General features: G+C 46.2%; 2 protein-coding genes across 2 annotated transcripts in view; both read right to left on the bottom strand.

The window, feature by feature from the left end:
* Nucleotides 1-11025: 11025 nt before the first annotated feature.
* Nucleotides 11026-35105, bottom strand: FBXO32 (F-box protein 32). The gene is made up of 9 exons (XM_066566125.1): nucleotides 34835-35105; nucleotides 31707-31819; nucleotides 29945-29994; nucleotides 29182-29274; nucleotides 22239-22332; nucleotides 21234-21418; nucleotides 18100-18282; nucleotides 16759-16902; nucleotides 11026-16081 (listed from the first exon to the last, which is right to left on the bottom strand). The coding sequence occupies exons 1-9, from the start codon at nucleotides 34948-34950 to the stop codon at nucleotides 15992-15994; spliced, it is 1068 nt and encodes a 355-aa protein (XP_066422222.1). The 5' UTR covers nucleotides 34951-35105; the 3' UTR covers nucleotides 11026-15991.
* Nucleotides 35106-67815: 32710 nt separating this feature from the next.
* Nucleotides 67816-71410, bottom strand: part of KLHL38 (kelch like family member 38) — a 4619-nt gene continuing 1024 nt past the window's right edge. The window contains exons 1-3 of the mRNA XM_066548285.1: nucleotides 71076-71410; nucleotides 69613-69718; nucleotides 67816-68102 (exon numbers count right to left, since the gene is read on the bottom strand). The exon at nucleotides 71076-71410 is cut by the window's right edge and continues 1024 nt beyond it. Coding sequence (XP_066404382.1) covers nucleotides 67816-68102; nucleotides 69613-69718; nucleotides 71076-71410 — 728 coding nt within the window. The remainder of the gene's footprint in view (nucleotides 68103-69612; nucleotides 69719-71075) is intronic.

Consider the following 71410-nt stretch of genomic DNA (forward strand, 5'->3'; position numbering starts at 1 on the left):
CCTGGTTTAATCTAGTTTCAGCATCAAGGCTGTAAAGAAGAACAATCACAACCATTATTCAGACTATGCAAGTTTTAAAAAAAAGTGTGAAGAGATAGTCCTTTTTCTCTGTAATCATTCTGAACAGGTGCTTAATTTTACATGTAGCAGGCTGGGTGTGTGTGATTATAGCTTTTCTATAATTAACCATGGCTCTTGTAAAAAGTTGTCATTCCAGAGGGATCAGTAGAAGCCAGAGAATTATTTAATTCAGTGCTGAGGATGGTGATAGTGTGGTGCTGTCTCTCTAGCCCATCAAGTCTGAGGGCATTTCATCACCTTTCAGGTGGGCATAATATCAGAAGGAAAGAATTTGGGAATATATCAAGTGCTCATTTAGAGCCCAAAATACAAAGAAAAGCTTCTCACTTCACTGTAATTATCAGAAACCAGCTCTTTTCTGGTGTTGTTTAGTCCTAGTGTCCCATCAGAGGGACTAAGTGACTTTCCTCCCCTCTTTGGTCCTTTCTCCAGGTAACCCTGACTGGAGTTAGTCAAATAGTTCTGACTATTTTGTGGAATTTGCTGTGTTTAACCTCTCCTTTCAACACATATTTGATGAATGAGGTGGCCCCACCAGTGTGGCTTCCCCACTGAACACTACAGTAAGTTGCAGACAGAAAAGCAAAGTTTGCTGAGAGCCACTTTGCCATGTACCTGCAGAAGTACAAGCAAAGACCTTCCAGTGTAAATCTGATGGCAAGGAGGCAACTTCATTGCCAGACATCACTAATTGTCAGCTCTGTGACCGGTGATGTATCTAAACAGTTCATGCCGCAGTGATAGGTTCATGTGTGGGGTACACTGTATGGCAGAGCACAGCTGCTGCTCCTCAGGTGCAGCTCCAGGCTGGCCAGTGCAGCCACCCAGCTGAGGTGGTGCTGAGGGAGGGCCTCACTCCTTGATGCAGGGGAACTGGGCTCGTGCCACTGAGAGACAGGAAATAACAGGAAAGCATTGGTGGCTGATTGTCTGGGGTGCACTGGCACAACAGGATCAGCCTGTGCTCACTTACACTCCATGCTGTCCATAGCCCTTGAGACTTTGAATCTTTACTGTGTCCAGATGCTTTCCCACTATGTCCAGGACAAAGATGTGCTGCTTATGCACTTTCAGTACAGTGATTTCCTAGTGCATCTTACCTTCCCATTCCCTTTCAGCCTTCTTTACTTTGTCCTTTTCCATAGTGATGTCTTTCTTTTGTCCAGTTATTACAGTTTTTATGAGCTTAGAGCTGTAAGTGGTGGCTTTTTGAACTGGATGATCCTTGAGTAAGGCATTGAAGAAAGCAAGGGGAAAACCTCCTGCTCTCAGGTCAGTTACTCACAATCCCATGGTCTCCCAACTTCTGTATTCTGTTGATCACTGGAAATTCTCTAAGCCTTTTATTTCTAGACATCATAGGGTGAGACTCTGATAGCCTTATAATGGGGGCATATCCCATCTCCCAGGTTGTTCCTCCCATCTCCATCAGGCTATTGCAGCAGCACAAGATGGAACACCCACATCTTTCCTGCCTTTTTCTGTTCTTTGCTGCTGCTTTTTACCTAAGAATATAGTTTATTTGATAAATAACCTCTTTTATTCAGCTGTTTGTGGCTTTTAGAAAAATAGACACTTTTTTCTGGCACGCATTTGTTTGGTCATTGCATTTTTGCAAACTTGTATGTGACCAGGTCTGTCTTGAGAAAATCCCATTTCTTGGTTGGCCAGCAGAGAGAGCAGTCAGCCTTCAGTGGAAGTGCAGGTTGGGACACTGACAGAGGTGGTCCCCTGCACACTCAGCCCTGCCAGTAGCTGTTACAGTTAGAAATGAATCATTCTGACAGCATTGCAGAGGTGATCTGCACTTGCAAGGTTGTGGCTGAAGGCTGAGGTATTGCCCTCAACTGCCTGAGCCTGTCATGGCAGTGCAAGCCCATCCTGCACACCAGGGGCTATATGGCACCATTGTCACACCACGTGCCAGTTTGGGGGACCCAGTCAGCAGATCCCCAAATATATCTGGTCATACTTCTACCAAAACAGGCCTGTAACACCTTAGGATGTCAGATCAATTGATTAGCTGTCAGTTTATATTTAGATACCTGGGGATGCTGCAATCTGACCTGGGCTATTCAGGAAGCAAAGGGGCAATGGGGTGCATTTGTATGAATCAAATTCCAGGATGAGAGCCTTGGGCAGGGCATTTTGACATGTGTGGCCTCCTCTCCTCCTACCCTCATTGTCCAGCCAGAGCCTCATGCATGCTCTGAAGCACCATTGCTCTCCAAGCTTCTACTGTAAAATGTCCATCTCTGCTTTTGGACATTTTACAGGTCAGGTTTTCCTTGTTACAACAAGTTTGATGCAAATTTTCTCATTTTTCACATTTTTTCCCCTACCTTTTTAGGAAACAAGGATTGTAGACTAAATGACTTGAGAAAACTGTACCAGGGAGTAAGAATGAGGTGTGAAAATACCACCATGTCCCTTCAATAGTCCCAGTTACCTTGCACTGGGTGTCTTGCAGAACCATTACTGAGATACTGTCCCTGACCCAGGTGGTGGCTGTCCCCCACACCTGGCATGAGCCACAGTGCTGGAGGGGAGGACCTGCAGAGCTTCACTTCACATGTCACCCAGCAGAGCAGATGGATCCAGCTTTGGTGGGCTTGCCCTCCTATGACACTTTGGATTCTCAGGCTTGGAGAATCTCATCTCCTCTCGAGGTGAAACCTGCCCGGACATCTGTCTCTCTTCAGTAATTACCTTCTCAGAAATTTGAGGGAGAGAATGCTGGTGATTTTCTTCTGCCTTCTGGCTTCCTCCTTATGCAGGACTTAGCCCAGCTGAGGCCAAGGTTAATGGAGCACACCCGAGGAGGGAATGTCTGGAGACATCTGCCCAGGTTTGTGTGCACTTCCCTGTGAAGCTCACCTCTTTTTCTTTATGATCATGGAGTCAGAAGTGAAGCACTCTATACAAATGCAGCTTTTCAGCCAGTTAAATGCAGCTGCAGTAGTTCTGGAAAATCTCTTCAGTTTGACCTAAGATAAACAAATATGGTTGTTTAAGTATCCTCAATGTTTCCTTATACTTACAGTAGGAAATACCTTGGATACTGAGGGCAGTTAAAACAAATCTTACTTGGTTATCTAAGGCCTCTGGCAAGTCCCTGAGTTTCTGAGCGAGCTAAGCCACTTCCTAGGCATGAGGTGTACCAAGCTTCATTTTATAGTCATAAAAATAAGCATTAAGGACCTGGGCTGTGAACTGCCACTCACAATGTCCAACTGAAGTGACATTATTCACCTGATACTTGTGACGAATGTCTGCTTCCTGCTCTGGAAGATGAGCAGGATGTTTCCAGTGAGCTGGATTCCTGACATTATATTACTTAAAAGCAGGAAATGCTCATTTTGCTTGGTTCAGCATCATACCAGCCTTCCCATGCAAGGCTATGTCTGGAACCCAAACACTGCAATAAGGCAGGAATCATTATATGTTATTTTTTTTCAAACAGCCTACACAGTAAGAAGATGGTAGTTATCTCAGCCTTCCCTTCTTTTTAGTATGCAATTGTGGTGGCGTGCTTCCCCCTGTCTCAGCCTGGGTGCTGAAATGGCAGCACACCAGCTCCATGCTTGGAGCCGTCCCGAGAAAATGTTCTGCTGTGGCTTTTAACCATTAAGCTGTAAAGCTCCTGCTGCTTCCACTATTCTAACTGCTGGGGTGAAGCAAGGCTTGCCAGTCCTTGTTTACAGCAAGTGTAATCAGTTCCACTATTTATACTGTACTCATCACAGAGCACTTTGCTGTATGAAATGGTCACAGTTATATTTATACCAGTACAAAAACAAAGGCGTCACAAATCGAGGCGGCGACATTTAGAGTAATTTTTCCTTGCTGTGTGACAATGTTTCTTTGGCAATTCAAACTTCTTTCAGGCAAAAAATGGGAAGAAAATACAGCCCACTGTAAGTCAGGAGCCCACCAGCACACCATCTGCACTTGTGTTTTTGTCTTGAAGGAAATGCAGGAAATGCAACTATTTAGTCATGTAACCTCTACCAGTTGCTACCTCGGTATGAATATGCAGGGATGCCAGCAAACTCCGTGGAGTTGTGTTAGTACAGCTAAAAGCAGAGTTCAATCTGCTTTGCCAGAAGTACTAAAAATACCTTTTAATATGCTACAGTGTGAGTCTGGCCAGAGTTGTTTTCAAATGCATTGTCCATGGAGTTCCCATAAAGTAAACAGAGATCAATATGCTCGGTCTTGAGATGCAAAATAACCAATGCTGTGGGGCCCAGCTGTTCTCCTTGCTGGTGTCACCAGCAGGGTGCTCCCCCTGCCTTGCTCCCAGCAGGAGGCTGAGATTTCCAGTGCCCTGCCTGCCATATTTGTCAGAGATCCTTTGCAGGGTAGATTGTTTACTTGTCATTCTCACTTAACTTATTTGATAATTATTAAATAGAACACCCCAGGTTAGGTGCTTTTGAGATCTGAAAGACTAAGTTAGGGACTGTTGCCAGCAAGGAAGACTCACTCACATTCCCAGCCTCTCCTGCTTGCCAGCCTTTCCATGCTCTCATGGTGCATGGAGGTCAGATCCACGCACAGAGGCAAAGCTGCAGCCTCCTCTGAGCTGGTGCTGTGTGAGCAGGGGCACCCTTCCAAGACACAGAGCCTGATGGAACCTTTCTGCCAGTGTTCTCTGTGGCCCTATTGCCTTGAACTGCTGTGGACATCCAGGGCTGTGGAATGGCTCAGCCTGGTCCTGGCCACATGGGTGCAGGTCCCAGCCCTTGCCAGGGACCACGGGGTCCCCTCTGCTCACTGCCTGCAGGGGCAATGCAGACAGTGGAGGTTGCAAGACATTACTACCATACTAATGATCACAGAATCATAGAATGGTTTGGGTTGGAAGGGACCTTAAATCATCTAATTCCTACCCCCCTGCTGTGGGAGAGACACATTCCACTAGACCAGGTTGCTCAGACCCCCATCCAACCTGGCAAGGATGCTTGCTGGGCTTACAGACATCTTCAGAAATGGGGATTATTTGTGGTCATTCAAAAAGTAAATGCCCTGGCTTAGCACGTGGAGTCCAAAACATCACATGTGGAGACTGCCCAGTGCTGAGGAGCTCTGAAGTCTGACACGTGACAGAAGTACATGTGTGGGTCCAACAGAGGTGTCACCAACTTCACTTGGTTCTCCTCTGAGCTGGAATTGTTGTGTCTCACAGTAAGGTCATCTGCCTGGCCTGCACACTGGAGGAGAGCCTGCTCCCAAACACTGTTAGAGCTGCTCCTTGCTGCTGCTTAATGCCATTGGGAGCTCCAGGGCTATGGCCCTGGCACATGGCTGGATTAGCAAGTGGAAGCTTTGTTTTGAGTTTTCTGTAATATAATACCATGCTGCTGGGGCACACAGCCTAGCTAGGGTTTCACTGCCCACTTAAGAAAATGAGGGCAAAGGGTGATTAAATATTAAGTGGGATGCAGGATCTCAGTGCATGCAGTTCATGTGGTAACCTGAGGATGGGCTGAGGTAAATGTGGATTCCTAGATGCCTGAGAGGATACTACAGCAACGCATCCTGGCCAGCAAGAGGAGCTTTGGGGTTTGTCCATCAGTCTCTAGAGCCAGCAGACCTCAGGGGAGACCGGTGTGGCCATGGAGAGACACCAAAATGAGGATCCTTGGAATACCTGTATCCTCTTCTATTTAGCTTTCCACCTCTTCTGTAAATCAAACACCATTTCTGGCAGCAGTAGACTGTCAAGCAGGTTACACTGACATCAAGCAGAAGATACTAATGAAAAAAACCAGAAAAGACATGAGTGATTAATGCAGAAACTCCCTCCCAGCCCCCACTCCAGGATGAGCCATGTCCTAAAGCCTCTCCTTCAAGCAAAGCTACTGCTGACAAGAAGTTATTGACCTTCCTTACCCTGCAGAGCGAGACTTCTGAAAGGCAGCTTTTACTCTGTGTGTCCATCTGCATGCACGTGCCCCTGGGCCTCCCCAGGCACACAGAGGTACAGACAGCTCCTTCCACAGCAGCTCATTTGGCAGTGGGTGCTGGCTCCTGCTAATGCTTTGGCATTAGCAATGGGCAACATTGAATTATTTCCTCACCACTCCCCTTAGCAGCTGGCTCTTCCTGGGGAGGATCCACACCTTGGCTGCTGCTGCCCGGTCAGGTGCAAGTGCTGCAAGGCCTCCTGCTCCACTCCCTCCCTCTCTGGCACAAGCCTGGGCAAGTAAATCTGGATAAATGGAGGCTCTTTCCTTGCTGAGACCCTTAGGCCAACATTCTACAGCTCTTCTAGTGAGTTTAACTTCCATAATCCCCCTTACCCCACAGCCCCTTGGAAACACTTAAAGATTTTTTTTCTGATATAAGCTGTGCCAAAGCTTGGTTCCTCTATGAAGACAAACTGGCAGTGGAAACATTGACAGCTATACAGGGAAATATTGTATTGCTTAAAGAACTTTATTTAGACTACTCCATTGCGGGGACAGTTGTTTGCTGGTTGGGTTGGTATTTTTTTTTCCACTTTGGACGGTGCTAAAGACGCCATAAAATTAACTACACTATTATTCCAGTGATTTGTACACAGCACGTTCATGTGCCTTCAAAATTAAAAGGAATCATGATAAAACTAAGCAAATAAATAGTCTGGAGAGGACTAATCCCTTTCCTCCATGCTCTCAGCAGCCACCAAAGACAGCGGGATCCCAGGAGGGCAGGAATGGCAGAGCCCGGGCTGAGCGGCGCAGAGGATCCTTGGAAAGGCTTTGTTGCACTGCTCTAGGGATATTCATGTTCCTGGCCAGCTGACAGCATGTCAGCGAACGTAAACATCTGGCTCCAGCAGAGCCATGGACGAGGGAGGCAAAGCTGTGCTGTGCACACCATGAGAAGGGTCCCTGCGGCAGCTCCGGCTGCTCACAGCCCGCAGGGAGGAGCGGGCAGGGGCAGGGACACGGGGAGATGCCATCCAGGAGGGACAGCAGTTCTGCAGCAGAGCAGGCAGGGGCACAGGGAGATGCCATCCAGGAGGGACAGCAGTTCTGCAGCAGAGCGGGCACGGGCAGGGGCACAGGGAGATGCCATCCAAGAGGGACAGTGCTCCTGCAGCAGAGCAGGCAGGGGCACAGTGAGATGCCATTGGGGAGGGACAGTGCTCCTGCAGCAGAGCAGGCAGGGGCACAGTGAGATGCCATCCAGGAGGGACAGCGCTCCTGCAGCAGAGCGGGCACGGACAGGGGCACAGGGAGATGCCATTGGGGAGGGACAGCGCTCCTGCAGCAGAGCGGGCACGGACAGGGGCACAGGGAGATGCCATTGGGGAGGGACAGCGCTCCTGCAGCAGAGCAGGCACTTGCTCGATGCTTCTGCAGCCTCCCGGGTCCAGGGAGGGTTAAGAAACCACATGAGGGGGCCGGGGAAAGCGCTCAGAGCCTCTGGAAGACGCTGGCAGCACCGCTCTTGACCGCCGTGTGTTTTGCATCGGACAGCGGCAAATTTGCAGGGAATGGGGGCAATAAGGGGGTAAGGAGCACCCCGGCCAGCTGTCCACACTGGTTCAGCCATAATTCATGCTCTGGGTTCATTACAGCAAATTTTTAAAGCCTTACCCTTACATGCTCAGCCACTGCAATATCCCTGTGCTGCTGCTCGGGGCCAATGAGACTTTGGGCTCTTACTTTCCTCAAGGGCCAAGCAAGGGAATTTTGCATTTTTTCGGCGTCTAATCAAAAAAACCAAAAAATAACTTTGTAAATCTTCAAAAATACCATGAGGCCTTGGGCTGCCTGAGGAGAAGGGGTGCAAGGTGCTGTTATACCCAGGGGTGTTACAGAGCTCTCTGCCTGGCTCAGGGTGCTGCAGGATGTTGTGTAGTGGCTGCTCTCTTGCAGCTGCACATGTGCTGGTGCATGTGTGTGAAATGGGCTAACTTGGCTTTTCCTTCTTCTGAATGTTCAGCATAAGCAGGGAATAATAAAATGCAATTTTTCCACAGGGACCAGAGGAAACAAATTACTGCCCGGGTGTAGCTGAGGGCAGAGTCTGGTGCATTATTTTCTGTGTAACAATTCCCACAAGGCCCTGTGGAAACCCAGCTTTTTTTTTTTCTTCTCATTTTTCTACTTCCTTAAACTTTCCAAAATACTCTGCTGTAACATATTTTCCTCAGTCACATGTGTCAGTGAGGAGAGAAAAGGTTAAATTCTCCTTTCCTACTATAATGTAATTCATTTCCTGTTTTTCACAACTGTCTAGACACAGATCTAACGAGCATTAACCCTGAATCCCACCATTGGGTTAAAAATAGAGGCTTTAAATATAAAAAGTGTGTGGTAAAAGTAAGATTGTAGGTTTCTACCTACCACCAGGAGACAACGTTTTTGAATGAGAACCATTTAATTAGCTATAAGTAACAAAAAAAAATTACTTCAGTTTCAGAGGTTTAAAAAGGCTCCTGGTTGCTTTATATATACCAGCAGTAACACAGGCCCTGCTGAGCTGTGGCATGGACAGGTTGATTCCCCCTCAGGAGTTATATTTGTCTGGATTTACACCTCCAGCTATATTAAAAAAAGAAAGAATAAATTCCACTTCAGTTGGAGAGCTATAAAAAGATTGGGAGAAAGTAATTTAAGAGAGGACCAATATTGAAAACCTTGGTCAGCTTCTGGTGGGAGACCCATAGGCAAAATGTGTCCCAAACTCCAGGGGAAAAAATGATGGGTCTGGTACCAAGAGACAGCTCATACTGAGAAAGCAAGGCCACAGAGTGCTGGGTCCCAGGCTGGCACAGCACTGGAATTCCTGCAGCCACGACCAGGGCCAGAGGGGCTCCAGCAGCTTAGACTGGATCATGTTTGGGCTGGAGGCTGGCCCCAGGCTGAGCCAGGCAATTGCCCCCCTGTGGGTGTGCAGCCTCCTCTGACATTTCCCACCAGCTGGGCTGCCACACTGGAGTGGGAGGAAGGAGAGAAAGAGGTTTCTGGCTTGGAGCATGAGCTAAATCCCTCACAAAAGTGAGTTTTGCTTGTGGAGGGAAAGCAAGAAAAAGCAAAACTGTAGCCCACCCCAGCTTGGCACAGGGTGCAGACAGGGAGTGAGGCAGCTTCTTGGCTGACAGCTTATTACACACACCTTTCACATCAAAGATTACCCACAGACATCATATTTTATGAACTTTAAGAATAAAAATAAATGCTGGTAAGAATTAGCTTAACTCAATGCTTAAAAGCCCTGCTAAAATAAGTCAAAATTCCTGGTGTGTTGTGACAAGGAGAAACTCGCATTTCCTGCACTGACTGCGTTTCTCTGTCTACAAACACAAGTCCCATGGGGTGGTTTGTTTATTTGTCCTGTGAAGCTGGGAGTGGGTGTCTTTCCTGTCCCACCACCCACCTCCAGCCTCTGCATGAAAGCAGCAGCACCATCAGGAGCTCTGGACTGGACCTGGCACCTCACCTGCAACCTGTGTGTGCTGCTGTCTGTGTTCAAGGTCTATACTGACCAGAACTGAAATTATCCGAGGAAAACATATTAAAAAGACATTTGCTTGTTTTCAACTAAAAAGTGCAGTATGCTGTGCATCAAGAATGGTGAGGAGTGAACTAGTGTCCTTCCAGCCTAGGGAAGGCCTTTGAACCAACATGAGTTATTTATAGAGCCTTTTAGAAAACAGCTCTTTCAAAGTTCTGCAATTTTGATCATAAGAACAGCTCAGGTTTTGTCAAAGCAATCCCCTACATGGCTCACTGGGGTTCACCCCTGTAAAGCAAAGAAGTAGAAATGAGGATTAGGGAAAGCTGGGGCAAAGCAGAGTCACAATTTTAATATTCATTGTATAAGAGGTTTTCAAAATGTTTTTTGGCTGAACTTCTTTTATTAGGCTCTAAGACAGGCAGTGAGGGCACTCCAAGGAAGTGTACAGGGTGACTTGTTACCATTGATCAAGGTAACAAGTAACAAACCCTCATTCAGGTTTCAGGATGCCTCTCCCTCTATCCCTGACTGCACCTAAAAGAGTGGAGGTGGTAGCAGCAATAACATAAAAACAGGGCCCAACATACTCCTAAAAAGGTCTAGTATTCCCCTTAAAGGACTTAGTCTTTGCACATTTAGTCTATTAAAATAAGTAGAGCTGGCTATTAAAAAAAAATTGAATCAGAACTATGTCTTAACAAGAGCTTTCTCTTGTTTAAAAGGCTTTGTGATCTTGTCCCATACTGGGTTTCCAGGGACTTGTGTCTGGGGGGTGCAACCCTCTAACTGCAGATCTGAGCCACAGCCTCACTACAGAGACTTAGGAAACCACTCAAACATACCTTATATGACAGTGCAAATGACACTGAAAACAAAACATCTGCATTTTGTGCTTATTTCCATAGCTGGCCGAGCTTTCATGACACAAGTAATCCTGTTTTATCATAACTTCTGTTCCAACCAGAGGCACATTTCATTTGCCTTCTCAACTGCTTTTCCCCAATTCATTAGGAGTCACTTCAGTGGGCTCCTACTCACATTCCCTCTGAGCAAGAGCCTGGGCCAGGCTGTTTGCAGTCCTGACACTAACAAGATGCAATCATTCCCCACACCCCAAAAAAGATTTAAAAATAATCACTCAAGTGATATGACTGGAAAAACCCTAGTACTTTATAAGCCATAAGGTGGAGCTGAAGGTCTCAGATCAGTGTGAGCACTGCTGATCTCTTTTGGGGCAGGAATCTCTCCTGCGCTGTGGGCACAGAATCATGAGCACAAGGCTCCCTGGGAGCACGGGTTCTGTTGGATGCCAAGGCTCATTTCCCTTTGAGACAGGATGAAGCAATAGCTCTATCTGGGATCTTCTACTGTGACAACGAGCCAAGTTCTGGATGTTCCTGCAGAACAGTCTTTGCTTACAGTCATCAGGAGCTCAAGGCTGATAAGGTCACCACCTTGGAAGCAATGAGACAACCAACTCTGTGGTTCACATTGTTTGAACATTTATTGCAATTCAGTGTCAAAAATGTCTTACAAAAATACTGTCTGCACAGAACAGCTATAAAAATCAGTTGAACATGCAAGGAAAGAGGAAAAAAGTGTGCAAATTTATAATGGAAGGATTTTAACCACACAATAATATTAAACAGAAGTCTAATATAAGGGATGCCTTTCACTTCATATCATCTCTAGTTAAAACTTCAAGGAAAAATAAAACAGAACACACGCTCTCTTCCATATATAAGTATTTATAATTACTGTAGATTAGTTCCTAAAGATGAGCATATTTTCTATTTCAAATTAAAATGCTCTCTTGGTAGCTGACATGTTAGCATTCTGTGCAGCACAGGATGGCTAAAGAAAGGCAAATTCCACCCTCAGTTGCCCTCCCAGGAGGAGAACCACAACACTTGGTCAATAGAGAGGGAATTTCTCTGGTGTCAAGAGTATCTATATACTTCAGACTGCATGTATCAAGGACAAGATGGATTTGTTCTCCTGCAAAGCTGATTTGCTACTAACAAAATCACTGGAGGAAGACACTGGATAGAAATTAGGTGCTGGTAAAGACTCAGAGCCAGCAGCCACAGACTGACAGCTGTGTGGAAGGGCTGACCACAGCTTCAGAGCCTGGAACCAGCATCACCACAACCAAAGAGCTGAGAAAGCAGCACAAGCAGAACACCAGAGTCCCAACTCTTGAAGGAGGGAGTGAGTCTGTACCAGCCTGATCAGCCATCAGCTCCACAGGGCCTGTGCTTGTGCAAACAGGCCAGCTACAAGAGGGACATTTTAATTTAAAGCTATGTCTTTCTGGCAAGGTGCTGATCTACAGAGAAGATGTGCAACACATTTGTAAGGACAACCGCAGAGAACAACGCTGCTTTGCTGTACCAAGCAGGAGATCAGTGTGAAAAGCACATCTGGTTTGTTTGCTACACAATAGGATTTGAAATGCTCCTGCTCTAAATGAAATTCTAGCAACTAAGGGCCAAGGAATTTTCTGGGCAAGAAAAGCTGGTTTAGTACCTGTGTATGTTCTAAAAGGTGACAACTTCCCAAAAGTAATTGAAGTCAAACAGAAATGGGAATACAAACAGTTTAAACCTGGGGCAAAGAAAAACAATATAAAATATATTCCCATATACAGAAAGTGGCAGGGTGCAATTAAATGTTTACATACAAAGCAATGTCTTCAGAGCAATACGCATTTTCCTAATCACTTTACATAATTAAGGATCTAGCAACTCCCACAGTTAAAAAAAAAGAAACCCAAAAAACTTAAGAGGAGGTACACACGCTTTATGATCAAACTTCAGCATACCATAGTTAGTGTAAATGGCTTAAGGTATGTACAGCTGAAATCGTGCCTCTTGAAATGGCCACCACATCAAAAACTGGCCTCTTCTGGAAAGCTGAAACAGAGATCTCCAGGATCTCTCCCTTCCTAAGCCTCCTTCCCTTGCATGGATCTATTTTTCCTCTTCAGAGCACCATGTTCTATGCTTTTGCACTAGTTAATACATCCTCTAAAGACAATGAGATTTCCCTGGAGATGTTGGCAAGAGAAAACCCCAAAGAGAGGAAAAGCTCTCCTTTTCTAGTATAAGAACTGATGCATATCTAATGGAAATGCATCAACTAACTGGAAAGTGAAATGCCATTTGAAAAGAACATCCCATTTCCAAAATACAAGCAAAAGTCTGTTTTTCCCTTCACCACAGCTTTGCCACAATTGTCTTAAAATGAAGGAGTCCTTTTTGCCTGAGAGCAGCCTTAAACCATCCCACCTGGAAGCCCCTGACATCACTGTCAGTTCTGTAACCCTGCCACCCTCAGCCAGGCAGATGCCTTTGCACCCCTAAAATACTGATGGCTTTGTAAATGAGTAAGGTATTTGGATGCAACAGCATTTTGCTTTAAATACAAACCAAGAGTCTTGAATTCACTGCAACATCTCCTTGTACCAGCCACTCAAGAAACAATGGGTCCCCAAAGTGAGCAAGGCCATCTTTGACAATTGCTGCAGCAGGAGGGTAATGACTGAGGCAGTAACTGAATAAGGCTTATTCTGTTTCTTTTTGTTTAGTCTGTTTTGTTCTGTACAGTAGTTGCTTGGTTTGCTGCTAGTTTGGACACTGACAGCAATATCCCAAGACCTCACACAAGCAACAGACAAGTGTCCATGTATAACAAATCATCTTCAGCACTTTGACCCTTACAGTGCTAAGAAATAAGTGAAATAAGTTTTAAAAATAGGAGCCTCAGTTGCACATTAAATCTGTTGTCAGTATGACCCATGGTCTCTAGGTAGAGGAGGCCAGTGAAGGGTTGATAGAGGCAATGGCTGGAGCCAAGACCTTCCCAAATCACAGCTCAATGTTGAGAATTCCCATCTTCTTACACAAGGAATGCAGTAGGCCAGATTCAAATCTGAGCTTAAAATGCACTCAGTGTCACAATCTCCCAGAGGGTAAGTGCTAAGCACAGATGCAGAGTAGGCAGAATGCTGCAGCCTTTCATACCAAAATACTGTTGCCTTCCCATCACAACAGGCTGGCTCACCACGGGTGGCAGAGGCAAAACTACAAAACAAACCAACCCCAAGTCAGAGCTGGAAACAAAAGATGCCAAAGGGACAGGTCTTCTCACTGCTGGAAAAAGGAGCTATAGGACTCTCCAAATTCAGTGGCAATGCTTCACTCACTTCACTTGCAAGTTTCACTCCTTAATGTCCTCACTCACTGAAGCCAGATTTCAGCCTTGTCTACCCGCTGCCATCAACGCAGGAAGGAAAACAGAAACTGGCCTCCTTTACTCACAAACATCCCCCCCCAAACAAGCACAAGTGTTTTTCCAAGGTAGCAGTTTTTAAATCACTTTCAGTTGACATGGGTATGATCAGGAGGCTTATACTTTCCACCAGCAGTCAAACTGATGAATGGGGCATCAACACCAAGATAAAGCTTGTTATCCTGCATGTGTTTTCCCCTCCTCTCTGGAGAGTGACAAGCTCTGGGCTAAGGGTGGTGCAGGCTCACAGAACTCTCTGGAAGAGCAAAAACTCGGGATTTGCTGTTAGGTGGCTGGAGAAGGGCAGTTCTTGACAGCATTTTCCACGTTTTCTTCCCCTCTTCCCACTGCTCCATCTAGAGGCAGCTTTTTTCCCTTTTCACATCTCTTCCAAGAATATGCAAAGTGACTTAGTTTGCAAAAATGCAAATACTGTCATTTTAAAATACAAACAGCTGCAGAAAAGTGTTCAAAGTCAGTTATAAAAATGTAAAAAAAGGAACAGCATATTTAACAATAATTAACTCAAGTAGTTCTTCCTGAATTGTCCTGAGTACTCCTTCTCCTCAAAATTTTTGTACAAAGTCACACACAACCCACTAAATATTTACCCTTATGAGGTATCCTGCTTACATCATACACAGAGAAAGTGCTATACAGGAAATCTACTAGCAAACAGCAAAAACTTTCCACTGCAGGTTTTCAGACTGCTAGGAATGAGCTGGATTCTTCAAGCTCCACTGTGGAGAAAAGTGAAGCATTGCATGCAAAAGAGGAGACAGTGAACCAGATCACAACCATGGTGAAGTGGCCACTTACTCTGTAGGACTGAAAATTTAGCTCTGGGTTAGGGTCAGAAGATCCCACAAAGCAGCTCAGCACTGGAAGCAGAAGGGACCAGGGTCCTTGGGTCTTTACCCCTGGCATGGACAAAGAACCAAAGATATCAGTATTGTTGGAAATCCCTTGCTTACCCAAGCCCTGACTGCTAAATACCAATCACTCCCTAAACTCCAGGGCTCTGAAACAAAACATTTGCTGCCAGTCTTCCAGTGAATAAAAACCGCATCATTTAATGAGATTCAGTGGCCCAGTTCCCCCTATATTTTACCAGCTCCAAGATGACTGAATTCACTTGACAGCAGTGGGAATACAGAGCAGTGTATATCTTGGAAAACATGGGCTCGAAAAAACAGATTCTAACCTCACTTAGGATTTTAACTAGTGCAATTAACCTAATGAAGCAGATAAGAATTTACCTTGTGAGATTAAATCCAGTCCTTTGTTTCCCTATCATAGAACTTCCTCCCTTAGAGATAATGCTCATCCTTTTGTCTTCTCTTGTCACATTTGCATGGTCTTTCATGAAACCAACAAATCAAAAGAGGATGGAGTAAATTCTTAGGTATTCGTATGGTGCCTATTGTCTAGGCATTCAAGCACTGAGTAGAGCAAGAAAACTAATGTAAAGAGGTAAGCATTAATACAGGAAAAGATGCTTACTATCACAAACATTTCCCTTTAAATCATTGTACAAAATACAAAAGTTCACATTGTACACTGGAGTTTTGTTTGAAAGGTACTCAATCTGTTGGAGGTAGAAAGTGGTATGTTGCGATTCTGTCCTGCAAGTAGGCTAGATTTCTATCCTAAGTATTTTAGAATGTGTCCTTTTAAAAACACAAAAGTATTATTAAACTTGTCACAGGGATATTTTTCATAAATATTTCTAAAATGTCATACTTATAAATATGTATGCTAAATAAAACCAGATGGAGGAACAGTTCAACAGTCCTAGCCTCATATTGCTTTCTCTCTATTAGAAACAAACCAAAAGAGTTCTCAAATGGATGCGGGGCAAATTCATTTTTAACTTCTAAAAACAAAGAATGAAGGTCTTTTTGCCCTGTATCTTGTACTCTGATGATAAAAAAGGGACTCTGTACAACATGCTGTATTTATACACCATTCCTATGGAAGTCTGTATTCCTTAAGTGCTGCTTGTCAGTGAGCAACTTCACCTTTCTTCTCCGAGATCCTCTTGTTCCTTGACTCAGGAGCTTCAAGCAAACATGAATATTTACACTATTTACAAATGGAGTGTCCAAGCTCTGTGACAGTGTCCTGTAGGAATTGCATAGGCTGCGCTGACCCAAGTTCAGAACCTGAACAAGTTGATAAACTCTTGTGGTGAAAGAGAGGTGGAGCAAGTCTCTGGGTTGTTGGCTGTGCAGGGGTGATCAGTACCCTGGGAAAGAGAAAACAATTCTATTTAGAGAGGCTGCAGAAAGGCTGCCAAAGCATCAGCCAACTTAGCACTGCCCCTCTGCCAGACATCCCACGTGCAAATAGGTAGAGCAGAGCCCAGAATAGTAGACAGCTCAGAACTGGAATTAATATCTTAGGGGCAAGTCATCAAAAAAAGCAGCAGCAGGGATCCAATTAATTCTGTTCCCCTCTTCTGAGGGAAGAGAGGCTAGAGCCTACCATCAGCTACTGGAGTTTAACTCCAGAGACATGCCTTGCATATCACCACAGTGGTCAGCAGATTTTTGTCCCGAGCTGTTTTGCAGCCATCAGCTTTCATTCCAGCTAATCCTGTTGCCAAGACCTCCATTTGCATATAATGGGTAGAGGAAGCTGCTGGCAGTGCTAAAATGATTTCTTGCAGGCAGCCCTAAAACATTCCCCCGATTTTCCAACCCTCTGGCCCCAATGGACACTACTCATGTTCACGACAAAGCTGGGATCTCTGAAGCACAGAGAAGCAAGGGTCTCAATAGCTGAGGGAGAATTAAGATCAGGGATTCACTAGGCTATGCAGGCAAATGAACTGCAACACCCTAAGCCAGCTGCACTCAGAGGAAGCACTGGATGCCCCGTGGCTCCTGCCCCAATCAAGTCTGTCCCACCAGCACCTCATACCTTCCAGGAAAGGATGTGGCAGTGTCTGCACAGTTGCAGTGTGTCACCATACTGCTCCTTCCGTGGGTAACACCTTATGAGCTTGAAGTACATCTTTTTCCAATCCAGCTGTCCTTTGTCAGATAAGATCAGACGTTTGCGAATCTTAAAGAACAGATGCACCCAATTATAGCAGGTCAAAAAACTGATTTGTTCTGTTCAGCTCATGATGTTCTCTCCCTCACATGTCAACCCTGCCAGCCCCATAACAGTTGCCTTGCAACACTGAGAAAGCTCTTACATTGAAGACTCCCAGCTTCTTTGAGCTAAGAAGCTCTTACTTTCTACTTATAGCTGAAAAAGCTATAAGCATTTTCCTGATGGCAAAGCCTCACTCAGTACCATTGTGAGGGTCTGTTCTGCCTTCATCAACCTCACCATAGAAAGCCTGAAACCCTGGGAGCTCTTTCATGCTACTCTGACCACTGTTTCTGGCAAGCAGCACAGCAAATAGAGTTGCATTTAATAATTGTAAAAGTTGGGGTATTTTTGTCTAAGAGACAGTAATTTATCATATTAGCTTGGGAGATGATTTCTCTTTCTCACCCATTTCTCTTTTAGGGTTCATTAGTTGCGGAGACCGGATTTGAATTTACTTAATAGAAGAAATAACTCCTCCAGAGTCACTTCCCAAGTCAGATGCAGAGTAAATAAAGCCAGGTCAGCAGAGAAATCTGGCACATGGTTCCTGAAGTGCAGAGGTCTAGTATAAACATCCCAGACATTCACCCATAAACAGAGAGTGATTTTTGTTTGTTTGCTTTTAAGTTTAGATGATCCCAGATGATTCCCAGCCTGCCAGAGATGTTTACACAGGTACAGTGGGAAGCAGCAGGGCTGTTTTCTACATATCATCCCATCACTCACAGAACAGCTCAGAGGGGATTTCTTGCTCTAAAGGGCAAGGGAGTGTAGCTCATAGACCACATCCACAAAGACTCTCTGCAAGGGTGTCAGTCCCTGGGACATCAGGGTGATTGCTGGAGCTTGCCTGCACGTTTTCCCCGCACACGTGGGGCAAGGAGCAACTGCAAGTCATGCAGTTGTTCCCACCTGGATTAGGATTGAAATTCAGTGTATGATTAATTCCTCAAGATCCTATTTCAGGAATCATTGCTGAGGCATGTAAAACCCTCTATATAAATCATCTTCACAGCCATTTCCATGCCAGCTTATATTATCAGCTTGCTGCACAGTCCTCAGATCCAAGAGACAGCCAAGTAAGAGAACAGGCAGGGCAGACACTCTTTCTGGGGAGGGGGTACACCAAAAACTGAAGGTATTTTGCACCTCTCCTCATACCTGTCTGTCTGTGAAGTGGTATTGGCACAGTTTCTTCCACAGCAGCCTGTCCTCACTGAGCACTTGGAGGTCAGGAGCCACCTGGCCCAGGCTGACCAGGTCCCTCCCATCGCTCAGCCGCTGCATGATGTTCAGTTGTAAACACAACGGCAGGTCCGTGAGAGTGGTTCCTTTAAAGGCAGGCTGCAAGAGACACACAGAACTGAGCTCCCAGGAAGCTGGAAACCTAAGAAATCCTAGCTTGCAGCATAGCTACTGCTTTTTTAAAACTTCTTCACACAGAGAACAAAGCAGCAGTTCCCTCTTCTACATAAAGGAGACATTTTACATGGAAATATTGGACCTTCTGCCCCATAACTGTTTGAGATAACCTCAAGGAAGAGGACATGTATCTGTAGTACAATAATTAGGAGAGTTGCAATCCAAGCCTCCTTCTCTCCTTTTTGTCCACCCTACATCCATACTTGTGAGACTCTGCTCCCTGAAGTATCACCATCAGCTTTCAGTACAGCAGGACATTGGCTGTATTGTGGTATCAGCTATTGTCCACCCAGGTCTTTCCATCACCAGGCAGATGGGGATTACTTCTCAAGTTCAGCTCTGGTTACACTGCTGGGAATCCCATGCTCTTCTGACATGTTTTAGCTTATATCATCACAGAGTCTTGCTGCAACCACAGCAGTGGCTGGTGAGTACTCACAGCATCGGTTCCCAGGTCACTGCTGGCAGGGTTAGCTTTTCCTCTAGGAACATTTGAAGGACCTGCCCCTTTCCCACAGCTCTGGTTTTCCAGGCTGTTCAGCCTCACAAAAGCAGATCCTAGCCTAAAGAGACAAAAGGCACCCCCATCCACCTTTGCTTAGCCTCCACAGGGTCCAGGATTATTTTGCAAGTCCACCTGGGGTACAGCTCCAGGGCAAATTGACCACAGGAGATCTGCATGTTCTGCAGTCAGGGGAAATCCAAGCTATACACAGGAGCAAGGCATCAGCAAGGACCACAACCTGGGCACCAGCTGCAGCTTCAAAACCAGCCCCAGCCTTATTAAGGCAAACAGCAGCTTCTAGGATTGGGCTCCAACAAAGAAACAATGTTAGACAGATGTGCCAAGTTCATCCTGCACAGAGCTGTTGCTATTTTAAGTTGCAGAGTCACAGCACCCACCTCATCTTTGACAGAGCTATTAACTGTTTCAAACAAGCAGCACACAGCCCACCAGCAGCAGGGAAACACTGCATGAGGCTGCTTTTAATCATGTGGTCCCATCCCCAGCCATCCCACGGCATGGGAGACTCCAAGGAACAATAAGTATGTCTGCACAGCAGCAGCTCCTGCCTTCCCTCAGTGCCGGCCTGCCCAGAGCAGCGACACTGCCTGGACCTGCAAGGACCTGAGCTCCTCAACCAAAACATCCATTTCTGCATCATCACCTGCCAGGCAGACCTGACACAATCACTCCAGGAGGAGTCAAATGTCCCTACAGTGTCTGGAGGACATTCCTTTCCATGACAGCCTGGCACATTTTTTGAGGGAGGACGAACGCACTGGATCCCTGGATCATGTCCCACTGCCCTTCCTTGCCAGGCTGTATTTTGCATTCTTCTGAACTATGACTGCACATAAGCTTTGCTAGGGCACAACAGGCAAGAGTAAGCTCATAGACTCTTGGGTCAAGAAAAAAATCCCAAACAAAGCTCACACTTGTATATCTTCTTCTGGGAAAAAAAAACCAAAACAATTTGTGTGACTCAAGCAAATCCTTACAGGTTTTCTGGATCAGGCCAAAAGCTTATCTGCTACTAGATTTCCCTCAGTACTCTTTTCCAGAACTTTTCAAGCATTACTTTTTTTTTTTTTTTGCAAAAAGAACACAGACCAGAACAGATCAGTAAGTTGTCATTTTCTGGGCAGAAGTTTGTCTTTTTTTTTGAAGCAGCTATAGCACATACAACATTTTTCAAGGTCGGTTTTACATTTTCTGGGTTTTTTAAAAAATTAAGGTCTTGGGTGTTGCAAGACATTTCCCCTTTCAGAAACACCACAAGTTCACTGCACCATAAGTAACTGGCTACACAGAGCTCAGCTTCTTCCTTTCTCTGAATTCACCTGGTTTTGTTCCAGCTTGAACTGAAGTTATCCTCAGTGGTATGAATTTTTTTTTTGCATGCTCAACATGTATTTTCTTTACTTTAGAAAAAATGTCTGCAAACCTACACAAGTACATATAAAAGGCAGTTCCTTTCACAAGCAATATTCTGATCATTTTTGCCTGAATAGGCAGAGTTCTTCAAGATTACAAGGAGAACACCAACCCATATCAGCATGGGGGGAAAGCTTCAGCATTTCAGTGGAGTAAGTATCCATTTGAGTCAGAAAATGTATATATAGTCCTGGGCAACTTATTGTTTGTATCCCTGCCTGAGCAGAGGGGTTTGACCAGATGACTTCCAGAGGTCTAGTCCAACATCAAAGCTGCTGTGATTGTGTGACATGAAACAAGTTCAGATTTGATTCCCATGTAAAGCCAGTCTAGAAATTTATCATCTAACACATCGTTCCCATCCCCACAGATGCTGTTGGAAAAACAGATGTTGTAAAAGCAGGACTCATCCAGCTGGAACAGGTAACTCCAGACTACTGGAAGAATCATTGGTATTTTCAGCCAGGAAGCATGAAGTTATGCAGCTATTTGAAAATTTGCATTTAATTTATAGATTAAACAAATCTAAAAACCTCAGCTGTCTGGTAAACAAGTTTTGAAGGCAAATGCTCAATTTGAGAAAGCCTAAGTTGACTTTTCACACTGAGGCCTGGCCTCTGAGGACTGAAGAGGGGGAGATCATTTTTTGTCCAGCTCTGTTCACACAGCACTTCACAGCCATTATGGACTCAAGCCAAAGTCTGTGACCAGTAACCTCAAGCATGATCCTGGGTTATGTACATTGAGTTTGAATTAAGGGAGTCAAGTAATGCTAGGAAAGCATCCAGTTATTTTGGCAACTCCAGGTCCTTCCAAGTCTGTGCTTTTACTGGGAGTAGAGTGGGAAGCAGTCACCCAAATGAGAGCCGTTGACAATAAAAACAAAGGTTTCATGATGGAGAAAATATTTTTAGCTTTCAGGATTTGTGCTTACCCTGGTGATCTGAATGTTGTTCAGTTGCTGCTGCCAGTGAAGAATGCTCTCCATCCTGTGCACCCACATGTTGATGTTTCCAACCAGGACAGACTTGCCGACGCGTTGAACTAATGTGCACAGGGATGTGTAGAGGGTCTGCAGTAATTCCCTTATTAGCCTGATGTTCTGCTGATCTTCAAGGACTTTGGAAGAACAGGAAATGTTAAAAATAGGAATTGTCAAAATCCTTCTCTGAATCTACATGTTTCTCAGGCAAGTTATTTGCTGTAATTTCACAGGCCAAGAGAGCCAGCCTGTGCTTTTCTTTTTAGAGGAAAGCACTTAAACATTAGCCAGTCACAGCAGGTTAGACAGCAGATGGAAAGAGAGCCTCCCAGGATAAGCAGATGAGATCTGCTGCACTTCCCTTTCCAGCCTCTGGCAACCAGCCAGTTTTCCCCTCTGATACTGTGCAAGAAGTTATCTATGTGCACCTTTTCCCCATCTAATGCACATTTCTCATTATGTATAATAACAGGCTGCTGTCCTTTCCCAGGCTTTAGGGACAGCTAAACATCCACAAAGGAAGTACCACATCTCAACCACAATTCATTCCCCTGAACAGGTGAAGACACCCCTCCAGAGCAGTGGGAGCAGTAGGTACAGCACAATGCCAGCAAGGCAGCAGCAGGGACTGCAGATATGCCTGGCCAAGGGCATGAGCTGCCAGATCTTCTGCAGTCAGAAATAGGACTCAGTAGGATGCAGAAGGGGTGGCAGTGAGCAAAGCTGGGAAAGGAGGAGTCACCTCTCAGATACCTACCAGACTACAGAAATTCCTTCCCATTCCTTCCCCTCCCACCAAGTCCTTCACTGAGGGAAAAGAAAGCAGAACTGCACTACAGAAATAAACAGTGGAGCCCCTCTTCACCCATTTAGCATTGCCTGACTGTTGTTAAGGATGTGGTTCACTAAAGTACATCAGATTAAATCAGACTCCCCCTCACCATTTCCGTTTCTTACCTTTCTGAACCACTTTTTCCAAAATGTTCATGTAGTTTTTCTGGGCAATGCCACTCAGTGACGTCAGCTGAGACTTTGCTATCAGCTCCAACAGCTGTGGATAAAAATAGAAGTTGCAAGCCTTAGAGCACAGAGATACCTTTCTAATCTTGACTCCTAGTCACATGACACAGCAAAACAGTCCAGAGACTTGTTTGCTGCTTGAAAATAAAAAGGAGACAGAACAACAGAGCAAAGTAACACAAAAAGGGAAGGAGAGCAGAGGCCAAATAATTAAACTCACATCAAAAGAGGTAGGGGGAAAAAAAGGCATTTTAATTATCTTTACTGTGGGGGGAGAGGGAATTTGATTTCATGGTTCAGAGATGCAGAGAAACCACAGTGGTGCTTGGACTGGCAGCCACTATTCACACCAAGGGAACAGCCTCGGCCAGCGTCACCATCCCACACCAGGGCACAAACAAGCAGTGTCATAAGGGAGCACGAGCAAATGCCTGTGTGCATGGGGACATTATTGACAGACCATTAATGAGAATCAGACTCCACAATTTACGTCACCTCCTGGGTTGCATGGGTTTTGTCAGTGCTGTTGCCACAACAGAAAGGTTAAGTACTGTAGAAAGAACAAAAATCCTGCCCACAACAAACCCCTTCCCTCCCAAAGTTTCCTTCCCTGTTTAGCTCTAACAACTACAGTAACAAACCACCTTTCCCTGTCTGCCCTGTTTACTTGTTAATCTCCCCTAATGAAAATCTTGCTTTTACTTTCAATTAGAATTTACTTCCCATCATTGACCTCCTGACTCTTGAGCAAGCTGAGCATTGAATTTGGGCTGCAGTTGTTAACGGAAGCATTTCCCATAGGGAAGGACACACTCTCTCTTCCCCATCTCTGTGCCACAAGAACAGCTGGGGAAATTTCCTATGGAACACGCTCTGCAGAACATGCGGCCTGTGATCTTACAAGCCTTTCTCCCTTCCCCCAACATTATATAAATGCACAGCCTGCCCACGTGTCAGTCCATTTGTTTTGGATGTACATAGACTTCTGTTTTAATTTAGAAAGGAAAGGAAAAACCTTTTATGCTACAAATCAATCAACACATTGCCACATGACCAGCTTATTAATCCTTTATCATCTGCAGCTCCAGTATCCCGTTGCTGGCACCACAGAGAGTCCAGAGAAGGTGCAACTACTTGTGTCAAGTAACTAAGATGGCTTTTGACTAGACTTGATAAGTCATGAGCTGAACTGTTTGCCCTGCTAGAAGAATGACAGAAATGCATCCAAAAAGTCACCGGCAGTTTGCCATGAAGCAGGAGCTGAGGGAGAGGTATTACTGCAGCCTGCTCTGCTCATCTGGGGCACTGGCATGTGACTGCCACTTAGGAGCAGTGAAGTTGCCTCAGTGACCAATCTCTTCTTCTGTTTAATATCCAGGCCAACACCACCATCAGATGGCTTTGAGTTTACATTCTATTAATATCTTGCACCTCACATGACCAAAAAAAACCCCAAGATGAAAAAAGACCTGCACTAAGTCCTGTCAAGGGAAGGCTGCTTGTTTTCTTGGCTTGTTTGGAGGAAATGAGAGATGCAGGAGAGTTGGGTAATATTTGGTGCACAAGCATCAGTGGATTTTCTGGCTGTATCAGCTAAATGAGACCACAATAACTAAATACAAGGCAGCTTGCAAGATGTTTGAAAAGTTAATAAAAGGTCTTATTTTTTGAAATATGGATGAATAAGTGGGAAAAAACCCCAATCAATGTCCCACAGTAGTCTGTAATACTCTGTTATCCTAAACTGTTTAGCCTTCAGACCTTTGATTATAGTGATGAATTTGCCAGACTCCATCTGTACACTGGCCACACATGCACCCAGATCAGCTTGTCTGTGCACAAACAACTGCTGTCTCCAGATTGCACTGTTCTGGAGCTGGCAGAGAGACAGTTTCCTCCAGGCTGGGAGTTAGCAATATTGTGCCCCTTACCAAAAACACCAAAATGCATGCAGCAATAAGAATCATGTAATGTAATAGCAGAGGAGTTGGACACCAGGGCCATTCTTTTAGAACAATGAGGATAAAAATCTCAGTTCCTTGAGGAACACTAAATTGGTACAAAATTAATTTAGCTAAAGGAACAGATTCAAATTTGCCCTGTCTGTGTTTACCAAGGTTCAATTTATGTTCCATGAACTAGCTCAGATATCATGTGTCACCTTCCCTTCTCCTACAGCAATAAACACAGGATGAAATTCCATATGAAAACTATGTTGTGAATACTTCTAGGGCTACTCCACTCCCCAGGAAGCACTGACTGAAGCAACTAGCTAGTCCTCCAAATCAAAAGTTATTTTATTCTTCTGTGCTCATATAATACACAGAAACCAGGTAAGCAGTACAGTTCATCTGTGCCCCACATGCTCCAGTGCATTGGGGATCTTTTAGTGTTGGCACAGTCTCCAAGTATGACCTCAGTTAATGGATTGCCAAATTGGGGTCTACAGCAGTATAAAAAAATAAATTAAATTGCCACTTGCATAATAACAACTAAAGCAGACAGATGAATTCAGATTAATGCTGAGTAGGGTAAAAAGACCAGAGAGAGAACTGCAAGCCTGTGTTATGATGTGGCTGCATTAAGTCCAGCCCACGCTCAACTGAGAGGGACAGATGGTAGGAGAGAGTGCACAGGGAAAGGTTAAGAGCAATTTTAAAAGGTCTGCTTTTCAAATACACTAAGTAATTGCATTCCAGCCAGTTTTAACTGGAGCTGGGAAGTCTGCAACACCTCTGGCATTAGATCCAAATTCACTCTTCCAGCTCCTCAATTTGAGAAAGCTGACCTGGTAGCTCCACAAAAAAAATCCTTCCCTATTTTATTTGCTATTAGAAGTTTGCCAGAGCTGTAGGGAAAAGGCAAGAGATGCAGTAGGCTATCCCAGAGCCTACCCAGCATGGTAGTAACCTGCTCACTTCCCCTGAGTGCAGTAGAGCTCCTGCTCAAACCCACCAGCCATCCATCTGGAGCTGCAGCACAAAAAAAGTCTCTCAGCTTCAGCAGCAGAGCAGATCCTTCTCCTCCCATAAGCACAAGATAAAAAAAAGCAAACAGAACAGTGCCATGTGGCAGGGGACTAGGGCTCCTGCTTCAGGGCCATGAAAACGCCGCTGTGCACCCATGACTACTGTGTGCAGCATTGCTTAGACCTGCTACAGCCAGATGGCACTTTGGCCACAGTCTTGGTTCAACCCAGGGGTGTGCAGGCAATCCACACCCCAAATAACCACTGCTAGGGCTCACAGCACAAAGAGCCAAAAAATCCTGCTGTGCTGAGCAGGACAGTACAACCTTGACTCAAAAAAAGGCTTTGTAGTGATTAAAAGTCTCACAAGTCTCAAACTACTGAAGTGTAAATTCCCCACTGAATACCTCAAGCCAGCCATATGAAAGCTGGACTGCACCTTGTGGGGATCCATAAGTTCCTGATGGTTGGGGATGCAACTCCTCACATCTGGACTGCTTCAAAAAAATAAAAAATTCCTCCTCTAGCCCCATCTTGCTCTCACAGTCCTTCACTTTTGGTGGCTGAAATGTCACATTGGCTGTCAGCTGACAGGTGGAGCCAGGGCAAGGCGAGTTACAATGATTTACAGTACAGGTGCTGACAGATCTCCATGAGACAACATCCAGCTGCTATTCTTTCAGGACAGCATAAATCCAGGACTCCTGGAGCTAACTTCTATTAAAACTTAAGAAGCAAATTTAAGAGACTATTTTAGAAGGCTGCACACAACCTAGATAGTGTTATTTTACAAGAGTTGTCCCCAGGCTGCTTAACATGACCTAAGCTTTTATGACCAGAAACAGCACCTTCCCTTGGGACTACACAACCATCATATGAGAAATCCCTTTCTGAAGAAGCACGCTGCTAAACCTGTCTTTGAACATAGTGTTCCTGAAGGAAAACCAACTCCTGGGCTGCAGGCACCTTTGTCTCTGCTCCCACTAATTATGCCTACAGAATGCTTCCAGTCTTTTCATTAAATCTCTTAAGACCAGAGAAACCAGGGCTGCTTCAGACCAAAAACAGTTTGGGTCCTTTGGGTCAATCACATACTTCCTTATAAGCCCTGAAAAGGGAACACTGACTGTTCTCTAACATGTAAGCAGATGCACTAATTTGAAGGATTAGCAAGGACCAAGTCACAACACCAGTACCTATAACTTGGCACTTCCAGAGCTGCACCAGCAGATCATCAAGATAAGAATGATGTTAGAAAAAAATTTTTTCTGCTTCACTTACATAGACTTACTGGCTCCAGCTGATGGTATTTGCCCATGAAAAATACCTGCCAAGTTTCTTGCAGCTCATACCTCCACCCCACTTGAAGGAGGTGCCCATTTCACCTGTGCACCATTAGAAACTCCAAGAACTTAGTTTGGGTGTATCTAAAGTAGAAACTCCTGTGACAAGAAAGCAAGCACTGAAGACACTTAAGGACTGTTCAACTTAAGTTTGGAGAAATTCAGAAAGGTGAGCTCATGTTAAGCCTGAGAGCCCATTTTGCTACCAGCAAGTGATGCAGCCTATGTCTCTATAGGGCAAGCTTGGGTGTAGCCAGCAGAACCTCAAACCTGCAGCTGTTTTTCTCCTTTCTTCCCCTACAGACATTGTCATATTCTTTTCCAGCCTCCAATTCCAAACGCCCCTCCTTGAAAAGCATTTGCTTGATGAATTAAGTAGCATGACATTAGTATCAGGTACCCTGAGCAAGGAGTGGAACTAGAGAGAACAAGGAGAGGGAAGGAAGGGAAAATTTTTTTCTGCCAATATTCAAGGCATTTTCCATGTGACAGATTGCCCATCCATGTGCTTTAAGAGGCCTGTGACTTGCAAAGGACCATAAACATGATCCACATCTAGGCAGAGCTTTTCATGAGTAAATCTGGCATTTAAGGCATTTTATGAGCTACTATCCACTGGAGACTTGGCTGATACAAGCCTTTCATTTTAAGAAGTCAATTTTACAGTTTGATCCATGGTACCAGGTTTAATATCTTCTTTAAACTGCCAAACCACAAGTCAACCTCAATTAGAAACCTTCATACTTCTCAGTAGTACTATATCTGCAAAACTACTGGGGGAAAGCTACTCTTAAAAGCTCAGAAGAGAGGTAATTTGTAGAAACAAGGACACATGTCAGCTTCCATAGCTTTCAAAACTGTTGTTTTTGATAAAAGCATCCCAAATGTGCTGTGTATGAAGTCCTCATGAGAAAAAGAGAGAAGGTGGCCCTCACCAGACTGCACTGACTTAACTGAAATTTAAATTTGCTCTTCAAAAAATTTAGTGGGACTTCTGCTCCACCTTTGCAGTCCCATATGAGACATCTATCACATTGGGCCAAGCAGCAGAAGCCCATCATGTGGCACAGCATGACCTGAGGTCATGCTTAGCAGAGGTCTTTGGAGTTCTTCACTGTCCTAACATAGTCTGCCAAAGGGATATCTGCAGCACTAAACAAGTTTTATTTTACATTCCTTCTTTATATTTGACTAAAGGGTTATGGCCTTGGCATGAACTGTTCCTTCTCCAGTAATCCCCCTGAAGATGACACGGCTGTGTGTGTGTATATATATCTCTCCAATATCAGGAAACTCCAACTACCTCAGCACTGGTGATCACTTCTGCACAGGCAGGAAAACAAGTCGTCCCAAAATCAGCAGAGCTAGGAGAGCCTGAGTTTACATGACTTGGATCCTGCTTTGCCTCCCCCAGAGTCCCCATTCCCTGCCACCACTCCTGTTGTGGGACATCCAAGTGACTGCCCTTCCTATACAGCCAGAGGGTCATCATCCCTAATGCCTGTACCCTTCCCAGGGTGACAGAAGTTTCCACAGGTGACTTGTCACCTGGACAACCTAGGTGGACAAATCAAGGTGAGTCTGCTCAGGTAATTTCTTCCTTAGACACTTTTCATGACACTTGACTCAAAGGGAAAGCAATACCACTGCTGCTTGCTCCAGAACCTAACACCTGAGCAGCTGTTGCCTCACCAGTGATCAACTGCTCACAAGGCATGAAAAGGAGCTGTTCATAAACAGCCTCAAGTAAATAACTTTTTTTAAACCTTACTGAATTCCAAATCTTGCTAAGCATTCTGAAACTCAAGATCAATTTGCAGATCACATGCAGATAAACATACAAGCATCCACCAGCTCTCAGGACAGTAGGTCCCCCAACCACTACCACCTCCTTGGCCACACCAAGCCCTGACCTACTCTGCAAAGCCAGAGCATGGGAAACTTGAAGCTGATGACTCCTTTTTTAACTAATGTTGTCAGGACTAAACAAATGTTTCACCCACTGAAACCACTCCCAGTCACAAAGGATTAAGAGCAACTGTTAACCTTAACAGAGAAGATCAGTGCCACCAAGAGGTTCAGCCCATCCCCTCATTCCAAAAATGCTCAGCTCTCCTGAGTCTCTCCTGTATCACATCAATGGAGACAAGGCTCCACAGACCTCAGACTGGAGCTTCTGGAGCAAAGAGGTCTTCAGTGCCCTGTGGCATCTGCAGACAGCCCATGCTCTTTTTCAGAAGCTGAACTGAAAACTCAAGAATTAGAAGCCAAGCCTTTTGGGTTTCAAAAGTGAATGACACAATTGAAAAGTAGTAGGAATTCTAGGGTAAGGACAGCTCATCTTCGACATTATCACCACTTTACTTTCTTTCCATTTTAATAAACTAAAGACAAGATTTGGGCATCTATCCACACACACAACTTCCATTAATTACTTCATGCAGAAAAGCCTAACACACTTGCATGCTCAGACAGCTCTTCTTTGCCAGTGCTTCCCGTTACCCAACTGGTGCTCAGTTCAGAGCCTCCAGCACCATCACATCACAATAGACCCTGGGCTTGGACTCACCCTGACAACGTAGTTGAATCTCCTGGAGTCCAGGATAGCACTGGAGAAGTCAAGGCGGTTGAAGGCTTCTCCCAGGGTGCAGTAACCATGGCGCTGAGAAGAAAAAACACTCTGGGTCATGTTTTGGCAGACTTGAGTCCAGCCAGCACTAGGTAGACCTGACCCAGAGCAACTCAATTTAGCAAGCTGATGGGTACAAACCATGGGAGCAGCTCACAGCCAGAGGAGGCAGGCCTGGCTCCTGCTGAGCTGCACTTACTGACATCAAGAGTGGGCATGGCCCAGTGTAGATTATGGTAGTTTCCCAAGAGAGACCCATGCTCTGCTCATGACCCATGAATTTACGTGTGAGAATGAGACACACATTCCTGGGGTTCAATACACAGTGTGAGTTCAGAGCAGTCTCCTACAGCAGCTTCTCTCCATGAATGCAAGCGAGCCCTTGTGATAAATTCCAATGATTTTCCATGTTAGGACTGTACTGGGTGAAAGCCAAGAACAGTATTATGGCTTGGCCTGCAAATGGCTGGTTTTTTTTAAATGAGGGAAGCAAACAAGTCATATTTTAAACACATGTACAAAGCCTTGTACATCAAGCTCTGGATCCCTGATAGGGGCTTAAAATCATTACTGAAATTCCAGCCACAAGCCAGATCTTCCACTTATCTCTTAAGAGCTTCTGCTGATTTATATCAGCACAGGATCTTCCACTGCTTGTAAAAATCAGTAGAAAAGAGAACAAAGAACCTGTAGAGGCACTCACCTCTTTTGTGCTTCCCTTGTGAACATAGATCCACTTCTCCTGGTGGAAATCTGTTTGGACAAAGACATTTCACTCAGTTAATCTTCCACCTCAGAGAGCTGTATCCCTGTTCTGCTCATAACATCCACTATCTTTTACTATAAATTAAATTATTTTGTTTACACCACCACACTTGAAACCAAATCTAGCAACTTGCTGAGCTGCTTTGTTTCTATACAGCTTCATTTGAGACTGTAGCCCTAAGCCTCAGAAAAGGCTTCTGTTTCATTGACACAGCTCAAGACTTTAAATGTTTAATCTGCCAGCCACAGATATACCATAGCACCTCCTCTTTGGTCCCAGACAGTAAGTGTGGCTGACAGCCAGGTTTTGTTGTTATTGATTTTATTAACTATTTATTACCTTGGTTACAGGCTTGGGATTGTATGTCAAATTTGAAGTTGAGCAAAAATGTCACGAGACACCAGGCATGTAAGAGAGAGCTTTCAGCAGTGAGGTCAGGCTCAGAGGAGCATGCTTATGCTTGCAGCTAACTTGCTAAAAAAGAAAAAACTATGTGGGACCTAAATTTTCCTATTTCTAATTGCCCCTCCCTTCCCTCAGAATGGGAGTTGTCCCATCCATTCCCCAAAATAACTTCCCAATACCCAGCACACACTGCTAACTCTGTTTGCAGAAGAGCCTGTACTATAAGCAGTTATGCTGCTCAGTCCTTCTCCCACTCCATTTTCACATGGGCTTTTGACCCTACTTCTACCACACACTGGCAATTTAACTGCTAGTACAAAAAAAAAAAATCTCCTCTCCACCCTGCTAGACTCCTTTCCATAAAGAAAATATTGAACTCCTAAAGCAACCTGTAAATTAATCTGAAGCTATGGAATGTACTCCTGCCTGGTACTGTAAGTCCAAGGACAGACCCAGTCTCAGTTACAGGCATGCTGACCCTGCATCAAGCCCTTTTCAATGGTAGGTCACAGCAGAATCCAGCCAAAAACTGTCATGGTAACATTTGTTTGTTCTGAGAACTGAATACACTGAGGGGCCAACTTTTGGCAACAGTTTCCAAAATCCTGGGGGATGCACAATGAGTTAATAGCAGTGTGGGAATTGTAACTCATTTCCTCTGGCTATGTTTACATTTGTAGCCCTCACATGTAACTCCAGTACCTATCTTGCAGTCAGTCCAGCACAGGCCGTGCTGTCCCTGCAGGCTCCCGCGGGTGCTGCCCCAGGGCCCCATCTGAGACCCCGGCTGCTCGCTGTGCACACAGAAAGATTTCAAGCCTTCTATTGTTTTGAGTGAGCTGAAATCTTATTTCATTTTTCATGCACTCCGCACACAGAGATAGGATCAAAGCTTACATTCAGGCTTGTAGCCTCCAGTAATGTAGATTAGTGCTCAACATGCATATGGAAGGAAGAATAAATTTAGCCTGCTGTGCACAAGGAAGTCTACAGGGGGAAAATACTGGAACTGGTTCATTTGAATGTACCATAGGAAAAAATTACCCTCCTGACAAACAAATGACAAAAATCTGAACACAACAAGCACAACTCCTCAGAACAGGGATTACTAACAGGGGCATAAATCTTCACGTTAAACTGTATCCAAGTTCTCTACTTAGGTCAAACATGGGCGCAAAGCCCTTCAAGGCTCTAGAAGGCTCTTCATGCACTGCGCAAAAAACATAGATATAGAGCATTTTCCATTCTTCTGCAGCAACTTTTGTTTAAAAAGAAGTCCAAAAAGATGCCTTACATTGAGTCTTGGCTTTGTTATTCAGCAGATCTTTTTTTCTCTTCTTGGCAGCAACATCATAGTTTATGCTGTTGAAGAGATTCTCTTTGTTGTGATCATCTTTTTTACAAAAGCTGTGAATGACACAAAGCAAGGATTCTGTTTAGTTCTGCATTTTGTTGAACACTGTTTCCTGCATGGAGAAAAAAACAGATATGTTTTTATTGTGGCCTCCAAAGCTGCCTTCTTGCAGGCTGCCTCTGAGAAGTAGTCTGCACACAGTTTCAGCATCCAGTATTGGTATTTTTAAAGGAACCTCTGGTGCCTCAATTCTGGGCCAGCCAAGATACCCATGACAGGAGCAGGTAACAGATTACACAGTTCATGCTGGGACGCTGCTGAGCAATGTTCTTTTCCACTCTTTAACCTATTTCTATCCTTAAGTAACACCATATCCTCCCAGTGTAGGTAGCAGATTGCTCTGAGCCAGTCAGACTGCTACAGAAGGACATATTTAGACATCCCTGAAGACATATATATGTACTCAAAATATTTATTAACAAAAGAGTTCCCACAAAATACTATTTCAAACTTACAGGAAAAGCTTAGCTGAAGTTCAGACTCATCTGATGGTTTTCCAGACCCCACACAGTAGTGACTACACAAGTTAACAGCTAGGATCTCTTGTCCAAGACTGCCCATTGCCTGCTTCTGCTCGAGCTCTGCTGTAACTGTATTATTAGTGAAGGGAGCTATAACCCCTTATTTCCTTCAAGGGCAATGAAAGGCTAGCTGTAAAGAGGCTGTGCATCAACATCCCCACATACTGCACACCTGCAAATCAGCAGATCCAAGCCACAACTCGAAACTAAGAAGCCCCTGGGCAGCCATGGCACTGCTGCAGAGATCCCTGGGGTGGCAGGGGAGGGCAGCACCAGGGGCTCTCAGCAGAGGTCCAGCACAGCCTGCTGCCCAGGGCTACTGGGTGCCCCTCAGCTGCCAAGGAGAAGACAGGAGAACAAATCAGAGCCATCTCCACTGCTCTAGCAGCTCGCAAGGGATGAACCATGGCTGTGTGCAGACCTAAACTTGAAGAAGGACCCCAGGCACCTCACTGCACCTCTCAGTCACTGTGGCACAGACAGCCCCTGAGCTCTGACAGGTGCCAAAACATGCTGCTGCTGCTTCAGCCCTGGGCAAGCTTCCTCTGAGACAGCCACAAGGACCCTTACACAGCCAGGAAGCTTCCCGTACAGACCATGCGTTTACACTGCTTAATCTCAAACAAAACCCAAACACAAGCACCATACGAAACACACCTCTGACAGCTATTCAGCACAACCTCCTGCAAAGGAATGAAACCTGTGGGACAAGACTTCTTGTTTCCCCTGTTCACTGGCTGTCTGCATGGCCACACCACCAGCATATGCAAAAGTCAAGTGACCAAGTCAGAGTTTCAGCCCCAGGAGGGATCCAGGTCCCCCTGTGGCATGATCCAGCTGGATGTTCTGGTTTGGCACCTACACATGGGCCCAGAGGTAGAAGAAACCTCTCCCAGTTTCAGAACACCCTGACCCTTGGTTCCCCCTTCCTACTCTGTATCCCCCTTGCAGGGCATCCGAGCTCTGGGAAGGCACCACTGCCATGGGCTCCACCACAGCACGGCAGAAGGGGAAAAGCAGCAGCATTGAAGGTGAACAATATTCACAGAAACAACCATTTGGGGAACCAGACACTTCTGCCAACTGCAGCTTGCTCAGAACCACCTAAACCTGAGAGCAGAACATCTCAGCTGCTCATCCATGCTGCTTCCTGCTGTGGAGAGCAATACCTGAGAACAGAATTTGGCAGCAAGGAAGAAGTTGTTTTGGAATATCCAAGCTCATGTTTTATCATGGTTGCACAAAATCAATAGGGGGTCAGGTTAACACGCCCCATGCAGTGGCAGAATCTGAGCCCAAGATGGATCTGCTTTCAATCTCACATGTCAACAGCACACGCTTGCCTGTTGACTTCCTACTGAATGACTCTGTAATTTGAAACCACCATAACAGCAGCAGTGGACGAGCTCCAGCATAGGAGGAAGATTATTACCCTGTTTATGTACTGCCAGGTTTCCACACAATTCTTCACAGCATCTTGACAGGTTGAGTAGTTGGGCAGCTGGACCTGAGCAAGGACCTCAGCCCGGGGTCAATATGTCACCTCTTTGCTTTTAAATGAGAAAAGGGATGTATAAACCCAGACATTTTTCTACCTACTTACAAATTGCAAACCTAAACTTGATTTTTACTTACAGCTGACATGAAAGAGAGCAGGAGATACCTGCTACAAAAGCCTCCTTGCATGATAACATCTCAGGAGTGGCTCACAGCAAATGTCCTCTTACTTCAAGTCCCTTTGTCATGGACATTCCTGACCCTTCCCTAGCAGTGGGAAGGTGGCAGCAACCCCAACCCTGGCAGCACACAGCTGAGGACAAGATGGAGCTCTGTGAGAAAAGTTTGCTTTTGACAGGAGCGATCTTGCTGGAGCCCACGACACCCACGCTCTGCAAAGCTTCCTGCCCGCACCATCTTGGGGGTTTGTTGATGTTTTGCAGCCAGATTAGTCAAGCGGCACGTAAGGTACATTACTCATGGCCTGGGGAGGATTTATGGCTTCAGACACATCATCCTTCCGAGCCCGGGAAGCCCCAAGCAAGGTTGTTTTGGGGGGGAGGGGAGGGTGGGCAGCCACCCCCAGGGCCCCCAGGAGACGCCCGGCGATGCTCGCCAGGGCTCCCACAGCCCTGTGGCCGCGGGGCAGGTGAAGGTTTCATCTTCTCCTCGATTTTTCGCCACTCTCCACAGCCATAAGGACAGCCCGGCCGCCTGAGGAGGAACAGCCTCCATAGGGAAGTGGGGACCCCGCCGAGGGCTGAGGGACCCCCACTCGGAGCTTCCTATAGGCCCGGAGGGGCCGCCGAGCCCTTCGGCCGGCAGGGCCGGGGTCACCCAGACAACGATCCCGCTCCGCCGACACCGGGGCGGCCCCTGAGCCGGCCCGGGGCGAGGGGCCCCGTCCGCCCCCACAGCCCCCCCGCCCCGGCACCGCGCCCCCTGGCGGCACCGCCCGGCAGCGGGGCCGGACCGCGCCGCCGCCGCTACCTGCTGATGTCGCCCACGAAGCCGCCGCTCTTCTCGTCCAGGAAGCGCGTCCAGCCGTCGGCCGTCTTCACCCAGCTCTGCCCGGGGGAGCGCCAGTCCTGCCCCAGGAACGGCATGGCGACGGCACGGAGCGGGACCAACGCCGGGACTGGGAGCGGCGGCGGCGACTGGAGCGGTGCGTGGCAGACCTGGGCAGAGCTCGCTGCGGGGCAGAGCAGAACAGTACCCGGAGCGGTGTGGGGCAGACCGGTGCGGGGCGGATCAGAACCCGGAGCGGCGGCTGGAGCGATGCGGTGGCTGCGGGCGCGCTCCGCGCTATTTATGTGGCGGCGGCGGGCGCGTGTTGCCGGAAGCGCGGGCAGGCCCCACCCCCCCCGCACGTGGCCGTGTTTATCGGGGCAGGCCCCGCCCGCGGGGTGGGGGCGGGGCCAGCGGCGCTGCGCGTCCCCGGTTGAGCGCGTCCCCGGTTGAGCGCGTCCCCGGTTGAGCGCGTCCCCGGTTGAGCGCGTCCCCGGTTGAGCGCGTCCCCGGTTGAGCGCGTCCCCGGTTGAGCGCGTCCCCGAGCCCCGCGCGCGTGCGCGGCGCCTTCGCGCTGTCAGCGTTGCGTGGAAAGCGTCGAGTGCGAAATACAAACAAACGATAAAACCGTGTTTTATGTGTATCTGAATGCCATATATGGCTCCCATATTCGAGTTATTGGTGCAAAAGATATAAATATTTATGCAGGCATGTTTTCATAGGCTCATAAATATGCTTTAGGTATTTACGTCTTGTAATATTGCACCATATAATGGTATATATTAATGTAATATGTAATATAAGTATTGCAAAGTTATCTTTATAGAAGCACACGGAATCGAAATCCTGCTCTGCAAAGGGGGTTAAGCCAGGCAGATCCATGTCACTGGAAATACCGTCATCCTTTTAATGAGGATCACTCGGCAGCTCTGCAGCACAGTTGGGTTCGATCTACAGGAGCAGATAAAGAGAGACAGAAATGCTAGGGAAGACAGACACAGAATTTCTTCTGTCTCTTTTAAAAGACATCAATTTAGAACCTTGTGAAAACAAACAGAATAAATATAATGTTACATATTGGTTCTATATAGAGAGCACTATATTTAAAAAATAGGGAATATTTTCTAAGTATATTTGAAAGCATATAATGTATGCTTTATATGTATTTATATTATACTTGTAATGGTTCATATACATTATCTGTATATGAACAGATATATTTTATGTATCTGTTTTATATATTCATGTGGGCTTATGTGTACTATTTTACATTCAGTGCTATTTATTTTCATATTTCATAGATAATTATGTATGACTAAAAGCTAAATAAATATATATGACAGTGTTATATGTGAAATATACATGCTGTTTACACATAGTGTATTTGGTGCATGTACCAGCACTTTTTAGTAAAGCTGTTATTTATTGAATGTTAAAAACACAGAGTTTTTTGCATCCAAGTCCAGGCTGAGGGAGTACCTTCCCAGCTAAGAATGTGCTATGGCACAGTCCATAAATATAGGACACTTTGTATTAGGATTATGACCTATTTGCTATGGAACATGTGTCTCAATACATATATTTTGGTTTTGCCAAGTCAGTGTTACTCGGGGACAGTGTGCATGGGGTGTTCTGGGTGGCTGGAGCAGCTCCAGTCCCCGGGAAGGGCTGGGTGGCTGTGGGGACAGGCCTGGCCTGGCTTGGACTGAGGCTGAGGGCTCAGGGCTGAGGCTCAGGGCTGAGGGCTGAGGGCTAAGGCTGAGGGCTGAGGGCTAAGGCTGAGGGCTGAGGGCTAAGGCTGAGGGCTGAGGCTGAGGTTGAGGGCTGAGGGCTGAGGGCTCAGGGCTGAGGCTGAGGGCTGAGGCTGAGGTTGAGGGCTGAGGGCTGAGGCTGAGGGCTCAGGGCTGAGGCTGAGGGCTGAGGGCTGAGGGCTAAGGCTGAGGGCTGAGGGCTAAGGCTGAGGGCTGAGGGCTGAGGCTGAGGTTGAGGGCTGAGGGCTGAGGCTGAGGGCTCAGGGCTGAGGCTGAGGGCTGAGGGCTGAGGGCTAAGGCTGAGGGCTGAGGGCTGAGGCTGAGGGCTGAGGGCTAAGGCTGAGGGCTGAGGCTGAGGCTGAGGGCTGAGGGCTGAGGCTGAGGGCTGAGGGCTGAGGGCTGAGGTTGAGGGCTGAGGGCTGAGGCTGAGGGCTGAGGGCTAAGGCTGAGGGCTAAGGCTGAGGGCTGAGGGCTAAGGCTGAGGGCTGAGGCTGAGGTTGAGGGCTGAGGGCTGAGGGCTGAGGTTGAGGGCTGAGGGCTGAGGTTGAGGGCTGAGGGCTGAGGCTGAGGGCTGAGGGCTAAGGCTGAGGGCTGAGGGCTGAGGCTGAGGGCTGAGGGCTGAGGGCTGAGGGCTAAGGCTGAGGGCTGAGGCTGAGGTTGAGGGCTGAGGCTGAGGTTGAGGGCTGAGGGCTGAGGCTGAGGGCTCAGGGCTGAGGCTGAGGGCTGAGGGCTAAGGCTGAGGGCTGAGGCTGAGGTTGAGGGCTGAGGGCTGAGGCTGAGGTTGAGGGCTGAGGGCTGAGGCTGAGGGCTGAGGCTGAGGGCTGAGGGCTAAGGCTGAGGGCTGAGGCTGAGGTTGAGGGCTGAGGGCTGAGGGCTCAGGGCTGAGGCTGAGGGCTGAGGGCTAAGGCTGAGGGCTGAGGCTGAGGGCTCAGGGCTGAGGGCTGAGGGCTGAGGGCTGAGGGCTAAGGCTGAGGGCTGAGGGCTAAGGCTGAGGGCTGAGGGCTGAGGCTGAGGTTGAGGGCTGAGGGCTGAGGCTGAGGGCTCAGGGCTGAGGCTGAGGGCTGAGGGCTGAGGGCTAAGGCTGAGGGCTGAGGGCTGAGGCTGAGGGCTGAGGGCTGAGGCTGAGGGCTGAGGGCTAAGGCTGAGGGCTGAGGCTGAGGCTGAGGGCTGAGGGCTGAGGCTGAGGGCTGAGGGCTGAGGGCTGAGGTTGAGGGCTGAGGGCTGAGGCTGAGGGCTGAGGGCTAAGGCTGAGGGCTAAGGCTGAGGGCTGAGGGCTAAGGCTGAGGGCTGAGGCTGAGGTTGAGGGCTGAGGGCTGAGGGCTGAGGTTGAGGGCTGAGGGCTGAGGTTGAGGGCTGAGGGCTGAGGCTGAGGGCTGAGGGCTAAGGCTGAGGGCTGAGGGCTGAGGGCTGAGGGCTGAGGGCTAAGGCTGAGGGCTGAGGCTGAGGTTGAGGGCTGAGGTTGAGGGCTGAGGGCTGAGGCTGAGGGCTCAGGGCTGAGGCTGAGGGCTGAGGGCTAAGGCTGAGGGCTGAGGCTGAGGTTGAGGGCTGAGGGCTGAGGCTGAGGTTGAGGGCTGAGGGCTGAGGCTGAGGGCTGAGGCTGAGGGCTGAGGGCTAAGGCTGAGGGCTGAGGGCTAAGGCTGAGGGCTGAGGGCTGAGGTTGAGGGCTGAGGGCTGAGGGCTCAGGGCTGAGGCTGAGGGCTGAGGCTGAGGGCTGAGGGCTAAGGCTGAGGGCTGAGGGCTAAGGCTGAGGGCTGAGGGCTGAGGTTGAGGGCTGAGGCTGAGGGCTGAGGCTGAGGGCTGAGGCTGAGGGCTGAGGCTGAGGCTGAGGGCAGCAGGGCTGGGGGGATAAGCTCTGCTAATCCTGTCCTGCTGTGGCTGCTCCGGCTGTGCTGCTGCCGCCGCGGGGCCTTCGGCAACATCTGCTGCTCACAAGTGACAGTGTTACATATTTACCCTCAAAAAACCAGAAAAACACCAATAAAAACAGGCTCTGGTGGTGTGGGGAAGGCTGAATCCACTGATGCCGGGAGCTTCACCCCAGGGTGTTGGCTGCCCTGGCCACGCCATGTCCCATCCTGCTGTGGCTCACCTGTGTGGGTGTTAAAGAGGTCAGTAGAGGACGAGGGAAAAGCAGCTGAAAGCAGCCATGTCTGAAGGATCTGAAGGGTTCTGGCTGCCCGTGGTACAGAGGCTGTTTGAGAGCAGGGGTGAGCCACAGTGCATGTGGAAGTTAAAATCCAGATATGAGGGCCCTGGGACTGAGGTCTCTTCCTTCTGCCCAGCTAATCCACTCCTATGGGAAGTGGTCTCACCTTCTCTTTCAGGCAGTGTCAGCTATTTCTTGAGTGTCAGGAGATACCTGAGCTGCAAGAGCACTTTGAGCTGCAAAAATCATCTCTGGCTTTTTTCTTCTGCAATTCAAATGTCCTAAGCATCTTTCAACAGTATCACTGCAGGTCACACCACCCTCTACACATCAGGAGACTCCAGAGGAGACCAGATCTGCAACAGGAGGTGCTTGGGGTGAGACCACCTCTTGTGTCCTGAATGTCTGTGGTCATCTGTCACCACGTCCTGCCCTGTGGAGTGGATGTGCTGGTTTTGGCTCGGCTAGAGTTAATTTTCTTCACAGTAGCTGGTCTGGGGCTGTGTTCTGGATTTGTGCTGAACACAGGGTTGATCATGTAGTGATGTTTTTGTTATTGCTGAGCAGGACTTACACATATCTGAGGCCATTCCAGCTTTTCCTATGGCCATGCTGGTGAGGAAGCTGGGTGTACAGGGGAGGCTGGGAGGAAACACAGCCAGGACAGGTGACCCAAACTGACCAAAGGGATATTCCAAACCATATGCTCATGCTCAATAAATAAAGTGGAGGGAAGAAGGAGGAAGGGGGAGATGTTTAGAGTGATGGTGTTTGTTTTTCCAAGTAACTGTTTTGTGTGATGGAACCATGTTCCTGCTCTCCTGGAGATGGCTGAACACCTGGCTGCCTATTGGAAACAGTGAATTAATTCTTGGTTTTACTTTGCTTGTGTAATTGGCTTTTGCTTTCCATTTAAAATTGTCTCTGTCTCAATCCACAAGTTTTCTGGCTTTTACCCTTCTAATCCTCTCCCTCATGCTGCTGGTGGGGGAGTAGTGAGCAGGTGCCTGGGGCTTGGTTGCTGTCTGGGGTGAAACCATGACAGTGGGTTCAGCCAGGCAGATCCATGTTACTGAAAATATTGTCACATGTCACTGTCACTGAAAATACACATCATAAAAAATGTGGATCACTTGGAAACTCTGAAGTGCAGTAGGGTCTGGTCTGCAGAAGGGGATGAAGAGAGAAATGAGTGCTAGGGAAGGCAGATGCAAAGTTTAATTTCTCCTGTTTCTTAAAAAGCCATTGTGATCTGTCACAATAACCCACAAACACCATCAGCCCTTGTGAGCAGCCAGGGAGCTGCAACAGGCAGTCAGATGCTGACTGAGAGCACTGTGTCAGACCAGGACTCAGTGAGAGCTACAGGTTCAACAGAGCAGGTGGTGTGTTAAAACCTTTAGAGATTTGAACATGCTGTGGCAGGAGAGCTGCCACCACTGGCACTGCAGTGCAGCCTGACTCAATGGTAAAAAATTTTATGACTGAAAAAACCCAACAAAAAAGCCCAGAGTGAAGCTCACTGTGCAGGCATACAGGTGCAGAGTCAGAGTTGGCCAGGCTGGACCCACTGCAGGTACTGATGTTGTAGAAATGGTGTCAGAGAAAGAAATTGGAGATACTGCTCCAGAGCACAGACCCTTTTCCTGCAGGCCAAAATAGATCCTGTCATGGCTGAGCTCCTCCTCCTGCTGGGCACAGTAGCAATGGTCTGCAAGGAGCAGGTCAATGAGGGGTGGCTTTCTTGAGGGCATCTCGAACAGCGTGCTTCCACACTGGTGTGTTGCAGGGCAGCAGCCACCTTTATTTACTTCAGCCTTTACTTAGCAGCTACCACAGGTGCTTGAACACTGCCCTCAGTCCTCCACAGACCATTGGTATGCAGGGGTTAGTGAGCAGGGCCAAACCCATGTGCTGGCCTGGGAAGGTGCAGGGATTTGTAAAGGAACTGGTGGAGGCATCACCCTCAGTTTTTGCCCAAAGCTGGTACACCTGTATCCAATCATGGCTCTGTGTTTACAGATCTGGGAATCAGCAGCAGAGGGATTAAAAGCAGCATGTTTAGCTGTGAAAGAACATCCCCACCCTACACCAATGTGGTGGCTTGTGTGGGTCCCTTGCTGCAGCATGTCCGTCACAGCTGGCAACTGCGGAAGCCAGCTGCATGAGCTGCCTGCTGTGCATGTGTGTGTGCAGACATCAAGTGTTGCACAGACATCAAAGCAGCCCTTTACTTGCCCTCCTGGAGTCCAGCACACAACCCACCTCCTCCACCTTGAACCCCTTCAAGGCTGGGCTCCTCTTGCCAAGGAATGAGTTTTATCTCAGGGCACATGGAACAGCTCAGGGTGGCTCTGCCATTGCCTAGTGCTGGTTGAAGCCAGGGGGAATTCACCACACCACAGTTTCAAAAAACCCCCAAACCCCTGTTTTTTGGGCCAAGCTGATGCAGGGTGGCATTGCAAAGTTGCCACAGGTTGCAGCTGTGGTGGTGCACCCAGTCCTGGTGCTGTCACTCTGCATGGGAGGGTGCTGAGGGCTTTATTCCAGCAGTATGTCAACATCAACCTTTTAGACTCATGCTCAGCACATACAGATACCACAGGGGAAATCTAACCATGCAAATCAGCTCTGGTTGCAAAAATGGGCACTGAGGCTGGGGGTGAAGGGTGCTGCACTGGGCAGTGCAGAACAAAACCTGGCAGCACTGGTTTGCAGAAGGGCCATGGGTGATGCTGTGACGTGGGTTCCCACAGGTAAGTGGACATCGGCAGAATTATTGACGTGGTCATCAATAATTCATATCTATACAATATCAATACAATACAATATCAATGTATGCATTAAAGGATGCATTTCCCATATGAGAATAAAGACAGAAACCTTTATTCAGAGCAAACTCTGGTCAGCAAACCCTCATTTGCCACACCTCAAAGGATCCTGCCCATGCAGGACTCCGGCCATTCCAGGTGTGCTCCCACCATCTGAGGTGGGAGAGGTAGGGAACCCATGTTTGGCTGTGGCAGCCTGTGCTCTCAAACCTCAGAAACATACCCATTCCTCTTACCTAAAAAGTGATCCAGGTGACAGATACTTCCTGAAAGAGGCAGATCTGGTGGCCTCCATGCCCCTGACATTCCCAGTGTGCTGTGGCTCACAGTGCTGTGGGAGGTTTTGCCATTTGGGAAAGCCATGCAGTGATGATGAATGGCATCTCACCTTGAGGTCAGTGAGTCATGGTAGAGCCCAAGCTTTATTGTACTACACCTCTTGTCCCTGAAAGTAGCAACTCACTGACTGAGAGCAAATGCCAGAAATAAGCTTGGCTCGCTGGCCTGTGTATTCCAGGGATGACTTAGGGGAACTGGTTTTACCCTGGGACTCTCTGGATGCTTGGAGGTGTCCTGTGGAGCCTCATCTTTCAAAAAATTCAGTAGCTCTACCCTGGATCAGGCCTTCCTTTGTCCTTAGGCATGGGAGGGAACTCTCATGCCCCTGCCCAGTAGCCTCCCGGAGACTTCCTGGTAGATCTGGGTCCTTTGAGGTACCCAACAGTGAATTCCTTTGGGATCCTTTTGGAAGAGGGATGTCACACAGACACCAATGGCACAAATGCCTCTCACCATGGAATCCTGATGTGAGCATTACCCAGGCCTGGACTGAGCACAGGTCTAACAGCAACAGCGGCACCCGGCGATGTCTGCTCTTCTTCTCATCTTCAAAGCATTTTCTGCCGGGAATTAATCCTCATACCAGGCAGGCAAGTCTCATGACTCTCGCTCCACAGAGAGGCAGAGTAAATGATGTGATGAAGGGTGAATCAGGTCACAGCTGCGATGAAATCACAGCAGTTCCTGCCTGCCCATCCTGTGACCATTAGCCCTTATGTACTCATCCAGGAGGTAGCTAGCATGCAAGGATGTGCAGAAGCCAGCCTCTCCTCTCCAAGCAAGTTGCACAGCCTGCAGGGAGGGGCTGGGCCATGACTCACCTTTGAAAGCAGGTTCCAGTGTTAGATGAGGTCGAGGAGTCGCTGAGTGCATCCTCCAGTGACTCACTCCAAGGGTCTGGCAGTACAAAGACATCCAGTAAAGGATGCTGAAGGGCTGAGGGAGGCAGCTCTGGGCAAGGTGAGAATGCCAAACCTTTTCTTTGTTGCCTTTGAAAGTCTGAGCTTAAAATTTTAACTCTCTGGGTGGGATCTAGGCCGCTGATATTGGGGTGAGAGGGCCATTTGTGTTAGTCACTAGTGGGAACCTAAGCCAGGACACTGGCCCCAAGGGCAGCCTGCTGCTGCTGTACCTTGAGTGAGTTACCTGATCTCAGGGGGAGAAGCCTGCTCCACACTGAAATGGGAGCAGTGCTGAGCAGCAGCTCCTTGGGAACCGGAGGGAGAGGAAGGAATACAGTTTCCTGGGCAAATACTTGTAAGAGGGTTTGGTGTGAAAATAAAGAACATTTAGGAGAAGTAAAATGATGCTTCTCTGAACCTCGGTTCACAGGAATGTACTCCTAAACACACGGTGATGTGCTTAGGATAGACAATAGAGAGGAGAAAGCCACAATAGTACTGGCAGTTCCCCATGCACAAAAGACAAACAGTGGGGTGTTGTCTGAGAGCCAACTTCTCTGTTTGTTGTATGCAACGGGCCAGCCCATCCTCCCTTTTCCCCGTGCTGTAGGTAGACCTGAAGGAGGCAGGAGGCTGGCAGCAAATTAATGTCACCAAACCAACTGAGAAGAGGAGCAGCCTGAGGGACTTGTATCTTGTCAATCTGGGAATTATTCCTTGCTTATAGTAAACTGTGCATGATGTAGCTGACAACAGGCTTTGGGATATGATTTCATAGAAAATATATATTTTTCCATGTGAAAGAGTGTCTCCACCCCCTGTTCACTGTATTAAGTCCAGAATTTTGCAGTCAGGAGCTGTTAGTAGCGGACATTCAGTTCCACAATGCAGAGGATATGGAGTACAGAGCTCCAGCAGGCAAGAGGCCAGTGGCATCTGAACCAGTGTGGCAACAGTCCTGCAGGATGCAGGTTTCTCTGTGGGACAGCCACAAAGCAAGCCAAGAGCTGGATCAGCATCAGGGCCTCCTCAAGGTCCACAGCAGTGTGTGTGGTGCACTGCCAGTGGTGGGAAAAGCAGAAGGCACTGAAAGGCACTAAGCTTGAGGCTATCACACCTGCAGAGATCAAGTCAGCAGGGGAGTTGGCTTGGCCAGGCTTTGTAGTGCAGGTGAGGGTTGATCTCCTAGAATAAACAATGTAATTATCCTGGGGACATCAAACAGTGGCCATGCCTTTTATCTCTTCTGTCCTCTCTGTGGCAGATCAGGGCTGTGGCTCTTACAATAAGTCTGAAGTTTGCTCTTGGTGTTGCAGTGTTTTCTGTGGCTTTTGTGGCCCCTGTGTAACAAGCATTGCTGCCTAGTTGGCCACAGCCTCAGTGCACCCAATTTTGGTGCACCCAAATTCTCAATTTTTTACCCCAACTGCTTCTATTCTCTGGATGCCTGTTGCAGGGAGGTGGTTAATGTCAAGCACTCCCTTTTGCAGCCTTGTTGCATCTTCATTTTCCTGTCTCTTAAAGTGATTTGGAGATTTCTCAGGTAGAAAGATGGTGCAAACCAAGGGCAAGCCTGCTAGAGAGGACAGATGTCCCTGGAAGGGAAGGTAGGAACACAGATGGAGGGAATGGAGTGTGAAATTTCCACCCTTCTGTCCCTCCAGCAGCTTGCAGAAAGCAGCTGTTTCCATCGTGGGAAGATGCATCCCTGGGCAGGGCAGTTTCTGAAGGTGAGAGGTGGCCCCAGGCGAGACCTGGGAAAGTGCCAGGGCATTACAGGCATGCTGCCTGTTCCAGTTCTCCATTTAACATCATGAGGGAGAAAATCCAAAATCCCCTTTCTTTTAGACCACACAGCACATTTACCCTCCCTCACAGGCTCTGGAAAGAGCTGTTTCTCTCACTGTGCAAGTGCACATTTCGTGGTCATGCTACAGAAAGCGGTGTGGGGGAAGCAGCCCAAGAAGCTGTTCCTGGCTGGCTTTGAAGGTGCCCCTTAGCTGACCCTCTTGCCCCTTAGATGTTTCTAACCCAGAACTACCTGTTTTACAGACCAGGTCATTTTCCATGTGTGAGAAAGCCCTCTCCTGCACCAGCAGGTGCTTCCATGAAAGCCAGAGTGTAACTGCTAAGTCTCAATGAAGACCCCGCAGGAGTTTGGATGCTCACCTCCATTTTGGCAGAAAGTTCCAGCCTGGATTGCTCTACATTTTGCTTGCCTCAACACCACCTGGGCAGTGTCAGTGGGACACAGTGAGCATCCCTGCCTGAGAGAGGAGCTCTGAATAAAGCTGCTCTGAAGTAGTTGCATCTCATGGGTGGCCAGTGCCCGGTGCAGCCTCAGGAGCTGGTTGCAAGGAGCAGCAGGGTGATTTGCTGTGTAAAAACCCTGTGGTTATTAGAGAGTTCCGATCCTCCACGTTGTTGGTAGGATACACAACTTTTCCTAAACACAGCCTGTCCAGCCACATTCCTGAAGAACACATTCCTTGCCAGCAAAGCTCACCCAGAGTGTGTCCAGGAATAGCACTGCAGCTTCATGTGGGACCTCTCCCAAATACATCTTTAATTGAATGGGGCCACTTGGCCCATGTGCTTGAACTCAGACCAGGACCAGTATTGTAATTACTGGTCTTCTTGCCATTTCCTACCCAAGGCCATCTATTTTTTATCTCTCACATCTATGACTTATAAGCACCACTATTTCAGCTTTGTTTTCTGTATCACTGCCCTATTTTCGGCTGCCCCTTGGGCAGCATGGGTGCCAGTGACCAGGGACACTGGTGGAGTCACCTTCTTGAGTTCATATAGTTAAGGCTTGTTGTTGTGCAGCCAGAGGTACTAATTTCTGTCTCTGAAGCCACATAGCTGAGATTCAGTTGGCTGTTCGTAGCCACAAAGAATGCTTTCCTGGAAGGAGAGTTGCTGGCTCTCTGATTTTTATCATAAGCCCTGTGATAGCTGGCTTTCTCTTGACAGCACCAATATCTGGAGCATAGTTTTGGGGTGAGAAGCTCAGCTTTCAGTTAAATCCAGAATGCACATTTGGAGCCCTGACAATTGCAGAGAAGATACAAAGCAACTTCCAAGCATGCTCCCATGACTCAGAAAATGCAAATTACCCCGTATTTTGGTTAAGAAGACAATCAAGAAGGAATACTATGTTTTTTAAGGCTGCACAGTGATCCTAGAGTATTTGGCACTGGCAATCTCAGGGAAAGATGCCAGTGTATCAGGCTTTTTTTGTTATGGAGAAGTTCTGGCATAATTTTGAGACCCAGGACCACAGGGATTTAGGTGTCCTGGAACAGGTGACAAACTCTTCCTTTCACTACTAGGCCATGCTTAGCAGGGCACAGCTGCTCAGTGGGCTACCTCTCATGCCCAGGACCTTTCAGAGGAGCAGGTAGGAGGCAGCATACTAGTCTGGGTCCTTTCTCTTGCTCTGCTTATCACTGCCCACAGACAACCTTAATGCCAGCACTCTTAATCTGAATATATACAAGTAAGATATTTTTGTAATACTTTTCTTTTTTTATGAGGAATTTTCATGAAAACTGAGCTTTTTCTTACCAGAGCTCCTGCTGAAGGCCCACTGCACATGTGAGTTTTCCCCTTCCAGTAGGTACTGAAGACATTAGTTATGGGCTTTGGCTTCATCTCTCTCAGACTTGGTATTGCTCCAGTGCAGGCAAAGACTTTAGGGCTCAGCAGCAACAGTTTTAAATACTTATTTTGTGCTTCTCTGTGCTGTGTGCAGACATAACCACAGTGGTCAACCCCTGCTTTCAACTTCCCCTTTAGTGCCTTGTGATGTTTACATGGTGTGCAGTGTTCTGCAAGCATCAAACAAACAGAAATAAAAATCAGTGTTCGTTTGCTTTTTAGGAGCAACCCCTGGAGTCAACAGCCATTCACTCCTTGTAACCTTTAACTCTCACAACATGAAGGGGCTTTACAGAAGAAATAAATAGAATATCAGCTTAGGGTTCCCATGTGTCTTCCTATGAAAGCATTAAAAATCTCAACGCAGCATGAGAATGAAGCAATAAAGCATCTGGACTTTCTTGGCCAGGCACAGAGTTGAGCATGCCTGATTTTTCCACAAAGCAAGTGGATTTGCAGAGAAAAGTGCCAAGTAGTCACAGCAGTGTCACTGTTACTACAAGGATGGATTTTTCAGCACACGCTGTGCTGAAGTGACGATGGGTGGCTACTGCATTTTTGAGAGCTCTTTGATTTTCTGCATGCAATGGGAACTCAATTTCTAGAAGACACTGGCAAGGGGGAGGCAGTCCAGAGATAACCCAAGAGAGATACTCTGCACGTTTTTCATCAGTCCACAGCTGGTAGCTGCAAAGAAAGGGCACAATACTGATACCTGCAAAAGGAGGAATGAAATCAGAGTAAGTATTTCTTTGGCTGCAAAATCTTTTCCAAGACTTAGCTAAGAAAGAGGAAGTCTTCTTGTAAAATAGAAGGAAGATTTTAGTACCAGATATATCTTTATAAATACATATCTAGTGGCTTGGTTTTTTAAATTTGAAAATATCACTAAAACTGCAGGAAATTAAAAAAACCTCTGCTGCTTTGAAGGTCTTCCCATTCAGGAGACAAGAATTATACAGACTTGTGCTCATCTCAACACTTGAGTGATGGGCAGAAGCTCTTTTTAGAGAATATCACAGGTTCCTTTCACAAAGATCAAGGAACAAGCCATGATAATACCTCAAGGTCACAAAAAGGCCCCTTTATATTCTGCAGTGGTTCAGATGGTTGAAGTTGATGGAAAAAATTATTAATCTGGGCCATAAGAAAATTGTGATACAGGACTGCAGGACTCTGAATAACTCAGCAAATTCAGTGGGTTTGTAAGTCAGATGTCCAAACAGGCCACCTGCATAGCTGGAACATCAATTTTGGCTTTTTATTTTGGCAAGAGCTGCTGCCCACTAAGAGCCCCTGAGCTCTGCAGAAGCAGTTAGGCGCTTTACCCAGCCATTGCAAACCGATCTTAAAGGGGAAAAAAAGTTACATGTCATTCTTTGTTGGCTCATGGTAAGATATGTGAGCTGCCACATTACAATTAAAAGCCAGTTGAGGAGAAAATTTTGTTCCTCTGATCCAAAATGCATCACCTGGCCTAGAAGAGGACTTTTCTGCTGTTTTATGAAAGCCAAGGTGCAAAATGGCCTGGGTTTAACTAGTCCCTGGGCACAGGAGATGCTGTGGCTCCATGCGTCTTGTGTGCACCAGCTGTAGAGTGATGGAATGAGCCTCCCACTCAATCAGAGCACCTTGGTTCCTGGAGTCAGAAGTCTGCTCTTAGGACATTTATCCTGAATCAGCTCACAGGATGGAGATTCTTACATTTCACTAACTAACTCCAAGAAAAAAATTATCAGCTGAGTCTGTCCCAGCCTTCTCTTTAGGTTACAGGTTCCTGGGAGCAGGGGTAGCTTTTTTTTCAGAGCTATATTCTCTAATTGGATTTCCCACTCATATTGTATCAAAAAAAAAGGTGAGTTCTCATAAGTTTGCATTTAATTTTATGGTTCTCCTGCTCTAACTCATGAGGCATTTGCCCAGGCTAGGTGGGACACAATATCTGTATCTATCTGAGAGTTCAAAACACTCTCCTCTTCAGCTGCCAGTACAGCTAATGTGGCATCTGCAGCTGCTGTTGGCAACTTTCCCACTGATATCAGTGCAGCAGGTTTTGATCTTAAATTTGCTCTGTGTCTCCCTAAAGAATACTCCAGCTTGAAACTCTGTGGTGGTTCAAATGAGGCTTTTTGCTGATGGCCGCAGTCCCCTTCCTCCAACCCTGCTGCCTAGGGCAGAGCTGGTGGTCAAGAAAAAAGATTTCCCAGAAGATATTGTGCTATGTATTGGAGGGTGCTGAGCACTGTGCAGTGTGTGCTGACTTTTAAAGCGTGACCACTGTAAAGTTCACCAGCTGGAGCACAGGGAAGGGAAACACTTCTGGATCCAAGTTTAGTGATCAGCTATTCCATTGAACATGAAACTCCTGTGAGTTCTTATAGCATTCATCTTTTGGTTGAATATCTGGCAAGAATTTCAGCAGAATTAATTTCAGATAATACAACTGTGGTTAACTTAATGAAGAAAAAGCCTGGAAGACTTTTCTGGAAGGGGATATGTTGCATGTATCTTTATATCTATATCCATTATGGGAAGGACATTAGCTCTGGTGTGGGAGGGTAATGACAGACACATGGGCCCTGACAGAGCTCCTGTCATGTATCTGTGGAAAATACGTATCATCCAAGGCAGTGTGTAACGTAGGAGAATTAGGAAACCTTGAAGAGGTGACAGCTGATTAAACAGCTGAAGTTTTAGATCTCTCTGAGCTATTTGATATGCAAAGATACATCATAAGACAGCTACCTTAAGCTGCCTGATACCAGTTTCCCCCCCCCCCCTTTTCCCAGGCACTGCCTTTTACCTTGTACAAAGCTGTTACTGTTTAGTCTGTGCAGAAACAGCCTTTCTCATCATATCTTCCAGCTAAATTAGATCATTGTAGCAGTGTAGACCATATACAACCCTGCAAGCCAGAACATAAATTTATTAATTTTCCCATAAAACTAATTTAATAATGTCTTTGGAGCAAGCATCCTTACTGTCTTTGATACAGACCATTTAAGTTGAAGAAAGAAAGAGAAGGTAAGTTCAACTTAAAATCTTCAGTCCCAAGATTAGCCCTAAAGCATTCATGTCATCAGAGTAGGAAACCACCTTATCTTCTGGTGTGGTTTCACTGTAGCTGAATGCTTAAAGAATGACTGATACCATGAGAACATTTGATCCCTATTCAGCCTTCCCCAGTGCTGGGATTTGTGCAAGATCACAGTCAAATGTATTTCTCAGGAAAAGTCAACTGGGGATTCCACTCAACTCCCTTATCTTGATGGACCTTCAAAGCCATTTTCCATCCCAATACTCAGCCTTATCTGGATATAAACAGATATGCTCAGTGCATCTCTGGGCCATCTTCCCCACATGGTCACACTGTACCATCATCAGCTGTTTCAGCAGAAGTCAGTGTAAAACCAAAATGGCTGAAAGATTTGTAGGCTGTAAAGAGGGACAAAATGCAAAGCACAGATGGATACTATTCCCAGAGAGGAACGGAGTGCCTGGGGGGGAATTTGTGCTCTGTGTTGATCCTTCTTTACTGAGGTGTATGGGGTCTGGATGGACCTTCCTGAGAGAGCCTTGGGTAAAGACTTGAGGATTTTGATGATATCAATTGTGCTGTGAATTTGTGAGCCACTGCACACTGTTAGGAAAGCCACAGTGCCTCTAGAAAGGGGAGCCCATTTTCTGTCCTGGCAGGGGCTGAGGTATGGAGAGCAGAGGATCCTGCCTGATCTATCTAAGCCCACATCAGAGGCAGACAGTAATTGCAGTAACATGGGCTTAGTGGTGAAAGCACGGATTGCCACAGGTACACCCCAGCTGTGGAAAAGGGCATTGTCTCTTCTTATTGCTCCTCACCACATAGGACTTCATTTTATAATTTAAAATTGTAGAAATTGTAATTGGCACCACAGATCAGAACCAACAGATGAAACGAAACCTGATAGCCCCTCCCTGCTTTTTAAAATAATATTCCAAAAATATCCCCCTGTTTCTCAGGCACGGATATCACAAAGGGCAGAAGAGGACATCGTCTCCCAGACTTTCTCTTTCCTCCATCTGTAGCCTATGTGTTGTCTATACCATGTGCCTAAATATTTCCATCATTGACAACAGAAAGGAAAAAGGGGTATTCTCTCAGCAGGCAAAATGCCTGGCTGCAATATTTCCACCAGGAAAAGGTTAAATTCAACTGTATGACTTTTTTCATGAAGTTCCTGCTTTCCAGGGAAACTCTGGGGTTAGAAACATTAAGAGGTTGCTACAATTGTGATGTTACCTCAGTGTGCCCCAGGAGACAGGTTTTTTTATTTCTCTGCCTTTCTGTCCTTTTCTATGGGCTGTCCTTATGAGACACTTAAAGTCTTCTGTGATGCACCAGCATCAACGACTCTCATAATACACCATCTTTTTTCTCTGGGAGGACAACTCCAGTGCTTCCTGGGGATTTTGTTCCTAACCAGTGAAATGGTTCATACAACTGGCAGCATAAAATGCATTAACAACAGGTTCCATAATGTTTACTGGGGATACTGAAAGGTAGCCCTGGAATTATGCCTCTTCACATGGAAATCTAATTTTCTGACTAACTACCTTCATGGTTTTAATTTACTTCATCCTGCACATGCTATCAGCAGCAGTCAGTCTGGTAGCAAGCTGTAGGTTTTTTCCCTAAAAAAAGCCAGACAGAGATTACATACAGGACTGGAACAAACTAACCTGATGCAAAAGACATTCAAAAGAACAAAAAAATGAGCCTGCACATAAAAGTTTTATAGGATGCAACTGATTCCTGCAAATAAACTGTATCAGTCAGACCATTATTCTGGTTTGCTGGACTAACAGAGTGAGATAAAAACTCAAGTGGCAGATACCACATTTGTGGCCTAGAATGTACTTCTTGGACTAAATTCAAAGACTAAAGTACAGTGTCAAAGGCAGGAGCTTATCCAGTAACAGGTTGGTATGTTCTTCTGGAAAGACATTGCTTTTACCAGTGAACCAGAAGGACATCTTCTCTCAGAAAACACTGCTGTGAACTTTAGAGACATTGTGTTATATCCAGTGCTCATCTCTCTGACATGTTGGACAAAAATACTCTATCCAGAATAATAAGGTAATTGTCTGCAATTTAGCATATTAAGCTATCTGGTCTTAAAAGCCATCAGAGGACGGAGGACTTAGCCCCTATTACAGGCAAACATGGTGTGTGTTTTAGTGGTGCAGGTAGCACTAGAACTGCCCCCTCTCAAAGAGATGATATTGTGCCCAATACAAAATTGGCATCAATTTTCTGAGACCAATTGTCTCAGTATTTAGTATTTGGAGAAGAATCCTGCTGGTCCTCCATTATATGTTCCAGACATTTTTCATTCCCTCTCAGATAAAATGCCCTGCTGATCTAATGGTAGAATTTGGCTCTCAAAGCTAGAAAGCTCCAACTGTAGCCAAAATAATATCCTAAAATAGACAGAAAAATGAGAAAGCAGAAATGTTATTTTCCTCTTTCAAAAGTTTCAGCAGGAAGCTAGCAGTGAGAAACCACTAAAATGGCTCTCTCCCAACTACCTCTCCCAGTCTGGGCATTGCCTGAAATGCTCAAATATCCCTTATCCTAAGGTCCAAAGGCACCTTGGTTTCATGCCTGTGTCTCCGGTGTCACTGGAAACCACCTTAAGTTAATTGAGCTCAGGATTTGGTCTTTCTGTGTGAATCAGTTCTAGGGAAGCTGACAGCTACAAATCCCTGTGTTTTTGTTCTGATGAAAACAGCCTGAAGATCTAAATTTAACATTTGGTTTCACAATGCTCATTTTTGACTGTAAGTAAAATCACCCTGGAAAAATAGCTTAGAATAGGAAGAGATATGTTTTCCGGATGCTGGAAAAGAATTTTGAATGAAAAAAAAGCAAGCATGACAAATTTATCCTCATTCACAATTTAGGTTGCTTTTTACTCTCTGCTTGGTATCATTGGATAAATACTGTGAATAAAAATTGCACTAGTTACAGAAGGTATTCATAATTTCTGACCCCATTTCAGAGGAAGATGTAGCACATATCTGTGGTGTTTGGGTCACAGGAAACAATGCCTGCAGATCAAATCTCTGTTGTGAATGGTTTTTTTCACATGAGGAAACCAGGCAGAATATTTTCCAAGATGAAAAAGATTCTTCTTCATGCAAACATTTGTTCTGATTAATTTCTTCTTGTAGACAAATTGTCCCTTTCATTTACCCTACGGTCACATTACTACACTTTAGCAATATAAAGAGACCATGGAGTGGATGTAAATATAATTTATAGTTGAAGAATGGCATAAATCACCTGCACATTATGAGGCAATCTAGTGTAAATAAGACTGGGGCCTCTACAATGAAAATCTGCTCCCAAGAGTGACAAATGGCATTTTCTACTCAGCTTTTTGTATTTGAAACAATGTCTGCTTCCAAATAAGCCCAGATGTATTCCAGAGGATGACCTGATCCTGCTCTTCCTAGTGCATTGTCAGCAGTTCACCAGGCTCTAGCCATTCAAATTCATGGAAGATGTTCATATGCCCTTGGAAACAGGATTTTTTATTTGGGAACATCCTGAACCTTGGATGCCAGCAGCATTTTCTCAGTCTAGCATTAGGGAAAAAGGCATTGCACCTATAAACTGAGAGCAGCATAGACCTTGAGCTACTTGAGAAATTACACACAGACTTTCATAACACAGTGCCACAGCCCCCCCAAAACAGGGGATGTGGAGAATGGACCCTCTGTGGCTCAGGGCCTGCCTTTGGCCATGTCCTGCTGATCCAGGGGGTGACAAGTGTCCCCTCTGCCTGTGCATGTGCACATCGGCACGGACACCTTTGGGAACCTGGTTGGGAAGTGGGTGCCAAGGGCACAGGTATGGTCCAGGCTGCTGTCCTGGGCTGAGTCCTGGGCCTCCCCTGTCCTGGGTTTTTGGGGGTGTCTCCCAGGCTGGTAGATGCTCGAGCATGAGTCATCCTCATCTTGCAATTCCTTGGAAGCAGCTGTCCCAAAACCATCTGTCCACAGATGGGGAGCGACACCACCTGTCCACCACCTCTGTGAGCACCTTCTCTCCTAGAGGAGCCCCTCCTACATTGCCCAGCAGGAGAGCTGCTGGTGGGAGGGCTGGCACTGGGACATGAGTGCCTTGGCAGGAGCTGGGTGCGGCCGGAAGAGCGGCACTCACAGCAGAGGAATGCAGAGGAATGTGAGGCTCCTCCCTGGGCTGGCAGGTTGCTGGGCAGGCTCAGCACTGCTGCTGCACTGCCAGTGCATTGCTCTGCCTGCATGTGACAGGTGAGCAGGCAGTGTGGCATGAGGTTGCTCTCTGCCACTGGTGTGGCCCATTGGAGCAGCCATGGGCTGCTGCCGCCAAGCAGGATGTCAGGATGGACAGCCCAGTGGTCAGGTCCTTGTAGCAATCCCACCATTTGTCCCACCCCCTGTTGCTCTGCTCTGACCTGCCCTCTTACATCACATTTCTGCTTTAGTTAAGTGTTTGGTTCTCAAGACAAATACAGGAATAAAAATAACTCTTTTTCCATTGCTTCTTTACCACAATTGTGCCAGTCCCTTGGACCTTTAGTTCAGAGCAGACTGCAGCTTGTCTGGTCAGCCTTGTGGCTGCCTTGAGTGTCAACCTCCTAATCCTGCCTGGCTCAATCCTGGCCCTGCTCTTTGAGCTTCACTCTGCTTTGAAAGACCTAAAAAGAGAAGGTCTTTGTTGGGCCATGGCTCTTTCCTTGGAAGACAAATTCTTCCTGCTCTGAGGACTTGGTATCTCCTTTGGAGAACCCACAGGCTCAGGTTGGAGCTCCAGCCACTGGCAGCCCCAGTCTGCCAAGGACTGCAGAATTTATAGGGCCAGGAAGTCCAGAGACACTCAGCAGTGGACCTGTTGTCTTGGGTATTTCTCAGGCCATGTTGTCTACTCCTTGTTCTAGAGCTACAGTTTGATTCCGCTGAACAATCTAAAGTGAGGCTGTTAATAAAAATTTTAAAATATAATTTGCCATAAGGGACTCCTTACAGTACAAGAACTGGTTTCGATGACAAAGGCCAGCTCATCAGCAGAATTAATCAGTGCAGCATCAATTTAGCATCAGTAAGGCTTTGTTGATTTGCAGATGCAGAGGATTTGGCCCCAGTGCCTGGTCTATATTATTTTACAGCAGATAATGAATGCAGCATGCCATGCTTGCTTTTCTTACCCTTCTCGGAAATTGCAGTTTTACTGACCTGAAAGTATTTTCTCACTATTAAACTTTCAGTCAGGACATAAGTCTTTTTTAAGATGCTGAACACCACAGGATGCCCTCTCCTTGTGTGGGAACAGCTCTGCTGTACCAAGAGGAGGTGTGATCTTGACTTAGGGGATAGAGATTCCTTGTGGCACTGACTCATACACTGTAAATTTGTGCTCATTTTCACATCTTCCTCCTGATCCTGTTTTAGGCTGCGTTTCCATTACTCCTCCACCCTGGGGGAGGAATCCTCAGCCAACACAGCTCTAACCCGGAAACCACAGGGGATGAAAAGACCTTTCATAGCAATAATGATGCCATGTTCCTCTCCTCTGCAGCTGCATTTTGAAAACAAAGGATCAGGAGGCAAAGTCACCACCCACAAGCAGAATTTGCAGCTCTGCAGCCATCGGGGACTGGTGCAAACAGGCCTGATGCAGATGCCAGAGAACATACTTCCTATTGACAGCAGGGAACAACAAGAACTGAAAGTATAACCTAATCTAGGGTGAGAACAATGTCTACTTTTGCATATTTAGCAGGGATAGCCTTGGGCCATGACCTGAGGCTTAACTTTGCCCACACCATAATTTATCTTTCATATTTTTGTAATCAGCTGTTTGGATCAATCTATTGTAAAGACCATGTAATGTCTGCAAAATAAGGTGGTGGATGCACTTCCAGCTTGATGCCCCTTACCCATGCCTGTGCACATTCCAGCTCCAGTGTCCATGAAAGATTTCACATAAAACAGATAGGAAGACACTTGGAAGTACCTCCAGTAGTTTGGTGAGTCTGTAGTTCAACACAAAGTGTAGGAAAACAGGTTGAAGGCTTTGGATTATGACTTCTTTCTACTACAGCATATTGCTAGGCCAGGTTTATCTGCATGCTCTGGGCTGAAGCACTCCTTGGGACTTGCCTTTCCAGCATGGATAGCACTTTTGAACTGGCAAAGGGTAGGTGATTGACATCAGACAGAAGGCCTGATTTCATCAAGGCTTTGGCATGCCACTTGCTGGAAAATGTATTCCAATAAGAGCAACCCAGAGTTATTAAATGTGGCACCGAAAGGTGAACAAAGTTCCTGCCAAGGAACTCCACTCTGGACTGGTTTGGTCTCTGCTCCTACAGGCAGGTCTGATGTTAGTCATCAATAGGAAAAGGTCAGTGGGACTAGGGAGGGTCTGGCTGCACATTTTGAAAGCCCTGGGCACATGGCAGCAGTGTAATCTTGTAAGCTTAGTATGTTAAAATACAGCTCTTCCTTCTCTTGGGCAGCCTTCAGAACATGAATTGGAGGTAAATGATGACTGTAGTATTTTGTGGTTACTTTACGTGCCAGTGCTCACATGAGGGGTGGAATGGTGGAGAACCCAGCTCAGTGTCCATATGAGACACTGAAATGCCTATGGGAAGTCTTTCTGAGCTTCCCCAGAGACTGTTTCAAACCTTGTGCTAATTGTTTTCTTCTTGACTGCTCTGAGTTCACTCCCATAGCTGCCAGGGCTTGATAATCTCTGCTTGGGTTTCTATCACAGTTTCTGTGTGACCTGTCCTCTGCTGGGCAGAAACTTGCAGGGTCACATGAGGCGCCTCTGCTGGGCTGGAAGTGGGGATGGGCTGTTTCTTCTGAGTTGAGTGGGCCCCTAAAATACGAATCTCATTTCAAATACCATTTAACACAGCTGAGTGCATTTGTCTTCTCCAACATGCAAACTAGAGACCAGCTATTTTCTGCTCAGCATGGAAAGGAAACAGGAGAACTGAGACAGCAACACCCACGTCTGTGAAGGTATTTAAGCACTTGCTGGGATCCATGCATTGTGGCCAAGCTGTTTGTTGATAGTAAGACATAGACTGGGCAGCAGGTGCCTAAATCATGTTTTTCCAAAGTCCTAAGGTACAGTCTTTATCACTGGGTCAGATTTCTCCCAAGTTCCTTGCAGGACCAATTATAGGAAAGGGCTGATGCTACATGTGCAGGTTCCTCTGTTTATTTTCCATGGTGCCCCATCCCTGCAGACACTTTTCCACCCCGTGTTGTGCAGGCGTCTCAGCAGAGGTTGCTCTCAGCACCCTGCACCACTCGTTCCTTGTGGATGCCACAGAGGAACCACCTGTTACTCTAAATCTGGCAGTGTTTCCTCATCTTCCCTGCATCCCCATTTCAACTTCTGTAACTACATCTGTGTGACCTGTTTTCTCCTGCTATGTAGAAACTTGGGCAGTCACATGGGGATATGTGGGGTCACTCGTACTCCCCTGACCCCGTAAATGTAGAAGGGTTAGTTTATTTCCAGAAAGTATGATTTACATATGGTTTTCCTTTCATTATTTTAGATGTCAGCTAGAAGGGTTCTGCTTGTTCCCTTCTGTAACAGCAAGTAAATAGCCGACCTGTTTAGAAAAACTTAACACTGGAGACCTGGAGAAATCCTTGGATGCAAGATGCATGCTGAACTGTGTGTGACCCTCTGAAGAGAAACATTAGCTTAATATATTAGTAATTGTTTTTTAGTGAAGATAAAAGAATATTAGAGAAAATATACAAGGCTTGAGGTCCAAGTTCCCTGTGTAGTCCATTTCCCATTGAAATCAAATGGCCGAAATGAAGAGGTCAGCAAAAGTTTGCTTGAATTCTGACTGAGGAAAACAAGGAAAGCTCTTTGCTCACTCCAGGCAGTGCTGTTATCAAGGGGATCTGGTCACAAAGACCAAGGCCGGAGTTTTCAAAGGCAGTTGCTTGATTTGCTAGCCCCTCTTGAAGCACACTGACTGGAGCTGCTTTTGGGAAGTTGTGAAAAATGGGGAGATCCAGGGACCCCTGTGCTAATTCTGGGAAACTTAGTCAAGGCCACAAGGCTGCTTTGAAGCCTTTGGCCTATCTATTGTCAGGTCAAGCTGCAGGGCAAAAAGTAGGAATTCTGGCTTGCACAAGTGCTGATGAAGTTTATGCTGTTGAGCCTCCTGGGTTTCCAGCTTTGGCATCTTCACCCTTTTGTGACTGAGACACACATGCAGAGGCCAAAGAATGAAGCTGTCTCATGTTAACTGTAAGATTTCAGGCTGAGTTGAGCTTACCAAGACAGGTGGTGAGTGCAGGCACCCAAGGAATCATACTTGGAAGACAAGATTGAAGGACTCCTGCAGTTCACAAATGCTACTTGGGAACCGGATAGTCGAGTACTGCCAGTTCCTAGGATCAGCTTAAAGTTAATAGAGTGATGGCAGGTGCCCAAACATCTTTGCAATCCTACATTTGCAGAGATGTTTTCATCACAGAGCAGACAAAATAAAATGGTTTTTAAAACAACACACCCTGCAGGTCTCTGTCTTTGCCACTGAGTATATGAAATTTAAACTAAAAAAAAAAAAAATCCTAACAAAAAAAGGGAATGAATTAATCTAAATAACGTAATTAGAGAAGCTTGAAAGCAGCAAGAATGTGTGAGACTTCAATGCATTTTTATCCTTATAAAATAAAACAGAGAAAGGCTGGTGTAAAAACATTGAAAGAACAGAGAAACTTGATTTTTTCCAGGAAGACAAGCAGGGACCTGGTTCTCCAGACCTAGGATGTAGAAATGGATGTTATGGAAATGCTGTGTTTTGGTATGATCTGAAATTGCAGACTTGGGAATTAATTGAGTGTGTGGAGTGCTCCATACATCCATACATCATTATGCTGAATTTGGAAAAAAGTTTCAGATGACCTCAGAGGGTTGATTTTCAAATCTTCAAACTTACTTGGAGATTGCCTCCAAGCAAGAAAGCCTTTCCTTAAGTGAAAGCATCACTAGCCCATGGGCCCAATCCACCTGCATATCCTGCTAGTGTTTGTGTCCTTTTGATAAGGTCCTGTTTTCCCCATGGGTCTACAAGTCCATAGTCAATACATCCTTGACTTCTTTGGAAAGCAGTGTTAAAACCTGCTACATCTTAGGAAAAGGAGATGGGGGCTAACTTCAGCACTCCAGCCCTGTTACCTTTCCTTTTTTTTTTTTTCCTGGGGGGGTGGGTAGCCTCAGTCAAAATCAGTCCCATATTCTTTTCATAAGTCTTTATGCTTATCCAGATGAATTAATGTAAGATCATAATTATATTAATTAAGAGCACTGTTTCTACAGGTGTAGTTAGTTCTTAAAGAGCAAGTAGCTGCAGTAGGATTGTGCAAAAGCAATCTCTGACAATTCACAAAAGGCAGAGTTTTTTTAGGCTTTTGCAAATTCATTTGAAATGCCCTTATGGCCTTTGTATTAATTGTTATTTTAATGATGTGGCATTGGAGACATGAAAGAAACAATGTTTTACCCACAATCACTCAGCAAGTCACATCCTTTCTCACTTACTGGTGATGCCACATAACTGCACTGCTGATACCCACTAGCAAACTAACTCTCATTTCACCATTAGTGATAACCAAGAGGGTTTCCTCAAGTTAGACTTTAGACAAAATTCGAAGTAGGCTTTGAGCTGATTCTGTGGTGAGACATCATCCACAGGCAAATGACATGACCAGAATGAGAAGGGGTGCGATCTACCACAGGACTGTAAGGCTAATAGTTCATAATTTGTCTGTTCAAGAATATTTAGTTCATTTCATGCCACTAAAAGAGCAAAATGCTGTCCCCTTTTAATAATAAACATTATATTTCACTAAAGAAGAAGTAAGATAAGAAGTGATAACAGAAATGCCTCTCAAAATAAGCTATTTTTTTCCTGGCAGATGCAAATCTATTCTGTCTCTCCCTGTTTCCCTGTTCAAATGCACTTGCGTGGGTCCCACCTATGCACCAGGCAGGGAGATCAAGATCTGGCTCCACAGGGATGCTTTGTACTGTCCTGAAAGCAAAACTTAATCCAGGGAGAGGATAATGCACTCTTGAGTTACTGGCTCCTTCATCCTTGTCTTGGACAAACTTCCTCTCATCTCCAAAGAGTTATCTGAGTACAGATCTCAGTATTCTCCTCCCTAGAGTTTATCATGAATTTATTTTAAAAAAATACAATCCCTTCAGCTATGAAAATTACCCTCATTTGTCTATAAATAGGCTTAACCTCTTAAACTGTGTCAGATGCTGCAGATTCACCAATTTGATCTAGATCTCCAGATCTTTTCTGCTCCTACAGCTCCAGGGAAAATGACTCATGCTGTTTGCAAGTGCCTATCCCACTAAGCCTGGCAGTATCTGTGTGGCTGAAGGCTTCTACTAAAAACTGGGCAGGGATTTTCTCCTCATCAAGCTGAGCTCACCAACATACTGCAGCCACAAATCAGTGCGTTGTACTTACATGAAAATCCATGCATTTGCAATAGTTCAGCCACAAATCAGTAAATGAAAATGTGTTCTAGAGTCAAACAAATATGATAAAGGCAAAATCCTATTGATCCATGTAATCATTTTCCCAGCTGCATTTTCCTTCACCAGTGGCAGTCCTAGGAAGATTGATCTGCACTACCTATTACCTTAGCCTTGAAATTGCTTTGGAAATATGAAAGGGAAAGTATTTTCAGAAAATCTAAATGGCTTTTATAGCTTGTTCCTGGAAATCATAGTTCCCTGAGCTGTCTGAATGTTTGGTCCTTACTCTATAAATCACTTGTTTTTAGAAGCAGAAGGGATCCAATTTCCCAGGTGTGTGCCCATTCCTAGAGTTGTCCCACCCCTTCTGCTACTTTTCCTGGAGAAGGGAAAAATCTTGACATGGAAAATCAGGGGAAAAAACTCTTCTTCCAGCTATGAGATACCTGGGGATAGAAAGGTTGGTGCAGCCAGTTTTGTCCAAGTTTCCAGAAAGTCCTGGGCCTTGGCACTTATTTGATCATATTTGCGCACTGATCTGTGGACCAGGGAGACACATGGAAGAGCTGAATTTTATTTTATTTCATTTTATTTCATTTTATTTTATTTCATTTCATTTCATTTCATTTCATTTCACTTCTACTTCAGTTATGCAGGTTATAGCATAAGGTGTTGCTCTTGCCTAATGAATGAGCTGGATGCTTTGGAAGTCCAGCTGATGGTGCTCTGAGGGCCATCTGTGTCCTCAGCTCCCAGTTTCTCATAAGCTCTTTGGAGTGAGGGCCTGTGTGTTTTATGCTGCCATCACAAATAACAGACTCTCAGCTTGATATCCGTGGTCGACTGTGCATGTCACATTTCATGCCATAAAAAACATGTGCACAAGGTTGGAAGAGCAAACATGTTTTTGGCTTCTCTGCCAGTTGTAGTTCAGTTTGCCTGCAACCCTTCTTTCATTGTGTGTTGCTACTTTACCCCTGAAAAAATTTCCAGAGCCCCTGGAAAAAGAAACGGGCTCTATTTACTGACATTTGTTCCAAGTTATTATGAGCAGACAACTCTTGTAGGCTGTAAACAGCATCTCTCAGCCAGAGGTTTCAGTCAGAACCTACCAAGCCCAAAGACTTCCTTCATTTAAAAAGGTCTGAATTAGCCATTAAATATCAGAGCATCTTGAAGAACATCCATAGGACCTCTCTGCTTTCCTCCTTGGTCAAGGTTTGAGCTGGCACTCAGTTAAATCACTGTGAGTCTTCTCCGTTGGATGCCATGGCCCTGCGTGCACACACATGGGTTAGTCCACACTGTGAATTAATTCATTAGTTAATGAATTAATTCAGCTGCAAGTTCCACTGCAAGGGACTGCCAGGGCTGAAATGTGGCCTGAAGCACACTGAGGCATTGTTGACACAGCCTGGGTGATGAGGAGCCTTTCCGTGTTTCTGCACAGGATGAACCCAGGGTCAGTGGGATGGGGAGGAATCATTCTGTGCCATCTGCTCCCTCTCTGGCAAACCTCAGTGCATGGCAGGGAGTGTCCTCCCGTGGCTCACCCCCCTGTGTGTCTCCAAGGGACACAGCCCTGACAGGCTGTGGGACACAGTCATGTATGCCCTGACACGCTGGCTTCCCATTTCACATTTACTGATGGTCCTCTTGCCAGAGGCCAAGTTTACTTCACAGAGGCTATATTCTGCAGTGCTCAGGCTGTCTCTAAGATCCTACCCAGGGAATAGATAAACAGAACAATGTTTGAGCCTCTGGTACATTTTAATGTCATTTTCAGGGAAATATATGTGTCATAACAACACAAAGCAGGCATAGTTCCCTTGCTTTCAATCTGCCTGGTGCCAGGGTCCACGTCATTTCAGCATTGAAACAGATCCAGCAAGATCATGGTAACTTTGCTTTCTGAAGTGCCTCTTTTGCCCCTTGGTCTGTACTTGTCTCTTGTCTTCCAGCAGTGTTCCTTACTCCTGTCAGGGAATGTCACGTACTGTTATGTTAACATCTGATTTTCACTGGAAACCCTAGGGAACTGGGCCCTTATCTCCACATACCATGCACATCAAAATAGTTTAATCAAGCCTATTAATTCCAGGGCTTGCTGCTGATCTGGATAAAACACTGCCCTTTCCCAGCACTGAAGCTTTGTAGCCAAGTTTCACATTGCAGCATTCTGTATTAAGTTTGTTCTCTGCTCCTTGGGGCTGAACACATCCCCCTAGAGTCTCCCAGGTCTTACAGAGAAGTGCCAGGGTTCAGCTCTAAGGCTCAGATTGATTTGGGCTGATTTTCCAGACCAGAAGCATCCCATCAGTTTGAAAATTTGGACTTGAGAGTCCTTGGTGTCACTTCCTGGTGCTCTGGGCAGTCATTGCCACATCCAAATATTTGTTCAGAGCAACTGCAGAGCCTAGGAAGGCATCCAAGAACAGAGAGAAAACTCAACAATGTGCCAAGACCGGGACAAAACTCAGGGCATGTCATTACAGATGTGGCACTGGGGATCTGAGGAGGCAGACATGCCTTTGTCCTTGTCCCAGCATGCTTGCTTTAGGGAGGGGTGGTGGGACATGGCTTATTCATCAGAAGGCACAGCCTGGTCAAGAAACAAATGTCAGAGAACTGGACATGGGAAGGTTAGATATAGGAGGATGGTTACAGGCATCTTCCTGACCAGATGAAGAAGTGGACCACATTATTCTGCCTTTTCCCACCTCCAGCAGGGTTTTACCTTGTGGCTCACCCCTGACTCTCAAGGGAGAATTCTCCAGCAGCTGTGGAGATGCCTTGTGTTTAAAGCAGCCATGAGACATGTGCCTGTTGGGCCAGGGCTGCTCGAGATGTGCTGCTGCTTGCTTTTCTGGGAAAGGGTTCTTGCTACATGAAAGAAGTGCAGGCAAACAAAGAGCTCTGGGGAGAGAAGTGACAGGCAGCAGCTGGAGCCAGTGGGTGACTTGCAGAGTGACAGAGCAGTTGGGCTCCTTGCTACCCTGCTACTATTTTGGAAACATCAATAAACAGAAAAGGCCAGATCAATCTCTCAGGGCTCCAACATGAACCCTGAGGAGGCCTGTGGACACTGGTAGCACCAGCAGCCTGAGACATCAGCTTGTCCATAGGAACTCTGCTTCATTTGGGCTGTGGGAAAACTCATTGAATTTAGCCACTGCAAACATCATTAACAGTCCACTAATTAGCAGATCTCAGCTCCTTTGCAGGTGCAACGTTGCACTGAGAATTCGTGTTCATTGTGCCATGGAGAATATGACTTCAACTTCTGCTGCGGGAGCATTCAAGCTGCTGGAAAAAAGTATGGATGTTTATGTTTTTAAAAAGGGATTGTTTTTGCTGCTGTCAATTATTAATGGCTCTCAGGTCAGGCTGAGGAACAATGCCAGGGATAAATTACCCTGTATGCTATTCATATATGCTCTACCAATTGTTTCCTTCTCAACTGGAGGATTCACCTCACAATGAACTCCTTGGCATTTGGAAAAAGAGGACTGACAAAGCAATGAACTTGGTGTGCCCATTTGTTTATGCATTGACATCTTTCCTACTTTGTCAGGTGTGTTTAATCAGAAAGAAGCAGGAAATACATTATAATTATAAACATATTACTGCAGAAGAAAAAGGCTGCCCTTGGAAAGGATTGCATTGTTTGATAAATGGTTACAGTGAAAAAACACAGGCTTAACCTACGCCTCTTTGCTGAGATCAAAGCAAAGTTGCTGCCACAGGCTCCCTGTGCAGCAGGACTCAGCTCTGGGTTTGCAGCAAGGCAAGGGGAAGAAAGTTGAAAAGAAAATGCAATCTCCTCCCTTCCTTTTCTTTTTTGCCTGAAACTTTTCCCCTAGTTAAAAAAAAAAAAAAAGAATAAAAATGACTCAACCATTAAATATTTGCTGTTAAAATTAATAGAATTAGTGAAGAACCCAGCTGTGAACACAATAACTAGGGTCATGTCCAAAGCCCCTTGTTGAAGCCATGGAGAAACATTGTTTTCGACAGGTTCTGACTTGGGATCCTGATGAGCCAAAGCAAAGATGAAGTTAGGGAATAACCCTGGGAGATTCTGGACGTCCTGCAGTCTTTCCATGTGACCTTGCCCAAACTTGCAAACATTCCTTAACAGCTGAACCCCAGTCAGTATTGTGCTGCTGCTGTGAAAAGCAAAATCCTGGGCTCTGAGACCAGGAATGCTGTAGGTAAGATGCAGAAAGGGTTTATTGCCCTTCTCAGCGCTGCAAGGCTGAGCCACAGCCCTGCACTTAAATAAATATAAAAACCACCAACAGACAAACTGAAAATTGTCCAGAGGAGAGCAACAAAAATGATCAGAGGTCTAGAAAACATGACTTATGAGGAAAGATTGAAAGGGCTTGGTTTGTTTAGTCTACAGACTTTGAAAAATCCCAATAAACGCTAAAGATGTAAAAAATATACAGCATCTAAAAGGGGTAATCGATTGCCCTTTATCTCTGTGGCAGAGGGTACCTCACAAAGAAGATAGTGTTAAAAGCTCTGAGGCCAAAACACCTCAGGTATGTTACTTGGGGAGTGATCAGAGCATCTTGTGGCAGATTTTCAGTGTTTTGGACAAGTACCATGAGGGACTGGGTAAATCACTGTCCCATGGAACAGACAGGTTTCAGCCATGTGGTCCTATGGTTTCCTTGATCTAAAGACTGTGTCAGGGCTTCTGAGGACAAGGCCTTGGAGGTGATGAACTTTTAGAGCACTCCCTGATTTGAAAAAATGTGTCAGGTGCTCAATCTTTATAGAAGTTGCAAGAAGAAATCTTTTTTAAAAGCCTCTTTTCCATGGCTTCCATGGTTATTAAATGAAGAGCAACAAATGCCCACCTTTTCATAGGGCCATCATAGCATTGTGAAGAACCTTGCTGCTCTCCCATGGGGGATTCCCATCTAGCTGAGTACTCAAATGCTTGAATATTTAGATGATCAGACCTCTGAAAAAGCATGTAAAAGTGCATCAGGTGGTGACAGCCTTGCAGATCCTGCTCTAAAAATTCCCCTCCTGACAATGGGGAACGAGGCACCTTGGCCAACCCTTGCTAGGAGTGCTTTTACAACTGTAGAGCAGAGAGGATGGTATTAGGTACTGGTCCAGGTGGTGCTCAGCACCTGATTAGAAAGGCAGCATCCCTTCTCCCTCTTGTGCCCACTCAGAGGTGAGTATCCCATCCTGGAGCTGTGTGTGCTGCTCCCTACCTATGACTGAACAACTTTGCTGTCCCTCATCTGTCTTGGAAAAGCTCAACACTGTTTTCTGATTTCAACCCCTCTTCTTCAAAGGGCCCCAAAAGTTTTGTCAGAGTTTGCATCAAAACTCACCACAAGACAAAAGCCTATTAGAAACCAGGTTTTGAATTTAATGCCCAGCAATCCCAAATTCCTTGAATCATGGGCATGAGGTGAGAGGTTTGTGAAGAAAAGGAGCACAAGGCTGCAGCCAGAGCAGAGCTGATCATATCCCTCGGCATCTCCAAGCACCTGGGGGTCAAGTGGGGGCTCCCCAAGAGATGGGAGGAAGATGCTGTGCTCAATCCTGACACAACCCTGCATCTTTTTGGCACTCCCCATTTCCTGCCCAGCTCTGCAAGGTACTGCTTCGTCCCACATGAACACAGAGAAAATCACTAGTTATATGATATGGGAATTTTAAAAAAATCTGTTTGCTTCTAAGCATAAACCTATGACTGAGGCAATAGTTTGCAAACATGGAATTATGGCCCCAAGTCAACTTTTTTCCCCCTCAGTTTTGGGTACAGTCACGAGCCTGGCAGGAATATGTGTCAGCTAAAATGCATGGCAGCAACTGGCGTCTCCTGGAGTTTGGAGCTGAGTGGGGTCACAACAGGATGGAGTTTGGGAAGGCAGCACTGCAGGGTTAGGAATAAACATCTCCCTGGGGCAGACTTTCCATAATTGGCCATGACAAGGCCGCTTTCTCCAGAGAGCTGGAGCTGGTCTGTGAGGAAACAGGATGAATCACTGCTCCAGCTCAATTTGGCAAATGCCATGATTTCGTTCTGCTCTGCACAGGGAGGAGATGATGATATAGACTGAAAGACAAGAAGAGAAATCTAGCCAAAGGCTTCTGAGCTGGGAGAGGAGTTTGAGTTCCCACTCATTTTTCACAGGTTTATTCAGGCCCTTAGAAGGAAACCCTGGCAATACCCACTGGTGCAAAAACAATTCCCTTTATCAACAAAGAGAGGGAACAATGGGGACTCCTGAACACAAAGCTCATGCAAATAATAATAGCCCTTTTATTTTTCATTGTTAAACCAGCAGTTGATACTAAATACTTCCTTCCAGCCCCCTACTTTGTTAACTATTTCTGTCACTATTCTGCTCAATTTATGGGAGGGGATCTTAGTGTCTGGAGCTGGTTTTCTGCAACGTGGTGGTGACCACATGGCTGTGCAGCCTTTTGTGAAGAGGAAGATTGAGCATGGTTTCCCTCATGCCATCCTGTAGCCTTTGAAAAGTTCCACTTTTTTTACAAATATGAAGAAAAAGGGGTGTTGTTTCTGCCAGCCTTTCTCTGGATAGTGGTCATCTGTAAAGCTCCTTGCTATCTCAGCAATCTTACCAAGCCTGGTGACCTAACAGCAGTTCACAGCCTGTTCAGTGTCTGATGATTAATCCCCTCCCTTTCAAAGTATGCACTTAGTGGCAGAACCCCATGAAAATATTGGTGGAGCGGAGCTGTTTTGCCAAGTGGCAGATTTAGACTTGCTCTTCTTGGAAAGCTGGCTTCCTGTCACTGGCTTGGTCTCATGGGCTTTTTTCCAGTGGTTTGGAGAGAAGAGAAAGGGAAAAAGGAATTGTTCCTCCCAAATACCTCTTCTCTTTTACATCCCCTTTCCTCTATGTGTCCTCTCTGCTATTCTATGTTTCAGGAACTCCATCAGCCAAAGTCATCCTAACTCCACTGCTACTCCTCATGCCAAAGGAGAAGAAAGTTTCCTGCAAAATAAGATCCCTTGAAAAAGAAGGTGCAGACAATTTTAATTTCTATCCCGTCTTCTCCTGATTCTTCAGAGGCTAGGCAGATGGAACCAAATTCTTCCCTGCACTGTGGAAGAGTGTTAGCTCAGAAAAGTCAAATTTGTTTCTTGTTGCAATATGAGAGTTCAGATCAAAGCATCAGTCTTCTGCCAATTTCTAATTAGCTGATAGGAACATTAAAATTTTATTTCTTATGAGCTGACTACCACAGCAAACTCAGGCATCTGCTCCTGGGCTGGCTACAAGACTGCAGCTTGGGGCTTCCTATTCTAAACACTGCCACCACTGGAAAGCAAAGCTTGGTCAGCAATGAGCAGCACAGGGCTGTGGCAGGCAGCTGAGTTTGCATGACAGCAAAGACCTTACTTTCCCTGGAGATAGCAGCATCCCCCTTCACTTCTAAAGCCCATACAAGGACAAATCCAACACTGGGTTCTTAGCCAATATCTTTCTCCTATTTCCTCTTGAGATGCTTGGTAAGGCCTCCAGACTGGACTCAGCAGCACCACATGCAATATCAGCCAGGTGAACACAGTGTGAGCAAAGCTCATGGCCTTTCTGGGCACAGGGTCTGGGAGGACTAACGCCACTGTTGCCTTCAAGGTCAGGACTTTTGTGACCCCATGAAGATTCCCCATGTGCTCTCTGCAGAGTGAGGTGGGTTCTTTCTGGGAAGAAAAGCACAAAATATCAAGGAAGTACCAAGAGTTGTTTAGAGAAGGTTAGAACAGGGGACACACTGGAGTGTCAGGCACCCATGGTCAAAGAGTTTGTGCGGCAGTTTTCCCTTTGGTGTCCATGTGTCAGTCTCTGGATCATAGCAGTCCAAGGAATCCAGGTCCTTGATAGCATTGTCTGAGGTGAGACATCGTCCTCCTGTGACATACAGCTTGTTCCTGATGACAGTGGCCCCATGATGCATTCGTCTGTCCTTCATGTCTGCACATTTAACAAACTTGTTGCCTTTTGTATCATAAGCAATTATTCTCCGGGTGTACCCTGAATGCAAAGCCAGAGGTGGAAGAGACAGATGGGAATTAAGCACTTATGGCCAGAAGAAGGAACAATAATGATATATTTCATGCTGGTCTTCAATAAAACATATTATAGTAGTACATAATTTGGCAGAATTAAGATATCTAAACTAAGAAGGGATGATGTGTTCCAGGAATGCCTGGCTATCTTCCTTTTCTGTCTGTCCTCATCCTGTCTCGTAGCACCTTGGCAGACAAGGCTTGATGAGCACCATGAGCCCATCCATCAGGTAACCAATTTGTCAAACACAGTTGGGGCTTGCAGTTACCTGCACATACCTTCAAACATCTGAAAACATTTCCTTTTACCAAACAGACTCTTAGAGCTTCACTTGGAAATACAGAAACTAGTGGCACATGGGATGAGCCTTGTTGTGTTGGAGTTGTAGCTGTCTGCTGACTGGAGCTGTGTATGTAACAGCATGGTGCTCACTCCACCCCTGATGCCCTCAGCACCACATCTGTGCTGCCACCATGCCAGTGACCCACTGGACAGCTCTTCCTCTGAGGGGTGATATAACCTCATATCAGCTGAGAGGCCCGTGCTGGTAAGAGGGCCACTGCCTTGGAGCAGTGGAGGTGTGGAAGCCTGGTACCCAGCAGGACCTTGCCCATGTAGAAAAACATGAGTGTGGTCTGAGGTGAGGGCAGTCTGCCTTATAGGATCCTGATAGTCTTGGGCCTTTGGACTCAGCCCTTCCCTCTTCTCACTGCAAAGGACAGCAGTGGCCTCTCCCTGAGGGGTGACACCACCTTGAAGTCCTGGGCAGTTTGGGTTCAATCCTCTGCTTTGCTAAAGATACTAAAATGAGATATACTCTCATTTTTCCTTAAATAATTCAACACATGCTTTGTCCTGGCAGTCTGTGGTCAGGGAAGAGGCATTAAGGACTGTAGAGGGCCCAGTTATCAATGACATGATCCACCTGACTGCCACAGGTAGAGATTGGTCCTCAGGTTGAAAAAGACACAGAGAAGTTTCCTCTTTCCAAGTGTTTCACAATCCTTTTGGGATATTTCACAATTACCCCCAGGAGGCAGCTAAAAGACCAACCAACACCTCATAGACCTACAGCCCACTCATCCTGACAAGCCATCCATGGCCTTGTGGTAACCCTGCTTTCCATTCTTCCAAGTGGAGCAGGCAGGGAGGACCAGGCTGTGATTCAGGAGGGGAGGGTGAGCACCCCCATGCTCCTGGCTTCCTCCCAAGAGCAGTAACTTCCATTGGCTTTTCCTCAGTTTTCTCCACCCAGATACTGCTGCTTGGGGTAAGAAAGTGCCTCATGGAGAACTTATCTCCATTTCAATTGCCATGAGGCTCCAGAAGAGAAGTGTTTGAAGGGTGGGCACACTCCTCCTTTCCTTCCCAAAATCCAAGTGCTTTTTGAGGGAGCACCTCAAACAGGAAAGCTGCAAAAACCCACAGGATCTGGACAGGGGGAGGGAGAAGGAAGGTGAAACAGAGCCCTTACCACCTACGATGATAATCTGGTCTCCAATCACAACAGCTGGTGCACAGACATTCTTCACTACTCTGGTCTCCATACGAAACCATGTATTCCTGGAGACATGGTAAACCTGGCAAAAAAATAAAGATATTCACACAGCTGTTTATGTTTCATTTTACCTAACATCTGTAATGACAGAGGAACTTCTGGGCTTTATTTTGCTCTAATAAATACAATCCTCTGGCTCAAACTGCTGGAAATCTGAGAATGTACCCACTTTTTTTCCTAATATGTCCCCTTGGAAACCATTCTGGATCCCCAAGATTGTCTGCTGAGGAGATGCTAGCACATGCACTGAAGCAGTGTATCTGCCATATGAAAGCTTCTTGCATGGCTGTTAAATCACTGTAACTAGTTCTCCCAAAGGGCAAGCTGATTCATTTCATTTTCCAGTTATCCTGTGTATTCCTTATTAGCCTTAGCAATTTCCTGGGCAAACAAACCTCAGCTTCAGCTAGCTCTGCTGGCAGCCACTGTGTTTGCCCAGTTACTATATATATGCTAGTGACTGGTATGCACTGAGACTGGCAAAGGGACTTAGAGTGGTATCTAAGTCATTGATTTGTGTGAGAAAAACAGCTGTTGCCAGATGATGATCATTCAATCATCTGCATCTGGGCAACACAAACTTTTATATAGTGTTATCTGCTTCTTAATATAGCAAATATCACCAGGGCATCTCCCCACTAACTGATAAATACATTTCCTTCCCTCTGATAATGAGGTACTGTTATAAAGCATTACTCATGCCCTCGTTGCCATCTTAGCTTAATGATCCTTCTTAGTTAAAGCACCTTGAACAGTGAGAAACACTCATGGGAAAGAAACATTTCAATGTTGCTAAAGCTTCAAATCAGATAAGTAAAAATGTAATGTATTTTTTCCTCCTGATAGAGTGTAACGGCTGCAAGCAGGCAGAGAGCCAGCAACATGTGGCAGGAGCCCCATTTTTAACACAGCTGTTTATCCCAAATGACTGTCAGTTTAAGTTCTGGCCCTTTGATGAGTGAGTATCTAATCGCTCTAACGATCGCGAGTGTTTGCGTTTGCTGCGAGAGCAGGTGCAGGCTGAGACCCCGCTCAGTGCCAAGTGAAAGCACTGATTTTGGTGAGATTGGCATGGAGCCAGGCAGGGGGAGCTGCTGCTGCCTGCCATGGCATCACCTGTGGCAGCCCTGGCCCTGGGACCCACCAATGGCAAGGCTGACTGACACCCAAAGCAGCACCTCTGGGGATGCTGCTGGGAAAACTTTCAGAAGGGGAAAATGGAAGAGCTGCAATGCTCCTTGAGGCCATGGATCAACCCATCCTGCCTCTTCCTGCAACACACAGTGACGTGTTTTGAGTGCTTTGATTTCCTCATGAAGGTGATGGACTGCTGAATACCTTAGAAGAAGTTGCCTACAACAAGCAGGACTGACCATTACCTGGATAAGCCGAACAGGGTTTTGCATTACATCTTCTCCCCCAAAGAGGTAAACCCTCTGATCTTTGGCAGCAACAGCAGGGTGAAGGACGGCAACAGGCATGTTTGCCATGCTCTCACAGGTGTTGTAGACACTATCATATCTTTCCACAGAATTCAGGATTTCCTGGTTTTCACCAATTCCACCGAATGATAAAATATAATTTTTATATGCCAGGCTTCTGTGGGAGTAACGTGGAACTAGCATGTGCTCGATCAACCTCCACTGATTGAGTTTGAGGGAGTAAATGTAAATATTGCCACTGACCAGACTTTTCTTATTGCTAACAGGCATCC

This window comes from Molothrus aeneus, chromosome 1 (assembly GCF_037042795.1).
Source record: "Molothrus aeneus isolate 106 chromosome 1, BPBGC_Maene_1.0, whole genome shotgun sequence".
Lineage (NCBI taxonomy): Eukaryota > Metazoa > Chordata > Aves > Passeriformes > Icteridae > Molothrus > Molothrus aeneus.

Bases quoted from the DNA above. Each gene is read 5' to 3' on its own strand.
- FBXO32 (XM_066566125.1), bottom strand. From the start codon at position 34,950: ATGCCGTTCCTGGGGCAGGACTGGCGCTCCCCCGGGCAGAGCTGGGTG. The intron at 29,275-29,944 runs GTGAGTGCCTCT...TTTTCTTCTCAG, and splicing joins ACAAGGGAAGCACAAAAGAG to CGCCATGGTTACTGCACCCT. The intron at 18,283-21,233 runs GTAAGCACAAAT...TGTCTCTTGCAG, and splicing joins ACAACATTCAGATCACCAGG to CCTGCCTTTAAAGGAACCAC.